The 71,192-nt window shown below is 45.8% G+C and overlaps 3 protein-coding genes across 3 annotated transcripts in view; 2 read left to right on the top strand and 1 right to left on the bottom strand.

Moving 5' to 3' along the window:
* Dnah8 (dynein axonemal heavy chain 8) overlaps positions 1–11,762 on the bottom strand; it is a 236,994-nt gene extending 225,232 nt beyond the window's left edge. Inside the window, exons 1-4 of the mRNA XM_028767920.1 lie at positions 11,313–11,762; positions 11,053–11,187; positions 3,832–3,916; positions 2,517–2,668 (exon numbers count right to left, since the gene is read on the bottom strand). Of these exons, the coding sequence (XP_028623753.1) occupies positions 2,517–2,668; positions 3,832–3,916; positions 11,053–11,187; positions 11,313–11,762 (822 nt within the window). The remainder of the gene's footprint in view (positions 1–2,516; positions 2,669–3,831; positions 3,917–11,052; positions 11,188–11,312) is intronic.
* Positions 11,763–31,807: 20,045 nt separating this feature from the next.
* Positions 31,808–52,310, top strand: Glo1 (glyoxalase I). Its single transcript, XM_028767901.1, has 6 exons — positions 31,808–31,999; positions 42,013–42,095; positions 45,459–45,599; positions 47,194–47,261; positions 48,220–48,309; positions 50,970–52,310. Exons 1-6 carry the CDS (start codon positions 31,916–31,918, stop codon positions 51,056–51,058), a joined length of 555 nt encoding a protein of 184 aa, XP_028623734.1. The 5' UTR covers positions 31,808–31,915; the 3' UTR covers positions 51,059–52,310.
* Positions 52,311–69,961: 17,651 nt separating this feature from the next.
* The window catches only part of Btbd9 (BTB domain containing 9), a 354,330-nt gene continuing 353,099 nt past the window's right edge, over positions 69,962–71,192 (top strand). Inside the window, exon 1 of the mRNA XM_028767910.1 lies at positions 69,962–70,044. The gene's annotated coding sequence lies outside the window, so the exon portion shown is untranslated. The remainder of the gene's footprint in view (positions 70,045–71,192) is intronic.

Here is a 71,192-nt window from a genome sequence, read left to right as displayed (position 1 = left end):
TCTGTATGCCCATTTTCCCTTCTTCCTGATTGACACTGGCTTTGAAAACCACTGGTACATGATCTTGCCTCCGCTGGGCTTTCATGTGCGTAGTTACGACATGAACCAACACTTATCTAAGCAGTTTGGAATATAATTACGTCAGGAGAAGGAAGCGATGGGAGAGAAGAGGAAAGGCCAGAGGGCTCTTTAAGATTTCAACTTTCTGGGCATGGTGGTACACGCCTTTAATGCCAGCACTCAGGTGGCAGAGGCAGGTAGATCTCTGAGTTTAAGGCTAGCCTGGTCTACAGAGTGAGTTCCGGGTTTATACATAGTGAGATCCTGCTTTGGGGTTTTTGTCGTTGTTTGGTTTTGAACTTAATTCTCATCTATAGAGGAAAGCCCACATATAATGCTTTAAAAGGTTAAAAGGGACTTAATAGAGCTAAATTTAGCAATGTGAAGGTTAAAGATTATTCTACCAGAACCTTTTAAATTTTTTATTATGTTTTAAAATTCATGCACACGTATGTAGGCCTGCCGTGACTGGAAGGTGTCCATTCCCGGGTCTGGAGTTACAGGCAGTTATGGGCCATCCAAGGTAGGTGCTGAGAACTGAATTCAGGTCCTCTCTAAGAGCGTGTGCTCTGAGCCGACCCTCCAGCCTCATCTAACAGACTTTAAGAGCTGCTTCTAGAGAGTGGGGTAGAGAGTAGTCAGCCCTGTGTCCCAAGCCTCACAGAACCTATTCTTTATACCACATGCACGCATATCTGTGACTCTTTAAAAAAAAAAAAAAAGCAAAAAACAAAAACTAAAGTGTAGGCATGATATGGTTGTGGACAATCATAGTCGCAGCTACTCAAGAGGCTGAGGCAGGTTTACTTGAGCCCAGGGGTTCAAGGCCAGCCCGGGTAACATAGCGAGACCCTCTCTCCAGAAACAAAGAACAGAGGGCTGGAAATGTGGCTGAGTAGGAGAGCCCTTGGGTAGCCGTGGATTTGGTCTTCAGAACAGAAAGAAGGGAAGAGAAGGGGTGGAAAGGGAAGTGGGGGAGGAGAGGCAGGGGACGGGGTAAGAGGAAAGACGGAAGGCAAAGGCGAGGGGGAAAGAGAATGGAAGAGTCTAAATTATTAAAAAATAGCAGACTGACCCAAAGATTCACTGAAGAGAGCATTACTAAATTGGTAACAGATTGAACATTCGTCCACACATGGAGACGGCCTGGTAAAGCGACAAGAGTTCAGAAAGAACCGAGCCGGGCTAGCCGAGAGGGAAGGGCAGGTTATGAACTCGCTGCAGAGGTCTCACCCAGCACCAGAGATGCAGGGAAGTACCCGCAAGGGCTCATGGGAAACGACTGTCCGCCTCTCTTCGGGCAGTCTTTCCTCACAAACAGCAAAGAAGCCAAACTACAAGGGATTCGTAGCACGTCCCACTCAAGTAGGAAGTAAGACCCACGAAGAACGACAAAGCGAGCAGATGGATGCTTTTCGAGAATCTACGGTAAGCCAGGCGGTATAGCAAGAATTTATCTTTCTGAGGTCTCCCAGCTATCCTGCAGACGGTCAGGCATGCCCCTGTCTCAGAGAGGGAGAGCCACTTGCCACGGGAAGCAGGAATAGCCAGGGACGAGGCTTGGAGGTAAATTCTGGTCTATGTAATGCTGCCTGCGGCTTCTGTCCTGCAGTCCAGCCTTTCCTGAACGAGGTTAGCAATGTCTAGATTCTAAGCCAGTTCTTTCTTCTCCTGAAATGTCTAAGAATTTAAAATATGAAGCAGAGAGTAGGTGTGGTAACTAGTATGTAAGAGCATGTGAACAAAACTGAATGTGTCCCGAAAGACAGTTCAGAAGAGATCGACTTTTCCTAAACTTTAGGGCTGGCGGCTGTTTCTGTCAAGGTGACATAAGCCAGAGTCGCCCGGGAAGCAGGGAGCTCAGCTGAGGAACATCCTCCAGCAGATTGGCCTGTGGGCATGTGTGAGAGCCATTTTCTGGATTAATTGATGTGGGAGGGCCCAATCCACTAGGCCACCCCTAGGCAGATGGTCCGGCTTTATTTGAGAGAGCAGGCTGAGCAAGTCCTGGGGGAGCAAGCTAATAAGCAGCGTTCCACTTGCGTGGTCTCTGTTTCAGGCCCGTCTCGGCTTTGCTCAAGGCTGTACTGTGATCTGGAAGTGGAAGGGAAATTAACCCTTTCTTCACCAGGTTGCTTTTAGCTAGTATTTTATTACAGGAAAAGAAAGCAGACTGGAACAGTGATATTCCCCCCCCCCTGTGTCTGTGAGTGTGTATGTCTGTGTGTGTGTCTGTGTGTCTGTGTGTGTGTTGAGCTTAAGGCTATATGAGATCCCAAAATATAAACCTTCAAATTTCCTTTTCAAAACATAAACTTTCAAAGTCGGTATGTACTATACCCAATACCTTAGTTTCTTTAAGAATACAAATACATCATTTCCTCGGAACCCATATAGGAAGGGTGAGAAAAGGGGCCAGGGGGAATGTGAAAAGCTCTCTGTGCTTTAAAACATACCTCATAAATGCTTTTGGAATTAATGGCAACATCATTTCGACAGCGGACGAAAAATAAGCACAGCTCTCTCAGCTTGTCGGGAGCTGCATTGTCAATATGCAGTCTCATCATTCTTCCCCCTTTGGGGACTCCGGTAATCATTCGACCACATTCTGGAAACAAATGTCAAGAATTGAGCGTAAACTCACGGAACTGATCTAACTCAGTAAGTGACTGACTGCTTCGTGGCCAGCCAAACTAGCCTAATGGTAAGCTCCAAGCCAACCCAAGAACCTACTCTAAAGGAGGTGGGTAGCATTCCTTAAGACGCCACCCGAGGTTGTCCCATATACATGCGTGCAAATGCACCTGAATGAATGCACACCAATACACACACACATACACACACCACGTTTTATTTTACAATTACTCGAAGATAAAAGGACAAACCAAGTATCTAGTTACTGAAACAAGGTGTGTGATAGTTAGGTATAACATGGGAAAGCCAAATGTTGTAACTAACATCGGCAGATGTTACATGACATTGAGCCATGGCCACAAGGGGCCACTGCTGGGCTCCAGAGAGGCATCACGCCTCCTTCTAGCCATCCAAACACATATAGACAAAATGGCCCACCTGTTCCAGAAAACAGCAATTAAAGTCTAACAGAAAAAGTGTATTTCCCAGTAGAGGCCGGTGTCTCTGCTCTGTTTTCCTAAACATAACAGGAATTACTGAATCTCAAAATGGAGGGTTTTTTTTTTATTGTCATTTATTGAGTGTTTACCCACACAGGTATCAAGGCCTGCATGTGGAGGTCAGAAGACAACCTGCAGGAGCTAGTTCTCTCTCTCCTTTTACCCTGTGGGTCCTTCAGAGACTGAAATCCCACCAACAGACTTAGTGGTCCGCGCCTTTACCTGACTCAGCCATCTTGATGACCCTGGAGTTTTCTGAAGAAACTATTTTTAAGGATTTATTTTTGTTTTCTGTCTGTGAGTATTGGACCAGCATGTATGCCTGTTTAGGCAAGCATGCCATGCCAGTGGATGGCCCAAGAAGGCATCCGACTCCCTGGAACTGGACACACAGATGGTTGTGAGCCACCATGTGGGTGCTGGGAAATGAACCGGGGACCCCCTTTGCAAGAGTGGCAAGTGCTTTTAACAGGTAAGCGGCTTCTCCAACCCCTCAAAAAAAATTTTTTTTTAAAGATAGATTTCTGATCAAATTTTCTCCATGAAAGTGGAAAACTACGTGGGAGAGGGAAAAGAGGTGACACATCAACATTAATCAGCTCACTTCAAGCCCAGGGCCCTCATAAAACATCCTTACCAAACCCAGGCACGTCTCCTTCCTGGTACACGAACTTCAGAGTCTTACAACCACCCTTCTCAAAAAAGTTGGTGAACGGATCCAGCTGTTAAATGAGAGAGAAAAGGAGGATCAATAAAACAAAATTAACTCCTGTACAACTGCTTCGTGGAGCTCGTCAATGTCCCTTTTCAAATAAAATGAGACTTAAAGACCTTCCTGAAGGGTCTGGTAGCATATAGGTCTATGATCCTAGCATCTCGAGAAGCCAAGGCAGGAGGATCACAGGCTCAAGGCCTGCCTGGAACACTGAGTGAATTCACGACCAGCCTAGGCAACTTTGAGAGATCCTCTCTCAAAATGAAAAAAGGCCAAGTGATGGTGGTGGTGCAGGTTTTTAATCTCAACACTCGGGAGGCAGAGGCAGGCAGATCTCTGAGGCCAGCCTGGTCTACAGAGCAAGTTCTAAGACAGCCAGGGCTACACAGAGAAACCCTGTTTTGAAAAACAAAACAAACAAACAAACAAACAAAAAACAAAGAGGAAGGGGGAAGGAGAAGGAGGAGGAGAAGAAGAAGGAGGAGGAGGAAGAGAAGGAGAAGAGGAGGAGGAAGAAGATGAAAGCTAATGGGGGCTGCAGGAACATCTGAGAAAAGATTAGTGGCTAAACTAATTTCAATCCTGATGGACAGGGGATACAGGTAAATTTCACTTCCTAGTGTCCTCGTGGGCTTTCTGTTGCTGTGATAAATACCATGACCAAAAGCAACCTGGGGAGAGAAGGGTTCTTTCACAGGTTACAGCCCATCCCTGAGGGCAGCAAGGTAGGAACCTGGAGGCCAGGAACTGGAGCAGAGACCTTGCAGTAATGCTGCTTACTGTTTGTTCAGCTATATTTCTTGTATAGGCTGGCCCTCCTATGTTAATCAGCCATCAAGAAAACGCCCCTTCCTCAGACATGCTAACAGGCCAATCGAATGGACACCATTCCTCAAGTGAGATTTCTTCCTTCTAAGTGTGTCTAGGTTTGTATGAAGTTGACAAAAAAAACCAACCAGCACAGTTGGTTTGTTTGTTGACTGGTTAGTTGGTTGGGAGGTTTGGGAAGGTATGTGTGAGTGTGTGTGTGTGTGCGTGCGTGTGTACTCAGTACCTGGGAGGTCAAAGGTAAACCTAAGGTGTCATTTCTCTGGCAGTCTGCCTTGTTTTTGTTGAGGCGTTGTTCTTGTTGTGTTTTTTGTTTGAGTCAGGCTGACCTGGGTGTCATCACATAAGGCTCCAATGGCTGCCCAGCCAGCTACAGGCATCTGCCTGTTCCCACTCCACTATGTCTGACTTTCTTACGTGAACTCTGCAGAGTAAGCTCTGGCCTTTACAGTAGCAGAGCTAGAGTTTTACTGTACCAACTGAACAGTCTCTCCAGCCATTGCTAACCCGTGAGAGAGGTAAGATTCCACGGTTGGGCACGGTGGTGCATACCTATGACCATCCTGAGGAGGCTGAGAATGAAGATCAAGAGTTTGAAGCAAGGCTAGGCTATACATGAAACTCATGGCCAATCTGGAATATGAAGTAAAACCTGTCAGGAAAGAGCGAAGAAGCCAGGCGGTGGTGGTGCACGCCTTTAATCCCAGCACTTGGGAGGCAGAGGCAGGTGGATTTCTGAGTTCGAGGCCAGCCTGGTCTACAGAGTGAGTTCTAGGACAGCCAGGGCTACACAGAGAAACCCTGTCTCGAAAAAAAAAAAAAAAGAGCAAAGAAGAGAAAGAAGAGAGGAAGGAAAAGAGGGAGAAGACAGAGATGGACAGTCTCTCCATACTGCTCAGGCTGGACCCTAACTCCAGGGCTTAAACAATCCTCCCGAGATGGGCTAGTGTGTCCTATTTCTGTCCTCCATCAATGATTTACATGTACAGTTTTGCCTAGTCACTTACTTGGACCAGCATTAAAGAATGTCATGTAAACACACAAGGAGGTAAGCACGCGGAACTGCTATTACAAAGGCTGAGAGGGCGAACAGAGAACCCGTCGTACTAACGCCTTTGCCTGACAAATTACTTAAGCGATGGTAATTTCACCAATTATAACCTGATACATAATAAACTAATGTTAAAAAAAGACAAATAACTGTCTTGAGATTTCCTTCACACTTGTGAGCATCAAATTTGCATTCAACTATGGAGGTGTCGGTGTGATATCTTCAGAGAGCAGAAAAGGATCTAGGGCTCAGAAGCAGAAGGGCTCCATCCTATGAGGGATAGCAAGTCGCCCACACTCGTCCCTTAGTTAGTCCCACTGGCTCCGTACGGCAGCCCAGCCTCTCTTGGGGAAGAGTACTTCTTTCCATTTACATCTTGGAAGATGGGGGTACAACAAAGCCAGTCTCCTTGCGGGAGGAGATTCCAAACTTTGTATGCCTCAGGCAATCATGTAAAGAGGTGTGTGTGTGTGTGTGTCTGTGTGTCTGTGTGTCTTGTGTCTGTGTGTGCAGGTGTTGGTGCACATGTGTGTAGGCGTTTGAAGGACATCAGGTAAGCTGGGATGTTCTTCAGGCTCTGTCTACCTAGTTTGAGAGAGGGTTCTCACCGGTCTGAAACTCATCAGGTGGGCTGAGCAAGCTGGCCAATAAGACCCAGGGATTTACTACTTTCTGCGTCCTTAGGTGGATTTACAAGAATGGCTGGTTTTTACTTTTTTTTTTTTAACATGGGTTCTGGGGATGGACCTTAGATCTTCTAATTTGCAAGACAAGTACTTTACTGAACGGCCATCTTGTCCACCTAGCCTTGGTTCCTGGGACTCCCATGTTGGTTCATAACAGTCAGTATATAACTCAAGTCCCAAGGAACCTGAAGCCCTCTTCTAACCTTCATACACATCAAACATACGGTGCACATATGTACACATAGGCAAAACACTTGTACATACAAAATAAATCATACACACAAATATACATGGTAGAGACAGTGGAAGCTACCAATATTAATCTCTCGTCTCCACATGCACACACATGTGCACACACATGAAGTCCTTTGCAGGAATTTAAGGTGGTGAGGGAATATGACCAAGCATGGGATAACCACTCAACTAGGCAGAAGAAGCCAAGAGAGCAAGGGTACCCAACATGTTCAGTCGCCCAGATGCCAGCTTCCTAGGCCACAGTACAGGGTAAGGCATAAGGAGAAAATAGATCCGGTATAAAAACAGCCATCATACCAGGAACAAAACAGGAATGCCTTTAGTGATCCCTTTAATAAGCTGCCTTTTGTCCTGGACTAATGTCAGGTTTCACATTAAAAGAATATTTCATATATATATACATATACACATACACACACACACACACACAGATATACATACATACACATACCGTTTTCCCATCTACACCACCAAAACTGTAGTGATTTAAATATAAAGTTTCCTCCACAGCCTTGGTCGATAACACTAGGTCCCCACCTGTTAGTGCTATGCTACCCCAGAAGGTTGTGGAGACCCTCAGTAGGTGGAGGAAGTCAGCAGGGAGCAGGCCTTGGGGGTGGGGTTATAGCCTGACCCCACTTTCTCTCTGTTCTCTGCTTCCAGACAGATTGCAGATGCAATGTGACCTGCCTGCCACTTCGGGTTCTTGCCACCCTGCCTTGTCTACAGTGAACGGACCCTTAAAACGGTGAGCACAGATGAATCCTCCCTCCCTCAAGTCGCCGCTTGACAGGAATCCAATCACAGCAGCAGTGACCGTCACTAACACACTGAGGTGTAGTGGGTTGGTCTGATGCTGCTTGTATTCTAATGCTAAATATTGGCTTCTCAAGATGTAGTCCCCCCCCAGCCCCGCCCCACACAGGAGCAGATCCTCACATCCACCAAGTGATGCTATGTGAACCTTGCTCTCCAATTTAACTGGTCAATAAAAGGCTAGAGCCTGTGATTGGGCAGTGGAGGGAGAAAGAAGGGACTTGAGGATTAAGTGAGGGGGTTACAGGTAGAGGAGGAGGAAGAGGAGGAGGAAGAAGAGGAGGAGGAGGAAGATGGAGGTAGAAGAGGCTTCCAGGAGAGGAGATGGGCCATCAGCATGTGGCCAGAAGCAGCAGCAAGTAATAAGGGACTTTATAGCCAGAGAATATGTTTTTATAGCTCCAAACCTGCCCAATCTAGGCTTATGGCTTATAAATAAAATACCTACATTGTGTGTCTTCTATACGGGCTAGCTGGGATTAATAATTCCTTCCACACCAACTTTAGCATCTTATTCACCTGGCCCTCAACTTGAGGCCTGAAGGGACTCTAGCCAGCCTGGGCCTGGCAAACATGGCTCCGGAGGCCTTGCCCTTCTCCCCGATTCCCCAGGTCTAGCTTACATTCCTAAAGCTAGCTACCAAGGCCTAATCCCTTATTTGTCCACTTCCACCTCCTGAGGCTGACGACCAAGGTCCAGCTCTCAAAGTATTGAAGTCCAGCAATCAAAAGCTCCCGTTGGCTCACCTAATTAACATGCCCGATGAAAATCAAACACCTCGTCCTAACACGAGAGTTCCCCTTTTACCTTCACAAGCTGCCATTTTCCCATGGTCCACATGGGTCTCTTCTCTATCTAGAGGCAGTCCCTTGTCCATCCGTCTCCTCCGGGATAAGTACCCCTTCCCCTCTCCCTCCTCCTCCTCTACCTCCTGTCTTTGTCTCATTCCCTGCCCTTTGTCCCTCTGGGGCAAACAAATTTCCTCTGAACTGAGAACTTGCTTTCAGGGTGCCTTGAGCTAATGGCAGTCCCTTCAGTCCATTTGATTTGATGCCAGCTCTGTCCCTTCAGGCAAATAAACGCTAATCTAATCTCTCTGCCTTAGTTTCACTAAAGTTACATTGTCTCCCTTCTACCAAGGCTTAGCACAACTCCCATGGAAAGTGCCTGCGCTGGTTTGACGCTTCCTTTCATATCCACGTTTCCTATTTCCTGTGCCCTAAACAGTCTCTGACGTCATTCATGGGGGTCCTAGAGGCAGCATCTAGCCATATAGACCCAAAAGGTGAGATACACTTCAGGACTGGCAAATGGAAGGTGGCAGGCCGTGACTGTTTGTATATGCTCAGCCCAGGGAATGGCACTGTTAGAAGGTGTGGCCATGTTGGAATGGGTGTGGCCCTTTGGAGTGGGTGTGGCCCTGTTGGAGTAGGTGTGTCACTGTGGGCGTGGCCTTTAAGACCCTCATCCTAGCTGCCTGGAAGCCAGTCTTCTCCTAGCAGCCATAAGATGAAGATGTAGAACTCTCAGCTCCTCCTGCATCATGCCTGCCTGGATGCTGCCATGCTCCCACCTTGATGATAATGGACTGAACCTCTGAACCTGTAAGCCAGCCCCAATTAAATGTTGCCCTTTGTAAGAGTTGCCTTGGTCATGGTGTCTGCTCACAGCAGTAAAACCCTAAGACATAGGCTTTGAATGAGAAATGGTTGGAGTCTCAGAACTTTGAACATTTGGTCCCCAGTTGACTATGCTCTTTGGGGAGGTTATGGAACCTTTAGCGGGTATAGCCTTGCTGAAGGAAGTGAGTGGAGTTTACAGCCCGCCCATACTTCCTGTTCTGTTTGCTTCCAGTATGTGGATAAAAATGGGACCAGGCACTTCCGGCTGTCTCCATGCCTCCTGCTTGCCACCATGCCCTCCCCACGATTAACAGAATCTCTCCCTCCCGAGCTGTACACTAAGACAAAACCTTTATTCTCTAGGTTGCTTTTATTTTTTTTTTTGTTTTTTGTTTTTGTTTTTTCGAGACAGGGTTTCTTTGTGTAGCCCTGGCTGTCCTGGAACTCACTCTGTAGACCAGGCTGGCCTCGAACTCAGAAATCCACCTGCTTCTGCCTCCCAAGTACTGGGATTAAAGAAGTGTGCCACCACTGCCCAGCTCTAGGTTGCTTTTGGTCTTGGTATTTTATCCCAGCGACAGAAAAGCAGCAATACAAAAGGTCTGCACCCACAAACGCCTGCTCTCGTGAGTCTCTCTCCAAACAGAGAACACCAGCTCAAAAATCCAGCTGGAGATCCCTAAAGCAGGCTCTCCCAATCTGCAGCCCCACCTCACGCGGCCACAGCTGTTCTTCTCCCCAGGAGGCAATGGGCAGGCCCCAATCTCTGTGGTTGTGCCTCCAGCAGAGGTGCTAGGCTTCCAATATGGAGGTCGCCAGCACAGCCTAGCAATTTTCAGGTGAAAACAAGGTTGTTCGCCTATCTGCTTTTACAGGGAATGATGGCTGGGACATGAGACCTACAGAGCAATCCCTTTTCTGAAACTGGCCTTCCTTTCATCTGATGGTTATCGCCCCACTGGCCTCTATGTGGTGTTGCCAGAGTTACCACAGGAGCCCAGAGAGGCATTAGGAAGGGAGGGCAAACATCTTGAGACCGTCAGAAGAGAACTCTCTTATTGCTATGTTAATGTTGCTTATAACGAAGCCTGCCTGTAAAAATCTGTGGGGCTGGGGCAAAATGAACATGAAGGGCCATGAGAACTTCAAGATATGACTGGAGGGTGGTGGCTCAGGTATAAGGTAGTTGTCTGGCATGTGTATTAAGTCCTGGGGTAGATTCCATCCTACCACAGGAGGAGGGAGGAGGAGGAAGAGGAAGGAAGGAGGGAGCAGAAAAGGAGGAAGGAGAAGAAAGCAGAAGAAGAGGGAGGAGGAAGAGAAGGAGGAAGAGGAAGCAAAAGAGGATGGAGGAGGAGGGATGAGGAGGAAGCAGAAGAGGAGGGAGGAGGAAGTGGAAAGGAGAAGAAGGAAGAGGAAGCAAAAGCGGATCGAAGAGGATGGATGAGGAGGAGGAAGAAGAGGAGGGAGGAGGAAGGGGAGGAAGAGGAAGCAAAAGAGGAGGGAGGAGGAAGCAGAAGAGAAGGGAGGAGGAGGAATGAAAATCGAGACACGAGGGAAAGAAGAAAAGAGGCAGAGAGGGAAGAAGAGAAAAAAAGAGATAGAAAAAGAAGCGTAGTGGGAAGAATTCTATCAAGACGACTGCATTAGATCATTAAACCAAACCCCCAGGAGCCTGTGCGGTTCCACAGCTCACCTCTGTAAAGCCAGTCTTGACCAGAACGTAGAGCCAATTGTTCACGATGGCGCCTCTTGTTAATACACACATCTCCAGGCTGGAGGGTGGCAGAGGAAGGCACACACACTCCTGCACACCCCCACACAAGTACACACCCCCAAAACAAAGGGGGAAACGGGACAACTTAGGGCGCGACTTCAGCTTACCGACGGGCAATCCAAAATTAGTTCTTCCACAGTTACCATGTCCAGCCCAAGCTTTTCTCCTAGAACTTCAAATATATATTTATATGAGGGGTCAATTTTCATTTTCCGGTTTTCCCTTGCTTCTCTAAATCTTGCCTAAAAGAAGTGAAAACGTGTTTTTGTTTTTTTTTTTAAAAAAAAAAATGGAAGTAAAGAGAAATGCATTTTCAAACAATGGAAAGTCTCGGGGCTTTCCCATGCCAGCCCTATCAGCTGCAAACCTGTTTCTCTTTGAGGGTCTCCTGGAGGTTTGGAATGCCAGTCATACTTCGGCGGAACTTGGAGGACCGCCGGGAAGACTGAGAAAGCCCATCCGACAGCACTGACTGTGCAGGCCTAGGGGCGATCCTCGCTCGGACCCTGCCCTGGCCAGACTCATCATCATCCGGCATTATTATCTCCTCATCTGAGGGAATCAGGCTCCTATAGTCAGTCACGGAAGTAGCAGGACCCTGCACTTCGGTGGGCTCTCCCTCGAGGTTCAGAGCATCTCCTTCCTGACCGGGTTGGAGGTCTCCTGTGGGGGGCGGGGCACCATCCCCCTCGGGGGGCGGGGCCTGCTCCTCGGGAGGGGCAGTGTCTCCTGGAGGGGGCGGGGCTTCCTCTTCCGCTGGAGGAGGAGCCTCTTCACTCGGGGGAGGTGGCTCTGCGCTGCCTTCGGCCGACTCCATTTCTCAATGAAGATTCCTCCTGCGGAAGATCTTCAACGTCGAAATCTAGAATTAGAAAGCATTTTCCTTAAGAAGTGTACAAACAACTTGACCATTGGGTGTTTTTATTTTTCCCAGTGATGCCTAATCTTGGTCGTTAACTTGACACACTTTGGGTGGGTAGCTGGGATCTCAGTTGAGGAGTTACCTACATCAGATTGGCCTGTTGTGGGCATGTCTGTAGAACATTTTCCTAACTGTTAATTGATAGGAGAGGGCCCACTGTAGGTGCTACCATCCCTAGGCTGCTGGGCCAGGGCGTAAGGCTAGGAACAGGCAAGAGGGCGGTCCGAACGCAGCTTTTGTTCATAGTCTACCAGCGCTGTTGTTTGAGATCCTACCCTGACTTCTCTCAGTGGAGAACTGTGATCTGAAAATATGAAATAGAAATAAACCCTTTCTTCCTCAAGTCGCTTTTGATTATGGTGTTTATCAAAGCAGCAGAGAACACACTAGGACATTCCCCCTTAAAGCTAGACAGTTAACAACAACAACGACAAAATCATGCATTTCTTTACCACAGTTATCTGAACAAGTTAAGGTTCCAGGCCTAAAGAGGAGGATTTGTTTTTTTAAGTGACAACAAACACATACATTTGTTTCTGTTTGTTTTTCCCAAGGCTAAATGCTCACTTGATTTTGCTTTGGTGCTAGAAAAAAATATGCCATCTTAAGGATTGGGTCATTAAAATACTGTTATGAATCCTGCTGCTTTGTATAGTGGTTTTAAAAATTGCCGGGCAGTGGTGGCGCATGCCTTTAATCCCAGCACTTGAGAGGCAGAGGCAGGTGGGTTTCTGAGTTCGAGGCCAACCTGGTCTACAGAGTGAGTTCCAGGACAGCCAGGGCTACACAGAGAAACCCTGTCTCGAAAAACAAAACAATAAAAATTAAATAAGTCATAAGGCAGTGGCGGTGGCTTGTAATCTCATCATTTGAGATGTGGACGTGTGTGGATTAAGAGATCAAGGTAAGCCTCGGGTACACAATGAGTGAGACCAGCCTGAACTATATGAGACCCTGTTGCAGGATATTTGATCACACTTGAACCCCAAGATTGTGTTGTTTACTGAAAATACCTGTTTCTAGTCATGATGTGGCTCAGCCCTTAGCATACACTTTCAATCCCTCTGGCTGGAATGTAGACATGCCCTTAGTACTCACGTTTACTACTCCCAAACAATGAAGGTAAAGTTAGTTTGTACAAGGAAACAGCCATGTTTGAAAGTGATGTCTAGCTGAGTGGCAGACAAAGTGATGAATCAGAGAAAGATTTGACAGAACAGGATATACGCCACTCATGAGAAGAGAGAGGAAAGGGAAGCTACTGGAGAAAGGTGCAGAGAGAGAGGAGGAAACAGTTTTACTGGGACAGTTGTACAGAGACAGGTTGGAGAGAGAGAACAGGCTACATACAGGTCAAGACAGAATGAGCCACAGAATGAGGAGCCAGAAGATTAGAACACCTTGCCAAATTTAGTATGAGGCCACACAGAACAATTCAGGAGGGGCCGAGAGAAGCCAGATTGAATCACTTAGCAGCTTGGAGAGGAGTCTGAGCCAGAACACCTGAGCTGACTAGTCAACAAGAATTTATTTAGGGCAGAGGCAGGTGGATTTCTGAGTTCGAGGCCAGCCTGGTCTACAGAGTGAGTTCCAGAACATCCAGGGCTATACAGAGAAACCCTGTCTCGAAAAACCAAAAAAAAATAAAAATAAAAAAAATAAAAAATTATTTAGAAAGAGCTTGAAACAGTGCGCTTATTCAGCAGCAAGTCTCAGAGGCTGAAAACATTCTAGGCCTAGATAAGATTGTACAGAGGCTAGAAGCTTCCAGGACTAGGTCTAGGTTAGCATCGGAGACAACGATTCCATCGGGTGAATGAAAGTTACTTTTACAAGACCCCATCTCAAATATAAACAAGTGGGACCGGGATGTGGCTAAGCGATGTAAGCACTTTCTGAGAAAACGTAGGGCTAGAGTTTGGGCTCCCAGAAAGGTTCTGTCACAGGACTAGATCATGAGCTCAGTGGTTATCTGCGCGTTCAGCTCTTGCAGAGGACCTGATTCATTTTCCATCATCTACAGTGAGTGGTTTACAACGGCTTTTACAATCCAGGGTTTTTACAATCCCTGGTTTACAATCCAGGGGAGGAAATGTTCCCTTCTGGCGTCCTTGAGGACTGACATGCGCATGCGCACGGATACATACTTAGACTTCAACCAACCAGAGATGGCTCAGTGTTTAAGAGTGCTGGCTGCTCAATTCTTAGTACTCGTATGGTGGCACACATTGTCACTAGGCCCTGTCATAGTGAATCCAAGGCCCTTTCCTAACCTAACCTCGATGGGCGTATGCACATGGTACGCAGACAACCATGCAGCCAAAAAATTTCATTCACAAACATAAAATCTTAAACCGAACAAAAGTGGCTACGACTGTTTTGGCATCTGGTCAAGTGTGATGGCCCACGCCTACCATCCTAGCATTAAAGAGGTTAAGGCAACAAGAGCATAAGTTCAAAGCCAGCCTGGGTTTCTATAGGGAGGCTCTGTTTCAGAAGTCCCAAAAGGACTTCTGAAAACAAAAATCACAAGCAAGAACTCTCAGGCCCTGGGAATGGTGGCACATGCCTTTAATCCCAGCACTTTTGAGGCAGGCAGATGGATCTCTGTGAGTTTCAGGATAGCCTGATCTACATAGTGAGTTCTAGGACACCCAGGGATGTGTGGAGAGATCCTGTTTCAAAAAAATAAAAAAATTAAAAAATAAATGAAAAAGAACTCTCACCCTGGGAATGCTGGGAATGTCAGTTGGTGAGGTCCGAAGTTAGTCCCCAATTCCACAAAAGAACAGGAGAAGAGAAAAACTCTTATTCTCCAGGCCTGGCACAGTGACACACACTCATGCTTAGCACTCACAAGGCTACAATTTTGAGGTCAGCTTGCTCCACATAGCATATTCCAGGGCTATATAGCAATATTTTTGTCAGAGAGAAGGAGAGAGAGGGAGAGAGAGAGAGAGAGAGAGAGAGAGACAGAGAGAGAGAGAGAGGAAGAAGAGAAAGAAGAGGAGCAGGGAGAAAAGAACTAGTATTCTCAAATTATTTGCAGCCACTTTTAATTAGATGCTATTATTTAACACTGTCAAAGAAAAGCTAACATTGAGTCATCATACTTATGCTAAGAAATCAGTATGCAATAAATCTCAATGAATTTCCCGTAACAAAAATGGATAACATTTTAAAAGTGGAAGCACACATTCAATTTTTGGGAAAACATTATCACCCGACACTGTTTATCCCCTGATGATTTTAGATCATTGAGAAGTTGTGTGTGCACATACTTTCAGAGCTGGGCTTGAAAGGAGGCTTGCAAGCATGCTGATTTTAACTGCCTGCTTTAGTGGTAATAAACAGTCAGAGCTGTCACCGGTCTTCCCTGATGACTTAAGTAGACAACAGTGATCTTCCTTTTTCTAAGTAATTACTTAATCTCATTCTAGATTTGTTTATTTTCTTATTTGTGTGTGCATCCGTGTTTCTGGCCTACATGTATGTTTGTTCAGCACGTGCATGCCTGGTCCATGCAGACCTCAGAAGAGGGCTACACATCTCTGGGACTGGGGCACTGCAGGTGGCCATGAGCTATCACCCGAGTGCTGGGAATCAAACCCCCAGTCCTCTTCAAGAGAAGTCAGTGCTCTAACCACTGAGCAAACTCTCCAGTCCATGTAGGGATCTTTCTAAACTGAGATCAAGCCTTCCACTTTTCCTACTTAAAATTCTTGTCTGGATGTTGGAGAGATGGGTTGGTGGTTAAGAGCATTTACTGTGTGTACAGAGAATGGAGGTGAACTCTCAGCACCCACGTGGTGGCTCACAACCACTTGTAACTCTAGTTGCAGGGGATCCAATGCCACCTTCTGGACTCCACAAGCACCTGAAGAGTCTCTCTCTCACACACACAGATACAAACATATACACAGACATACACACACAGAGACACACATATACACAATAGATAAATCTTTTCAAAACTGTACTAAAACCAGTACTAGGTTGTATAATCGAAAAAGAAAAAAACTCAGTAAATAAAAATTAAATTATTGTTTATGTGCATGATATATTTATGTGTGAGTGTATAAAATAAATAAATACATAGATAAATGGTTTGATTAAGTTGGGCATGCGACACCCACCTTTAATCCCAGCACTAACAAGGCAGAGGCAGGCAGATCTTTATGAGTTCCAGTGCAGCCTCCTCTACAGAGTGAGTTTCAGGATAGTCAGAGCTACATGGTGAGACCCTGTCTCAAAAATTAATTAATTAATTAATTAATTAAATATAAATTAGAATAAAATAAGAAATGTTCTATTGACAGAATATTTCTTGGCAACTTTTCACTGTGTAATTACACAAATGTAATTTGCATGCATATAATTGCATAAAATTGCACTTCTGTGATGCTTGTTTGGTTTTAAAATGCAGTGATAAGCTCTTTAAAACGGAAACAAAATTAATTACTAGCAATTGTCACTTTGAGCTAAAGAGACTATATAGAGAGGCTTACTTTTTTTGTTTGTTTGTTTTTGTTTTTGTTTTACGAGACAGGGTTTCTCTGTGTAGCCCTGGCTGTCCTGGAACTCACTCTGTAGACCAGGCTGGCCTCGAACTCAGAAATCTGCCTGTCTCTGCCTCCCAAATGCTGGGATTAAAGGCATGTGCCACCACTGCCCGGCAAGAGGCTTACTTTTCAATATCATGTCATTCTGTGTACTTTAAAAAGTGTGCACACGCTATTACTTGTGTCATGTGTCCGTTACACACAATAGCATGGGATGTGTGTTGTCATTGTTTCTCCACATTTCTTAGGACTTAAAATGTAAGCTCTAAGACTGGCAAGATGGCTAATCTGGAAAAGAAGATTTGCCACGAAGCCTGCGGACCCGAGTCTGATCTCTGGGATCTCCACAGTAAAGCAAGAGAACTGAGCCCTGAGAGTTGTCCTCTGAGCCCTATGCATGTGCCATGTCACTCACAGGGACACACACACACACACACACACACACACACAAACAGTGCAACGAAACAATTAAAATTTATGCCACACACAATAAATAAATAAATAAATAAATAAATAAATAAAAAGTGCACCAAAAAAATTAAATGTTGGTGGTAATATTATATTATATATAATATACCATATATTATATATGATATATATTTTATATTATATATAAAACATATAAATATAATAGAAAATGTTGCATATAGTTTACTACTAATATACTATATTATATATAATTATATATAAATATAATATATATAATATTTGTGTGCAAATGTATAAAATAGACAAACAAATAAGTAAATAAATACATAAATAAATAATGTTTTTATTAAGTTGGCCATGGTGGCACCCACCTTTAATCCCAGCACTAGTGAGGCAGTTTTATAGAGATAGAGACAGAGAGATAGATATATAAAACTGCCATACACACACACACACACACTCTACTGACCTCAAGAATATAGCAAAGACAGGGGTAGTGGCATAGCCTTTCATCCCAGCACTCAGGAGGCAGAGGCAAGGGCATCTCTGTGAGTTCAAGGCCAGCCTGTTCTACAGAGTGAGTCTAGGAAAAAGAAAAAAAAAGTAGTACAGCACAAATAGGGAATTATTTACCTTTTCCCTCAAATAATCATTTCCAATCTCCACTCTCATTTCAAATTTGGAAGTTCAGAGAACTGCAATGTTACCATCTAGTCAGCTTCAGAAGCAATAGGAAGTAGAAAGGCCCCACAATTTGGAGGAGTTGGCTGCGTCCTTGTGTGTTGCACACATACATAGTCAATGGCATCCCACTCTTTTCTCTGGTACCCATTTCTGCATCTCCAACTGTGAATACATTAGCTCTTTCCTGGTGTTTGTGAGTCCTCTGCATGTTTGGGTGTTGTGGCTATTGTCTAAAGTGAGGACATGACTGCTCCGAGGTAAGGTGGAGGAGAAGGTTTTGACTGTAGATATGAGGGACAGCACCACCAGAGGCATCTGGAAGAGTCCGGAGCTGGGGGAGAAAGTAGCAGACTAAAGTAGACTGAATGGGGTGAGAAGAGGGATGGGGGAGGGGAAAGGGGAGAGAAGAGAGAAACACTGAAGACCTAGAGGAAGACAAAGGAGAGGGGGCCAAGAGGGGACTACAGGAAACATAGCTAAAATGGCAGGATTGCATAGGAATCAGAAGCTAGGGGAAGGTAAGCCCTTGAGGGGGAGTTTAGGGAAGGGGTGGGGTGAGAAGAGCCAGTTTACAGCCTGGACTCTGTAGTGGGTATTTGTGATGCTGAGAGAGAGGGAAGTCTGCTAACCTGCTACACTATTAGCCTATTTGGTATGCGAATAGGCGCCACAGTTAGCCATTTGTCCCCAGTTTCTCTTAGACCTGACTGCTACATCTCAGAGTAAGGAGTCCCTCTAAAGGAAAGCCACAAACTGGCAAAGACGCTGTTTAATGCAGCCAAGGTGGGTTAATGTCCATAGAAAGTGGATCGAGGGGCTGGGGAGATGGCTGAGCAGTTAAGAGCACTGGCTGCTCCTCCAGAGGACCTGGATTGATTCCCAGCACCCACAGGGTGGCTCACAATCATCTATTACTCCAGTTTGAGGGCATCTGACGCCCTCTTCTGGCCTCTGTGGGTACCAGGCATGCAAGTAGTACACAGATATACATGTAGACAAAGCACCCATAGTCATAAAATAAATTAACAGACGGAAAGGGAGGAAGGAAGAGGGGTGTGTCCTAGGCAGAAGTGCAGAAGGTGGATCCTGTTGGGGGCAAAGGCAGGGAAGCCACAGCTAGCTCAGCAGCTTAGGTGAATCCTGTGATGAGAACTTAGTGTTGTGGGAGAAGAGAGCCATTAGCACAGGGATAGAAAACAAACCTGGTGTGTGTGTGTGTGTGTGTGTGTGCGTGTGTGTGTGTTTGTGTGTGTGCTCCTGTAAGCAGGTACAAATATGTGTGTGTGCCTGTGAAGGCCAGAAAAGCCTGTTGAACGCTGTCTACACGCCTGTGCTCCAAACGTAGGTGCTGGGAACACAACTCTGGTCCTTAGCAAAATCAGCAAGTACTCTTAACTGCTGAGCCGCCTCCTCAGCCCGTGGTTTTTGTTTTGTCCTCTGAATCCCTCCCTCTCTCTGTCTCTCCCTCCCTTCCTCCCTCCCTCCCTCCCTCCCTCCCTTCCAGCCTTTCTTCCTCGCTCTCCTGGCTTCTTTCTCCTTCTAACTCCCTCCTTGTTTCTTTCCTTCATCTCCGTCCCCCCATCATACATACTAATCATTTACTGCCAGGTGCCTCACCCCTAACGTCTAACTTTCACTTTTAAAAAGGAGCTGGCAAGGACGTGCAGTCAGATACTCAGACATGGATTGACAGGCAGCACTGGCACCTGCCAGGAGCCCCGCACTTCCCAGGCGGTAGCTGATACACCCGCACCGGCCCCTCCAAGCTTTGCGTCCACCACTCACTCCAATTTGCCTTCCTGCAAATTGGTGGGAGGCTGTCTCGAACCTCGGACCACCAAAGCGGGTCCCAACGGTGGCTGCTCTGGTAGAGCTGCCCTCAGCCTCTGCGGCCTCCCGGGTCTCAGCCGTTGAGAGTAGAGAGGAAGTTGGGCCGAGGCGCCTCGCGCTTGATGCGGCTCCCCCGTGGGTGCCTCGCTATGGGGGTGCTGCGAGGCAAGAGCTTGCCCATCAGATAACACACCTCTGCAGCCGGTGAACTGAAACTTTGTTTAGGGGACTCTGGGCACAGCGAAGCATGTACCTGGAGATGGTAACTGGGAGGGTGAGGGAACTGTGAGAACTCAATCATGTTCCAGTATCTTGAGAGCATTCTAGAAATCTTTGAGGGGGGAACGTCATAGAGCTGTGTAAATTGTTAACAATGTTTTCTATGGACTTTGCATTTCCGGAAATTGCTTAGTGTTACATTTGTGTAACGTAGTTACTTAGATGTGTCAGTTTGCTATGAATGGTTAGGGATATGGGCTGGGGAGCGTGAAGATAAGGGTATATGATCCTGTGGTGGAGTTTGAGACCCCTGGGATAAAGACTTGACCCAGTTTTAAACACAGGGTCTATTGTTTGACACCCGTAAAACCAAGTCTCAGATGTGTCCTGCTGGAAGGGTACAGAGATGGGTTTTAAATGGGAAAACCACAAGAGGACCTTCAATATCTGTGCAAGCGAGCATAAAGTTGGTCTGCTCTGCCAAGCTAAGTGGTCAAGGCAACCCAAGAGAATCCTTGGGTGTCTGTGTAAGCAAGTATCAGAAGCCAAAAACAACCACAAAAACAAAACCAGGAGTTAGTTAAGTCATATCCTTATGATAACGAAGCAGACGGTTATGTCTGTCCGTTTTGGGGTGGGCGTCACTACATCAAGTTGTTTTCTGGGAACTCACCTTCCAGGGATTTGAGCCTAGGGCAAACTCATTAAGTACTAAGATGGAGGCCTAGCACAAAATAGAGTCAACCTGGTGCTTTAGAATCATTTAGCAGACTTAGAGCCACTGGATGAGTCTGTGAGGGACTGTCTAAATAATGAGGTTACTTGAAGTGGGCGATTCATCCCACAAAAGCAGACGTCACGCTGTGGACTGAGGTCCTACACCAGGTAAGAGGAGACCTGAAGTAAGTAAGGATCAGCATCCATCTCTGCTTCACAACTTCTGACACTAGCTGCTTCTTCAGGGCTCACAGTCTGAAATGAACCCTGGGACTGTGAGCCAAAATAAACCTTTCCTGCTTTTAAGTTGCTTTTGTCAGATATGTTGCTTGGGGACCTCCTAATTTAGTAACCTCCTAATAATTCACACCATGGTTTCGGCCCCTTTTTCCTTAGTAGGTTTTGCTAGAGCATCCCGGCCAGAATCATCTTAGAGGGAGGATCCAGTCCCCTATGATTCTTAAAGGAAAGAGTCACCTTACCTGTGAATGTGCCATCCACCCACCTCATAAATATTTATTTTTTAAAACAAACTCCTTAAAATCCACAACAGAGGACTCACTGTGCTGTCATCCTCCCTTGGGACCATCCACTTCAATCTGTTTGGCGTGCTTGCTTTGCTTTGCTAAATAAACTGCTTCCATGCTGTCTCTTGACTGAATTCTTTCCTCGGAGATGACAAGAGCCCAGGGAATCTTTGTAACAGGTATCAATTTAAATATGCCCAGATTGTTCACCTGGGAAGGACTGCCAGGCAGCCATGGAGAGGATGAGATTCAGGGTGAGACTGTTTTTCTCTGGGACACAGAGCACGTACGTCCAACTTGAGGGTGAACTGACTTTGGGAGCCTAAGATGCTCCCTTAGCTACTGAAGCAACCAAATGAGGTCCCAGGAAACACCGCATCATGAAAACCCACGAAAGCCTGAGAGACAGAGGCCAACTTATCTACTGTCTGCTATACAAGATGCTGAGCCCTTCCTCTGGATTCCTAAGCTGCCCAAAACTGCTATCTGCTTCTGGTACATAGCATCCACTAAGGCCATTGGTAGCAGAGACGCTGGTGACCCCATGTGCCCAACCTGTCATTTATTGGGCTCTGAATCATAAACACATCTCTCCTGTTGGTGGAGTTTTTTTTTTTTAATCCTCTTGTGGCATGGATTGAGGGTTGGCTCCTTGCCATCTTTCTGTGTCATACCTACATGTATATATCCTGACCTAGTTAAGAAACAAATCACTGAACAGCGCTTATCCAGTAGAGTTTCAAATACATTCATATACGTTAACTGGTATCTTATTCCTTTGAAAGTTTGTAGTAAAGAAATAATACAAAGGGGTGGGTAAGTAGGTGGATCAGCTGATAAGAGTTCAAGGGCAGAGGGTGGAGTTCAGACCCTAATCTCAGACACATACCCACATATAGACAGACACAAATGTATAATAAAAATAAATCTTTTAAAAAGAAACAATGCCAAGTAGAGGCAGAGCTTCCGTTTGGATGACACCTGTTGCTCTATTGTGTTTGTGGACCCCGTGACTTATGCAATAGCTTCATTAGGTTTGGCAGGAAACTAGGGTCATTGCCAGGAGCTATCTAGGAGAAGTTAAACAAACTAGCAGGTGACCTTCCTGGGATGGGTCTGCCATGGATAAAAATCTATGACGGATTTGCTCCTTAAGGCCAAGGAGAATTTCATTTTAGGAGAGATTCCTGCCATTAATATGCTTTTCTCTGTTTTATTAAATATATATGTATATAACAATCACTAAGTATTAGCCCCCCCTTCTGAGCAGATCTCTGCAGAACCACGAAGATGTACTGTCTTGTAGTGATGCCATATAGACCAATAGATGACTTCTTAATTCTTAATGATGATCCTATAAGAATTCCTAAAACGATACTAGTAATTATTAAGCCCTTTATAATAGGATTGTTATTAAAGCCCTCTCTGATGTCAAAACTGCAATGAGGACTCTGCCAGTCTTCAATTGTCATGAGCTAACTGCTTCTGAGATAGCAAGCAGATATCTGCAACTTAGAGCCCATTCCAAGAGGTTGTAAAACCAAAGGTCATAAAAAGGAAACTAATAGTTTATTGTAGGTGCAAGGACAGAAGATAAAATATTGACTGGATTTATCTATACAAAACTTCACTAATCACTTAGTCATTAAAGTAATGGTTTTTATCTTTCCACGAACTTATGGAAACTGGTGACAGATGATGAATGTTTAGCCAGATAATTACTCTCAAACGGATATGCATGTAAACATTCTCTGTTGCAAACTTCTTATTCAATTTATGCTTGAACTTCTAGTAAAAAAAAAAATTGGGAGAGGGGGGACCTGAAAAAGATCACGTGATCTATTCTTCTAGAAAAAGTACAAAAGACTAGGAAAGATCATATTGGAAGATATAACATTGAAGAGATAACACTGGGGACATAGCATTGGGAGTAAAGGCGCTAGGAGTTAGGCACTGGGAGCAAGAGCACTGTGACATCAGAGCAGGAGGAGAGAGCAAGATAAGAAGGAGAATGCGGAGTGGAATAACTTAGAAATTATAAGGCAATTACAAATATTAAGAGAGCAATATGCAGAATGCAGAGTGAAAAGAAGAAGACACAGAGAGAGCAGGAGGAGCAGGCAGGCTTCTCCTAACCATGGGACAGAACAGGTATTTTCTTAATAGCAAGGCAGGCTTAGTCTTACTAAAGAGAACAAAGCTTTCTTCTTACAGATTTGGTTTTGGCTCATTTAGCAATAAAAGGGTAGCAGTTTTTTCTTTCTCTATGCAATAAAGGTTGGAACTCATTCTTCATCCAGAATGAGTGAATTCTTTCTGCACTGGCCCTTGGTCTTTTGCTCTATATGCATATGTAAGTATGGGTGTGTGTGTATGAGTATGTAGTTATGAGATAGCATGAAAGCTGGGCCCAACTGGTTCAAATGGAGATTTAGGAATATGTGTGCATGAATCTGTATATGAATTTATGTGAGTTTAATCCATATTTGCTTCTGTGAAAGTTTTTCTTTCTGCTAGCATGATTCTCTTCTCCTGGTTCAATATTGGTTTATTGCTCCAAACTTCCCCCTAGCCTGACAGAAGAGAGGCATCTGGACAAAAGTTATTAATTCTTTTCTTAATCTCCTGCTGTTTTATGATGAGGTGCTAAATGCAGTTCTGGTCCACAGGGAACTCAGGCAGGTTCACAGCGACCATAGCAAAGTAACTTTGACTCAAGATAGGCAAATGTTTATTATTAAACAGCAGCCCTAAATATTTTGCCCCTGCCGAGGTTATTCTCCACAGGCTTACCTTCAAGAGAGAGAACTAAGAAAGAAGAACAGCCGGGGCATGGCCTCCAGCAGCTCATGGAATACTGCCAAATGTGAACTCTTTTCGCTGTCCCAAGATACAGCGAAACTGCGTAAAACAGAGCTCTCTTGAGGCATAAGAAAAAGTAAACACTGTATAGCCTGTGTAACTATATTACACACATGACAGCTTCGGCGCTGCCCGCGGTACCGAGCTCAGGCATAGGTCTGGGGGATTAAAGAAAGACTCAGACTCGGGTCATCTGTTGTCCTGTCCAGCAGGACATTAAACAAGGGTCCAGGGAGGTCACCTGAAAGAGAGCGGGGGAAGCAGGCAAAGACACAAAGAAGTCACGACCTGTCTATAATCTGATCAGATCATAATTTTTACTTTTGCACACACAGGTTATATACACAAAGGCAGGATGTGGGGAAGGGGATGACGCAGGAGCGTAGGTGTTCAGGGGGAGTACAGATCTCTTCCAGAACAGAGTGTCAGCTGGGTGAAGGTTCAGGGGACAGACCACTGTGACTCCACCTATGATTCACTTGTCTTTAAGTTGGTACTATCCACCAAGGTTACCTATCTACAAGGCCTATGAGTAGACTTGGCAGCCTTCCACCAAAGCTGTCTGTTTACAATAACTCCCAGCTATCTGTTTCAGTGTTTTTCCACAGAGACCCAAGACTTGATGCTAGCAGGCATGTATGTCAGGCCTATTGCTGATCTTAGGTGTAAGGCTGATTTTAGGCCTTCAGTGTATAAGCATGGCTGCCCCTGACAATCCATTATGAGAGAATGCCAATGCCTTTACTGGGCAGGTTCAATATATACACCAAGCCAGGGAAGGAAAAACATACACTCAGGAAAAAACAGGAACTCAACTGGGGGAAAATGGGATGTCAAGTGTAAATTCCCTTCCTGGGGCACCATGTATTAATCAAGATGTGAAAAAGCAGGAACTCAACTGGGGGGCAGTAGGATGTCAAGTGTAAATCCCCTTCCTGGGGCACCATGCCTTAGTCATGATGTTTTGATCCTAGAGGAACCGCAGAATATTACATAGTAGACAGCAGCACACAGAAAGTCTCAGCCAGGGCATAGCAGCCCTTCAGGGTCCTACACACACACATACACAGACACACACACACACATGCATGTGCACACATACACACACTGAGACGGAGAGACTTCCTCTACAGGTGGGAGACACCATTCCATGGGCTGAATACAGAGGGACAAGAGAGCTAAGCAACAGCTTTCATCTCTCTCTGCTTCCCAACTTCATACACAATGTGACCAGGTGCCTCAGGCTTCTACCCCCATGACATATGTATATGTATAAGACATCAAACACCCTAGATGTTGAGAATTAAATGTCCCTTAAAATCCAGTGAGGGGTGAGTATACAAAGCACTTAGCACAGTAGCACACAGCAGTTGGCCTAACCAGCTAGTATTGCGGGCAGTTTAGCATAGAATACTAATGCAGTGAACAAACTCAGAAGACCTGATGTTCAGTACTGAAATGATCCTACTTAGCTAATAATTAGTTAGTTGGCCAACCCTAATTATGAAATCGCACCACTCCTGTGTGTCCTCATTAAAAACAAACAAGCAGACAAACAAACAAAAAATACCCCAAATGTTCTAGCTTTGAAGAGATATTTTTTAAGTCAGTTAAATAATAGAACAGGAATACAAATAGTTAAGAATAATAGGTCAGCTAGCTTGCTAACCCAAGGCCGTTACAAGAGATACAGAGCAGAGAAACAAAGGCCAATTGAGTGTCCCAGGAATCTGTTCCCGTGGTGTCTGACTTAGCCTTCTCTAGAAAAACTCCCACCAGAGGTCCCAAGAACTTATAAATTAGATTCAGCCAGATGGTCTGTTGGCTCAGATAAACATTTACACTGGGTCCCAAGGCCACAGGGACCAGAGACTATTCTCGTGAGATTTGTCAAACCTCTGCCTGAGATCTGCTTACACATATTACAGACATTTATAACAACCAATTGTGTGTGATTACCCACAACCCCCTCCCTCCCCCCAGCCTTTGTCTATAAAAACCCTAAACTGTTAAATCTCAGGGTCGATGGCCCCTGCCTCCTTTGTGGGCACGTCGATCCGAAGCTTCGTACATAAAACCTGACTTATGTTATTACAGCAAGAGGTCTCTGGAGTGTCTTTGGGGGTCGAGTCCATCCTGAGTCACCCCCTGGAGGGGTCTTTCAGCTTCATTTGAGTTTCGAACCTCTAGAACTTAGTAATGAGTTTGGTTTCAAGTCTCATCAACAAAATCAGCAAAACAAAACAAACACAAACAAACAAACAAACAAAAACCAGGACAAGATTATGGGGCTGACAAAATTAAAGAGTCCAAACGAGTTACTCAAAACGGCTAGACGTCACAGGGCTGATGCAATGCCACTGCAAAGGTGATTAGTGTTAATATTTGTTGTGCTGTCATTCTCCTAATATAGCCATATAGCCTTACCGGGGGATGGTTGCTTAAGTAATTCCAGTACTTATGTAATTTCAGTAAGATATATGTAGCTGTATTTTAAAGATTTATTTTAGTATGTAGGTGCGTGGCTGGCTGTGAGTTTAGGTCACGTGAGTTCCGGTACCCACCGAGGCTAGAAGAGAATAAGAGGTCTCCTGGAAGCAGTTACAGGGGATTGTGAGCTGCCCAACACGGTGCAGGGAACTGAGCTCAGGAGAAGAACCAATGCTTTTCACTGCTGAGCCTTTTATATGTTAAACAAACCATGTAGCAAATTCCTATGGCTGCAGTTATAAGCACACACGCGCATGCGCACGCTCGCACAGACGCACACAGACACACGCACACTGGTTGAAGATGCTTGCCCAGGGAGTGGGACTATTAGGAGGTGTGGCCTTGCTGAAGGAAGTGTGTCACCTCCCTTAGGGGAGCGGGGTTTGGGCAATAAACCCCTCTTCCTAGCTGCCCGGAAGTCAGTCTCCCCTGGTTGCCTTCCATTCAACATGTAGAACTGTCAGTTCCTTCTCCAGCACCATGCCTGCCTGTGTGCTGCCATGCTTCCTGCTATGATGATAATGGACTGAACCTCTGAACCTGTAAGCCAGCCCCAATTAAATGTTGTCCTTTATAAGAGTTGCCTTGGTTATGGTGTCTGTTCACAGCACTAAAACCCTAACACACACAAACACATACACACACACACACACACACACGAGAGAGAGAGAGAGAGAGAGAGAGAGAGAGAGAGAGAGAGAGAGAGAGATTAGTTGTGCATTTTATTTAAAAGGAAACCTACCAATGCAGAAACTCAGACACCTATCAGTAGGAACCTAGGTCCGTCATAAAACAGTACCCATTTAAAAAAAAACACAATTATTTTCATGAGAAAGTATTTTAAACATTGTGGTAGTTAGCCCCTTAAGGTTAACTAGACTTAAAATCACCACAGGAACACACCTCTTTGTGTCTCCATCTGGATGTTTCTAGAAAGTTGAGAGAGGACCCAGCCTGAATATGTACAGTTCCCTTCCATTGGCCGGGGTAACGGACTGAATAAAAAGAGGAAAGTGGCTGGAGCAGGTATGGTGCATGCCTTTAATCCCAACACTCAGGAGGCAGGTAGATGAGGCCAGCCTGGTCTACAGAATGAGTTCCAGGACAGCCAGGGCTATACAGAGAAATCCCGTCTTAAAAAAAAAAAAAAAAAAAAGGTGGTAGTGAGCTGAATGCAATGTGACCAATCACCTTACCCATCAGCCCATCAGCTTCCATGATTTCCCCAACCATGACAGACTGTATCACTTAAGAGCTAGCCCCCTCCTTGCTGAAGTCATTTCCGTGGTACTGCTCACAGCCACAAGTAAAGAAAGTAATGGATACAAACAGCCTCTGAGTAGACTTGCCCATAGTTCAAGGCGCAGTCCTTCATACCAGGAAGTCAATGCAGTCGGAGCCTTGAGCAGCTGGTCAGGTTATATCCACAGCCTTGGAGCAGAGACCCTGTGGCCAGTGGCTTTATTCTTTTTTTTTCAGTCCAGGAATCCCTGCCAAGATCACGGTAGTAACCACCTTGGGTGAGTCTTCCCACGTCAATGAAATCAGTCAGGGTAAACCCACACAGGCAGGCTTAGAGGACTAGCTCTCAAGTAATTCTAGGCTAGGCATTACAAAGCTGACAATGTTAACCATCTCAATCTCCTCTCTCCCTTTCTCTCTATCTCTCTCTCTCTCTCTCTCCCTCCCTCCCTCCTTCCCTCCTTTGTTCCTTCCTTCTTCCTTTTTCAAGACAGGGTTTCTCTGTGTAGCCCTTGCTGTACCAGAGCTCTCTCTGTAGCCCAGGCTAACCTCAAACTCACAGAGAGCTGCTTGCCTCTGCCTCCACCACCAGGCTGCCATCTCAATTTCTTACCCTTGAGTTTTTACCAATGAAAGTAAAGTAACAGATACACATCCCTGATAATGGGTTGAACTGTGTCCCCTGAAAACATATGCCTGAGTCTTAATGAATCCCCAGAACCCGTGAGTGTGATATTCTTTGGCAAGAGTCTTGACAGATATGGTTAAATTAAGGATCTCAAGGTACTATCACCATAGGATAGATTCAGGCTCTCAATTCTATGACTGACGTCCTTATCAGAGAAAGAAGTGGATTGCAGACACAGAGACACAGGGAAGGGGTCTACCTTCAGAAAGAAATGAGACTGATATTTGTGCAACTATAAACATTAAAAATCTAGGAGCCACCAAAAACTAGAAAAAAAAAAGGAAGGAAAGAAACATTCTCCCTTTGATCCTGAAAAGGAGAGCAAATGAAAGAACAGATTTTAGTTACTTTTAAAAATATTTACTTATTTTATTTTATGTGTATGAATGTTTTGCCTGTGTGTGTGTGTGTGTGTGTGTGTGTGTGTGTGATGTGCATGTAAATGCCAGAGGAGAGAAGAAGGCATCGGATCCCCTGAGACTAGAGTTACAGACAGTTGTGGCATGCCTCATGGGTGCTGCGAACTTGTCTGAGTTAGGGTCTCCTTGCTGTGAAAAGACATCATGACCACGGGAACTCTTATAAAGGATGACATTTAATTGGGACTTGCTTACAAGTTCAAGCCATTATCATTATGATAGGAAGCATGGCAGCATCCAGGTAGGTACAGCTCTGAAGGAACTGAGAGTTCTACATCTTGTTCCAAAGGCAACCAGGAGAAGACTGGCTTCCAGGCAGCTCGGAAGAGGGTCTTAAAGACCACACCCACAGCGACACGTTCCTCCAAGGCCACACCTCCTAAAAGTGCCACTCTCTGGGCCAAGGATATTCAAACCACCACAGAACTGAATGCAGGTTCCTCCAAGGCCACACCTCCTAAAAGTGCCGCTCTCTGGGCCAAGGATATTCAAACCACCACAGAACTGAACGCAGGTCTTCTGCAAGAGTAGCAAGTGCTTTTTAACCTCAGAGGCCTCTCTAACCCCACAGTTTAGTCATCAGGTTTGTGATGATTTATTATGTCAGACCTAAGTAAAGTGATACACCTCTTATGCCCCAGATGAGAACTGTTGGGCTAGGATGTGGCTCAGCTGGTAGAGATCTTGCACAAATCCCACCGTTTGGGAGGTGGAGGCAGGAGGATCAGATGTCCAAGGTCCTCCTCAGCTATAACAAGTTCCAGACCAGTATACATGTCACCTTATCTCAAAACAAGTGAGTTGGGGAAGTTCTTTGGAACTTACTGGAATTCACAGCTTCTTATATGGGGACCATTTCTAAATTGTTCTTCCCCCATAATCCCTATATGTCCTGCTTGTATATCTACTACTTACATTTTAAGTTTTTTTTTAAGGGTATTATAAAGTATATATTCAATATATGGAGACATAAAGAATAATACAGTGACCGTTTGTTTACCTAATGTACACCTTGAAGTATGGTGGACTCTTAAATGCCCTGCAGATCTCCCAGCTGCCTTTCTCTTCGACTCTGTTCCTTAGAGGAAATCCTGTTCTTGAAGAATGTGGAAGTTCCCAGGAGCTTGTAGAGATTCTACGACTACATTGTGTTTGGCTATGAATAAACAATACCCTATATTATTTTGCATATTTTAAATCTTCTAAAAAAAATGTGTGCGGTATGTTCTTATTCTACCAATTGAACTAATATTGCTTCTTTTATATGGATATGATGTGTCGTGTGTGTGTGTGTGTGTGTGTGTGTGTGTGTGTGTGTGTGGTACTTGTTAGTGTGGGTATCTGAACATCTGCCTGCAGATAGAAAGGTCAGCAGTGGATGTCTGGCTGGCGTTTCTCCTCAACACTCCACCTTTTGTTGTTTTAAGAAAGAGTCTCTCATTAACCTGAAATTCATAGGTGTGGCTAGGCTGGTGAACCAACCAAGCTCCGGGAATCTGCTTATCTCTCTTGGACTACAGGTATGCATCTCCGAGCTTTTTCTATAGAGTCTGGGGATTTGAACTCAGGTCCTCATCTGTACAGCAGGCCCTTTATCAACGGAGCCACTGCCTTGCCTCACTCATTTCATTTCTATTTTTGGAGTTTATCCACTTCAGAATATGTATTTCTGGCAGATTTTTTTCACTTATATATCATAATCCAGTCTATGAAAATAATAACCTAGTTAGTTTCCTACTGTTAAACAAGTAGCTTTTGCCACTCTCTTCCCCCCCCCCGCCATTCAAGCTGTGTTTCTTCTATTTGTTACATGGACTATGAGTATAACAATCTTTGTCTAGGATAAATACTTAGTAGTGAATCCTAGGGTATGCCTCCCTTCAGCTTTACTAACTGCTGTCAAATAGGTTCCCTAGAAGTTTCTAGTAATTTAGATTTCTACCAGCAAGTGCCTGTTGATTCCAGTGTTCTGCCTTCCGCACTAACGACAATGACAACAGCTTTTAACTTTGAAAAGTTAGCCTGAAGGCCACGGAAACAGATTTCACTATGCACCAGAAAACTGAAATCAGTTCACACACACTGTGCTCTCTGTTTTGCAATCTGCCTATTCTTCTCTTTGCTACTTTTTATTGTTTTCTATTTCTCCTTGATCTGTAATTTTTTTTTTTTACATATTCTGCATACAGAACCTATTATATTGTCCTTACATGTGTATGGCCCATACCTTTTTCACCCTAGACCAGGTTTGTCTTCTTCCTTTTCAGTGGTGTCTCTACTTTTATGTTTTATTAAATTAAAGATATCAATTCCTGTCACATTTCTCTCCATAGTGTTACTCATGTCTCATGTTGTTGTAGATGTATGGGAAGGAGTGGAGGTGCAGTGAGGAGACAGAGAGAGAGAGAGAGAGAGAGAGAGAGAGAGAGAGAGAGAGAGAGATTAAAACAAGATTCACCAAGAACCAAAGCTGCCTTAATTTCTTTTAAGACCAGATCGCAGGTTGGCCTTGAACTCACTATGTAGCCCACACTGGCCCTAAACTCATTTTTGTACTTCTACCTCCCAATGACTGGGATTACAGATGTGAGCCACCGTACCTGTACCAATCACCACATTTTAAAAGCTAATTTTAGAGAAGAAATCCCATCAGTTCTGTCTACACACATACTCTCTGTGTAGAAGTGAGTCATTAAAATCCCATTCAAACTCAGCTGGTCTGTGTATACTGAATAGTCAAGCCAGAGTTCATTTGATTCTCAACACATTTCTCTAAGGAGGCTCTGGGAAAACCAGTAAGTAGTCCAAGCTCCTGGGGCAAACATATAGTGGAAGCAATACTTAAACTTAGTTGCTTAAAAAACAAAAACCTAAATTCGAATTGTTTTCAATTATCCTGGCTTCAGGTTCTTACACAATTTTTAAAAAGACTAACACCCAGTTCAAACTCTCATTATTCTAAAAACTCTTTTAGAATAATTTAGGACAGAGGTGGATGTCTGATGTTTCCAGAAAATCGATAATGCAATTTTCTATAAAGTTGCCGCCCTGAGGAATGGGTGGTTTTTCAAGTTTTGTAATTAAGTATAATCAAAATCAGGTCACTGAGTAACACACTTTTTTTTTTTTTTTTGAGTTGCCGCCATTGTGCACAATGGCATTCCGGGAATTGTAGTTTCGCCATGCTGAACCCGCCTCACTGGAAACCAATCAGCAGACAGCCAACAGCCATGTGCACTGTGATTGGCTGGGAACCGCTCCCGCCCGCCCCTTGACCTGTCACTCAGTCGACTGTAAAGGCGGCCCACGGTTCTCGTGGAGCGTGTCGCCGGCCGGCTTGTTTGCTAGCAGGAGTGGTTGGTGATTCTCCAGGGCGGCCATGGCAGAGCCACAGCCCGCGTCCAGTGGCCTCACTGATGAGACCGCCCTCAGCTGCTGCTCCGACCCGGACCCCAGCACCAAGGTGGGTGACAGGGCCTCCTTCTCGGCGGCTGGTGCGGACCTGGGGCTCTGGCCCTGCCTGGCGGAATCCTAACCGGGTCCGGCCGCTGCTTGCAGGTCCGCGGCTGAGTGAGCTGGGAAGAGGGCGATAGAGGCCAGAGGGAGGAGACAGTGCGGAGGGATCCCCGTCTTTAGAAAGTTATTTCAAAACCTGTAACCCCTAGTGTGCGTTAATTTGTTTATTCTTGGCATGGTGTCTTGGAGCCAGGGCGACTCAGGGCCAGATTCCGTGTCTGTGGGTGTAGTAGTCCTCGGTCAGGCGCCATGGCCCTTTAGAGGGCCACTTTCAGAACTTGCATAGCTAAAGGGGTCCCTCTATAACTCCTTCCTCTCAGCCGCACTCATTTTCGTAGTCGCTTTGCCGCCAGCGTTCACTCCTTCAAACTACAGCGGTTGCTCGAATCTAACTGCCTTTGCTTGGCTTTGTTGCTCAAGTCCACACTTCTGTCCACCAAGAGTCTCTGGAGAGATTACAGGTAATAGAACTTCGAATTGAAGGGGATCTTAGACACTCTTCTTCTGACCCTTTCGTTTTGTAGTTACAACCAGTTGGACTTAACCTATGGCACCGAAAAGCCTTCACTTAACGCGGCTGTACTTACAGTAGGCAAGACTCATTCAGGTGTGGTCCCTGCCTCTGCATGGCTGAAAGTTAGACGTGGTGGCTGACGAGGCATTTATTCCTGGGTAGTCATCGGTGTCGGTAAACACCTTTGCATATATTCACTTAGGCGCTGCATCCTTTGTAAATTCCTTGAAGATTGAATGTGGGCTTTATGCAGACCTCTAGGAGGGGCTGAGAGATGTGAAGGACTTTGGTCCCTGCTTGTTCTTTACCTTAAGGGCAAAGGAGAGTCAGACACACTAATTGCCAAAGCTTTTGACTAGGACCAGGTGTGTACTTAGGGAAGATCTTAGTCACTACAAAGTTAAGGCAGGAAGGAAGGAATGAACACACACACACACTTTCTTGTTTAGACAGGTTCTCACTATATAGCTTTGCCTGTACCAGAACTTGCCGTATAGACCAGGCTGGCCTCAAACTTACAGAGATCAATCAAACTGCCTGTCTCCCAAGTGATGAGATTAAAGGAGTAAAACTCTTTTTCATGTGTGGTTTTTCTAGAGAGGGTTTCTCTGTGTAACCCTGGGTATCCTGGAACTCACTCTGTAGACCAGGCTGGCCTCGAACTCAGAAATCCGCCTCCTGAGTGCTGGGGTTAAAACTCTTGCTGGGCCATTTTTCTTCAAAGCACACCCAGAGTCTGGGTATTGTTCTGTCAGTTGACTTCCGAGGTAACTGGGGGTTTAGGTAGCAGGCTATTCAAACAGTAAGACTCCAGGGCCTGGGGATGTGGTGTGGTAGAGAGCGTGTTTGACTTTGAATTCAATCTCTAACAACAACCAACTAACCAAACAAAACCAACAAAACAAACAAGACTCAAGAGATGACTCAGCGGTTAAGAGCACTGACTGCTCTGTCAGAGATCCTGAGTTCAATTCCCAGCAACCACATGGTGGCTCACAGCCATCTGTAATGGGATCTGGCGCCCTCTTCTGGCGTGTCTGAAGAGCGTTAACAGTGTACTCACATAAATAAATCTTAAAACAAACTAGCAAAATGGACTGAATGAATGACCTAGAAGTCTCAGGGAGATCTTTAAAAATGCATCCAGTGCACTTTTCTTGGACTTTGATTTACATTCCCCGTTCCCAAATTTCTCTTGATTTGGAGTTCTCCTTTGAGATGAGTCATTTTTGGCACATGGACATACTATTCGGAGATTAGTAAAGCGAATTGTATAATATCTGGTGTGTGTGGAGTGTGCTAGGCCCTGGATCGATGTTTTAAGTTCATTTGTAACAACTCTATGAGGAAAGGGGAATTGTCTCCATTTTACAAATAAGGAGACTTAGACCCAGGTACTTGAGTGATTTGCCCAGAGAGGAGTCCACACTCCCAGCCTCTGCCCTCTCTGCTTCTGAGATGACTCAAGCTGTAGTTATAGAACTTGCCATGGAGGGGCAGGGAAAAAAGCCTGCAACCAGTGAAATTTAGCTTGATTATATGCTAACTGCCAAGAGCATAAAGAGCACTTTGGGGTGGGCGGGGACATGGGCAGGGACACTGTCGTAAAAAAGATGAAGACTTCATCCTTTGCCAGACATACACCAGCTCTGATGGATCCGGAATTAAAGGCATTACAAAGCATTCTGGCGTATGAGTTACTTTTGTCCTTGCTAAAAAGCAAGGAAAAAGCTTATTTTGGCCCACAGTTTGAAGGTGCATTCTGTGGCGGTGGGAGGGTGGGAGGACTCGGTGCAAGGGAGGCTTTAGCTGTGGCAGTGGGAGGTAGCTGGTCACGTGTCTGCAGTCACGTGTCTGTAACGCGCGTAGCTGGCTGATTTCCTTTTACTCAGTCTGAAAGCCTAGCCCTTGGATGACGCCACCCACATTCGGGGTGGGTCTTCCCTCCTTAAACTACTCTAAGGCTTTAGGTGATTGTCAATCCAGTTCCAAGTTGTCAGGGAAGATGAACTCTTATGGGGGAGTTTCAAAGGTCGCTTCGGTGGTACGTTGTAGGCACAGGCTGTTTGGAACCTGGAGCCCTGCGTTTGGATCCCCATGTCTGTGATCACTCCCGTCTTGGCAGGGCTCCTGGGGCTCATCAAAGGAATATAAAGATGACTCGGAGAGCTGTTCTGAGGGTATAGTGAGACTTAAATGCATTCCGCTAGTCTCTGGAGATAGAGCTCAAGGCAGTGTTTAGCTGTTAGGGTCAAGGGATGCGGTAAGCAGAAGATGGTGGTGGAACCATGTTTTCATGGGTGGGGTTTCCACACCCAGAGCGTTACACGGGACAGAGTCCAGGGGAGAGAGAGGAAATATCTTCGCAAAATGTAGCAGTGGAGTTGCAGAAGGCCATATTATGGTGAGAGTCGCATGCGGGGGGGGGGGGGGGGGGTGTAGAGAAAGCTAGCCTGATTGGAGACCAGTCACAAGGAGAGAATGTTGAATGTCCTGTCTAAGAAGGTTAAGTTAAGATTTTGTATGCATAGTGCAAGTAGTGGGTTTAGGGCTTGTGGTGGTTTGAATATGCTTGGCCCATAGGAAGTTGCAGTATTAGTTGTGGCCATGTTGGAGTGGGTGTGGCCTTTTTGGAGGAAGTACATCATTATGGGGGTAGGCCTTGAGGTCTCCTAGTGCTCAAGCTCCTTCCAGTGTGGGAGAGAGCCTCCTCCTTGCTGCCTTTGGATCAAGATGTAGGGAGGGCTCTCATCTCATTCTGAACCACGTCTGCCTGCAGGCGGCCAAGCTTCCTGCCATGATGATAATGGACTGAACCTCTGAAACTGTAAGCCAGCCCCAATTAAATGCTTGCATTTATAAGAGTTGCCGTGGTCATGGTGTCTGTTCACAGCAGTAAAACCCTAACTAAGACAGGGTGGGAGCATAAAACAACCACTGGGGTACTCTAATTTTGAAAACTCTTGTAATATTTATTTGTTTTTCTCATCCTATAAAGATTCCTACTTGTTGAGTTCAGAGTGTGTGTCTATGCTGAACTCAGAACTTTGGACTTGCAAAGCGCGTATGTGCTCTAACACCAAGATACATCCCTAGGCTAGAGTTATACTAGATATTATACATGTATGTAATGGAAATAAAGCCGGGCAGTGGTGGAGCACACCTTTAATCCCAGCACTTGGGAGGCAGAGGCAGTCAGATTTCTGAGTTTGAGGCCAGCCTGGTCTACAGAGTGCGTTCCAGGATAGCCAGGGCTACACAGAGAAACCCTGTCTCGAAAAAAAAAAAAAAACCCTTAAAAAAAAGTAATGGAAATAAAGATATATTTGTTGGGAGAACATATGTCTTTTTCCTAAGTGACAATAAGCATTCGACATAGGAAATGATTGAAGTAACCAGTGTGACAGCAGGTGTTAAAGACAATGTTGAACAGGTGCACATCGAACACATGTGCAGAGGGTTGATTTGTTGTTGTTGTTTTTTTTTTAACCTAGGATTTTGATTCGAGAACTATCACTCTAGATTGCATTTGAATAAGCCTTCAAGAAGCAGAGAGCAGTCCGGGCGGAAGCGAGGAGGGTTTGAGCCATGTAGCGGTTATTAGAAAGGCTGGGAGGAAGATTCCCAGGGAGGCTAAGCAGGCCAAGGAAGTAGTAGCATGCTAGGCTGGCCTTGGATTAGAACCTCTTCGGTTCCCTTCGGTATGATATGATTGAGTCGGGGAGTCTGTTGAGGGCAAAGCAAGGCAGGTGTCAAGAGAGCTTGTCTCACTTGGGCTGACAAGGAGTGGCTGAGGCAGTCTCCCTTGGGATTAAAGCTCTCTTGGGCTGGAGTGCTTCTGATATTCTAGCTGTGAAGCCTAGGCTGGGGATGTCGAGTCCAGGGCTGCGCTTAGGGGATTGGACTGGGGAATGCAGATTTGGGAAGCAAACTTAATAGTGTAACGGGACTTTTGGGTGTGTTTTATAAGGATAACAGCAAGACAAATGAAGCAGTTCGCTCTGGGCCAGACATTCTGCCAAGTTCTTTCACACATGACTGAATGTATGCTTCAGCTCAGCCATACATTATCCAAAAGGATGAAGGCAACCGGAAACAGAGGTTTTAGAAAAGTGATGGCTTCCTCAGTGTCACAGTTGTAGAGCCGTATCTTCGCCAGCTCCAGATAAATAAATAGTAATTCCTCTTATATATTTTCCCTCCGTTTGCATGAGAAAAGAAGTACCCTGGGATACCCATGAGAGGACAGATACTGTTGGGTGCGGCTTCAGAGATCTGAGTACAACTCCCTTGTTTAAAAAAAAAAAGCCAGGCATGATGGCGTGCGTTTGTGAGCTCAGAAGTAAGGAGGCAGAGATAGGTGGATTCCTGGAGTTCTCTGGCCAGCCAGCCAGGCCTGCTCTGGAAGCCTCAGGCCAGATGAGGAACTCCGCCTCCCAAAACAGAGCAGCTGGCTTCTAACAGCACCTGAGGTTGTCCTCTGGCCTCGGTATGGACACACACATGTGTGCACCTGTGTACACAAGGACATGCTACACATCCACACAAAGATGTGTGTGACCTCACAGCCATGTAGCAGTCCCACTGGTTTAAAAGCAGGGGATTGGCAGAGCCTGTTCCTCAGGCTCTAGAGAAGCATCTGCTTCCAGCTCTGGTTGTTGCCTGATCTCTTTTCCCTTCCAAGGTGTGGCCGACACTTGGGTTTCCTTGCTGGTTGTCAGAGGCTAAAATGGTGGCGCTGATCTGTCTCTCAGCCAGCCCCACAGCCTACTGTGACATTTGCAACCCGAGTCTTTTCTCACCATCTCTGCCATGTCTGTCACCGTCTTCTGCCTTCTGATATTGTTTGTCTCGTGTGATTGGGCCACCTAGCTAACCAAGGCTGATCTAACACGAAACCCTCCTTTCTTCTCCCAAGATATTTTAAATATGTTGTCAGGGTGTTTGCGTGTGGGTACGGCCACGTGAGTGTAGGCGCCTGTGGATCCCCTAGAGCTGGGGTTATAGTTGTAAGCTACCCAGTGTTGGATGCTGGAACTGAACCCAGATTTATGTTCTAACCCGCTGAGCCGTCTCTCCAACCCTGATCTCCATGTTTTAAGGCCAACTGGTCAGTTAACTTCATCTTCAGAGCAGCTTACAGTAGAACCTAAGTTTATGTTGGATAAAATAATCTGGGATGGTGTTTGGAGCTGGCTCTGTCTATGCAGTACCTCCAGCACCACCTCCCCCAGCCCCCGCCCGGTGTAGTGCATTGGCTAATAACCAAGCCCAGTGTGGGAGGCTGGCTTTCTCTGATGAGGCCTGCGGGAAAGCCTTTGAGGTTACCTCTGTGTGGTCCGAAAGAGCACACATCAGCTTCTCTGTGGCCTTAGCCTCCCCCACGCAGGCGCAGTAATTGATAGTGAAACAGCGGGCACTAGCGCTGGCCGGGAGAGAGGGAGACGCTTGCTATTTTCGTAGTTTTAGTATCCTGTTTTAATCTCTGCTTAGACTAGCATCTGGCATGGAAAGTGGTCTCACTGCTTCGTGAAAAGTCTGAGGCTTTTGCCTCATTTACCGTGGTCCTGGAGTGACTTTGTAGGTGTTTTTATACCTGTGTTCAGAGAGAACCAAGCGCTCAGTGCCTGGACAGAGAGTCACTTATCTCTTTCTTACGTGATTGTCAAAGGGGAAGGCAGCTCTGGATGTGATAGGACAACCTGGGTCCAGAAACATGGAACCTCGAGCCAGCCGCCTTCTGCCCTGTGGCTTAATGAGAGAACCAGACCACCAACCAGAGTGGCACTGAGGCCCAAAGGCAAAGCTTTGTTCAGGGGATGAATTGCCTGGCTGCCCCCAGAAGAAGGGAATACAGCACCCCCAAAAAGAAGCTAGGGGTTTTATAGGGTATTTTTAGTTGGGCGGGACAGTGTCTAGTAGGCTAAAGGAACTGCAGTGAGCTGTGTACTTTTCAGGGGGTGGTGTGCCCTCTGACCATTAGAATAGTGGGAGGCTGTGGACGAGCTGTTCTGTTGAGACAGGGGCTCAGCAGACTCCTGGGATGTTTAGAACGTTAAGTTTTCATTTTCCTTAAGGGACTAGGTCCCATGCTGGCCATTCATCTTGGTGTCTTAAGCCAATTCTGAACGATGAATTCAAGTGTTCTTTAAATGACTTCCTCATAACCAGACAGAGTTTCTCTGTGTAGACCAGACTGTCCTGGAACTCACTCTGTAGACCAGGCTGGACTTGAACTCAGAGATCCTCCTGCCTGTACCTCCCAAATGCTAGGATTTAAGGCATGAACCATCACTGCCTGGCATGTGTTTGTCTGTATTTTATATGATGTAAGTGTGTGTGTGTGGGGAGGCTGTGCGGCCGCTGCATCACTTTGTCACAGCTGTGATGAGTTACTCTGACAAAAGCAACTTTTAGGGGGGAAGGGCTTATTTCTACTCTCAGTTCACGTTATCCTCTGTTATGGTAGAGACGTGGTAGAAGCTGGAGGCAGCTGCCCATCACAGCCACAGACAGGAATCCCAGGGTGAGGAATGTTTGTGTTTAGCTAGCTTGCGTCTTTCTGTGCAGTCTAGGACCCACACCCGGGAAATGGTGCCACCTACATTTATTGTGGGTATTTCCCGCTTTGATTAATCAAGATTTGGTCCTGGGGGAGGAAGGATGGGGATGGGGACACAGGACACAGTGATGGGACTCAATTATGCCTTTAAACCCAGCACTCAGGAGGCAGAAGCAAGCAGATCTCTGTAAGTCTGAGGCCATATGGTCTACAGAGTGAGTTCTAGGACAGCCAGGGCAGGATAGACAGAGAAACTCTGTCTTGAAAAACAACAACAAAAACAAACAAAAAAGAAAGAGAGAAAGAAAGAAAGAAAGGAAGGAAGGAAGTCCCTAAATCCTCAGAGGTGCGGAGAGGCTCAGCTAATGTAAAACAGTCCCTCTCAGTATACCCAGAGCTTGCCTCATGCTGGGTCCTGTCAAGTTGACAGTATTCACCGCTGAAGCTGCAAAGGGGTGAGCAGAGCCTCCAGGCCTTTTGTGTTGAGTCTGTAAGCACAGAGGAATAGCACTGGGTAAGAGGTGCCTGTGGTAAAAGAAAACCTGAGCTTACACAGGTTAGACGATTGATGTGTCCACCTCTCAGTTACAAAGTGGAGACAACACTTGGACATGTAAATACTTAATATTATTGCATCAGGGCTGGGGATGCAGCTTGGCTGGCCAGCGTGCATGAGGCTTGGGGTTGATCGCCAGAATAGGGGAGGTAGTGGACATGTCCCAGCATGTGGGAGTGGAGGCCAGAGTATCAGCAGTTCAAGGTCATTCTTGGCTACAGAGTGAATTCGAGGCCAGTCTGGACTACTTGCAACTCTGATTCAAAAATCGGTGGTTCCTGAACCTAAAGAAGTCAGCTCCTAACCAAGGCACGACTAGTAATTTTACCCTGAAGGTTTTGAGGTGTTAGGGACTGCCTTTTTGCTGCTTGGTTCTTTAGGAGTCTAGGACCTCCTTATAAGGTCTTGCCAGTTAACAGAGTTACCAGTAAATTGATGGACACAAAGAACCTTAGTGTGGTACAAAGGAGCAGAGTGAGAGAGCTTCTCAGGGAGATTTCTTTCTGCAGAGAGTGTACCAGAACCCCCAGGCTGTGGTGACACAATCTCAGCACTCAGGAGGCAGAGGCAGGTAGATCTCTTACTTTTAGGCCAGCCTAGTTTACAGAGTGAGTTCCAGGATAGCCAGGGCTATGCAGAGAAACCCTGTCTTGGGATTCCCCCCTCCAATAAAATAAATAAATAATGTCTCAAGTGATGTGTTTATAAAAAGATAAGGAGATACAGGATATGTTCTATGGGGGTGTGGTGAGGTATGGGGGAAGGGGATGTCTCAGCGGGCCCATGCCGAGGCATCCCTTCCCCCTGAGGGACCAGTCACATGACTGTATAGTATAGAATAGAGTTTATTCAGGGCATGGGGAGGGGAGTTAAGAGGGTAGTAGAGGCACAGAGAGGGGGGTGAGGGAGGGAGAAAGAGACAGAAGTAGAGGCCGGCCATGACCACATGGAGAGAGGGGGAAGGAAAGGGGGAAGGGGCGAGGGGACAGAGAGAGCATGAGTGCAAGAGAGAGGGGAGGGAGCAAGCAGCCCCTTTTATAGTGGACCAGGCCTACCTGGCAGTTGCCAGGTAACGGTGGGGTGGAGTTTAGATAGAATGCTAACATCAAGGACACCCACAATAAATAAATAAATAAAGTCTTAGGAACCCCTTCCCAAATAAGTATATAAATAAATAAATAAATAAATAAGCAAGCCAGGACCCAATTACTAAACAAGCACCCTGGGGCCAGAAACACACGTAACTTTTACATGAAGGCAGGTGGTGATTGTCTTTTGCCCATTGCCTGGGGTCCAACCTCACAGTCCATTCCGACTGAGTAGTTTAAAAGAGTCCTTGATAGGGAAAGGGGAAGAGGTCATGTGATTCTTGCCACTGAATTCTGTGAAGTGGAGGCGGGAGGGCTGGAGGGAGAGGGAGCAGAGGGGGTCGCTCCTTTCTAAATAGTTCAGCAAGGCTGTTTATACACTCATCAGATATTAAGGAGTTTGGCATGGTCACTCAACACCTTTAATCCCAGTACTTACAAAGCAGTCAGGCTGATCTCTGGGTTTAAGGCTAGCTCAGATTTGTTTAGTGAGTTCCAGACTAGTCGGGCTCCATGAGACTCTGTCGGGGCGAAAAAATTATAGAGGTTGGATTTTTTGTTATGCCAAATAAAGCTGAAGTTTGCTTGCTCAAAATCAAGGTAGAGAAGGGATACACACTCGCTGGTAGTTTATTTAGAAGATAGTCACCAGAAGCCCTGGGCAGTGAGGTGGGCAGTGGAGGCAAAAAAAAAAAAAAAAATTTTTTTTGTTTTGTGGCACTGGGGATCCGTGGATAGATGATGTGGGAGTCACTTCAGAATTATCACTGGAGCAGGTGCTGGTGGCTCATGCCCTTAACTTCAGCACTTGTGTGAAAGCTGGAAGGTCAGAGAGTTCAAGGGCCAGTTGTTAACATACCAAGTTTGAGGCCAGCGTGGCCGGGATGGGATACTGCCTCAGGACCCCCAGTCAAACCAAAACAAGTGCAAAGGTCCGGCTAAGCCTTGGTGACTCCGGAGCAGGAAAGCCTGGTTTCTCAAACACTATTAGTTGGGGGCATTCCTGGAGTGGAACTCTCTGGCTCTCAGCTGCCCCACCCACCCCAGAAGCCTGCAACTGGACCACACAGGGCAGACAGCTCAGGCCTGTGAGCTGGAGATGGGTTTCTCTCTGCTTGCTTTCTGTTTGTATGGCGACACTGGGCTGCTCTGTTACAGGAAGCATAGTGGAAGCTACTAATAAGGGTTAATAAGTGTTGAAAGTTAAAGACACTCACCACACCCTGCTGTTTCTCCTTAGGATTTTCTACTGCAGCAAACGATGCTAAGAATTAAGGATCCTAAGAAGTCCCTGGATTTTTACACGAGGGTTCTTGGGCTGACGTAAGTAAAGTATTCCTTAGCGCCTTGCTGTTGAGAAGCACGGTGTTAGAGAAGATGGCTCAGTGGAGGAAGAAGGAGAGAACCAACTCCCCCACTTTGTCCCCTGAGCTCCATGGCAGTGCCACGATGATACTCCCTTCCTCTCAGAAATAACAGGCCAAATAAGTCGTTCCTGTGTTCAGACCTTTTACTGCTCTGCTTCTGAAATCCTGTCTGTCAGGACGTAGTATTTAGAGAGCCCATGGATGTATTTAAAGTCAGCCTCTGGTTCCATCTTCACAGGCTGCGTTCTGTCTTGCTAAGGAGGTAGTTTGTGATCCTCCGAGCACGTGATCTGCTGTGTGTGCTTTTCTTCAGCTTTACTAAGGCACGCTTGGTAATTTGGCTTGTTTCCTCAAAGAGAGTGAGGCTTTTGGTAACACACACACACACAAGTAATTAAGTGAAGTGATCTTTGGTTCTCCACCTTTCATTTACTTCCACGAACTTTAAGAGAACAGCTCAAGTATTATGTATGCTCAGAAAATGTGTTCAGATCCGAAAAATACATAATGGAGATTGTAAAATGGCTTCCTTCTCCCCAGACTGCTTAATTTCTTGTGGGTTTTCTTTTCCCTCAGGAAAAGTGGTTTGCCGTGTGTGTACAGCATATTTAAAAGTCAGGGTGGCAGGGCTGTGGTGGCACACACTTTAATCCCGGTACTCTGGAGGCAGAGGCAGATGGATCCCTGAGTTTGAGGCCAGCCGAGTCTACAGAGAGTTCAAGGACAGCCAGGGCTAGCTACACAGACAGGCCTCATCTAAAAAACAAAAATAAAAATAAACAAGCAGAAAGACAGAGTGAGAGCAGATCCACCAGACACCGCTCTGAGCCGGATGCCAGGCCTGTTCTTCCCTTGGGTCTTCGCAGAAGATCCCTTTCCCATAGTTCATACACTTTTACACACAAAGAAGCTAAGTTGCTGGTCTCCCGACCCTGAAGTCACCCCACAGTCGGCACTTGGCAGAGTTGAGTCCGTTTGCACTTGACTGCACCTTTGACCTTGTGTGTTACTGGGGTCCCCGCTAGGGTGCAGCTTGACCCTAACCTGGATTCGCTACTCTCTGCTGGAAGCTTTTCTTCCGCTCCTGTCTGATTGCTTGTTAAGACTGGTATAGTCGCTTTAGTAAGGCAGAGATAGTTTTCCTGGTGGTTCTGTTTAAGGTATTGGATCCTTTATAGGGTAAATTTATTTGTGGTTAATTGGTGCATAAATCTCGTGGTCCAGGCATATTGATAACAGGGATAAGAGGTTGGACAGGACTCTGGAAGCTCTGTTTTAGGTGCAGAGGGATGGCTCAGTTGTTAAAGTGCTTGCCCCAACATGCACACCTGCAGCCCTGTTGCTGGAGGGACAAAGATTCTGAGACTTTTCCTTGTACTCAGTAGGCAGAGGCAGGTGGACCTTGGTGAGTTGAGCTCAGCTCGGCCTACTGGTCAGTCAGTTCCAGGCCAGCTAGGGTCACACACTGTCTCTGAGGTCAAAGGTGAGTAAAAGACAGTGGACAGCAGTTGAAGGGACCCTGTGCCATCCTCTTACCTCTGCATGCACACCCCATTTCCTGTACCCCCATGGTTACACACACACAAAGACATTTTGCTTTTGCTAGGCTCTTGCTTGGTCTTGATTATGAACAGGGTCACCTTTGAGCATAATTAATCCTCAGTCATCTAAAAAAATTATATTATGTATATTGTTCTGCTTGTGTGTGATCCTTCAGTCTCTGACTGACTGACAATCTAACTTCACTTCTCTTTAAAAGCCTTGGGACTTTTTCCGTCTGCTTGCCTGGCCTCCCTTGTCCCGGCGACACTCCCTGAGACTCTTTCTTGCCCTCCAACCCCTTGCCTGTGCTGTGTCACTTTCTCTGTATCACATGTGCACAGACGGTGCTGCGGACTGCTCTTGCTTGCTTGACTCCCCTCTTTCTTCCTCCCCTGCCTCACCTGCTCAGCCATGTTGAAGCCGCTCCCAGAGGACCTTTCCATGCCCTGTGACCTTTTCACGGTCTTAATTGTTTCACCTTTCCGCAGTGTCTGAGGCGTTAACCCCCTGTTGTTGACATTCACATTTTCCGTGATTCTCACCTGGCCTTCTCTCCCGCTACCTACCCTGTTTGCTTTCCTGGGGTTTTGAAGAGCTCATGAGATGTGTTTAGCTGGAAGTGACAGGGAAAGGTACTGCATTGTTCACCGAAGCAAAGCTTTCCGATGCCTTCCCTGTTCGTTAACCCTGAATAACCGAGAGCTGATGTGCAGGGTTGCTCATGGAATCCCAGCACTTGGAAGTGGAAGCATGCGGCGAGTTGCCGCTATCTAGTGAGTTCAGACTATCCTTGGCTACACAGTAGGGTCGTGTCTCAGGAAACATTTAAAAAAGATTAGTGAGTCACGGACCCCTGACCCGCACAGTTTGGTACTGGAACCCTGACCAGGGGCAGCAAGGGAGTGAGTTAAGAGCAGACACTAGAGAACCAGATACCTGGGCACAGAAAAGCTGGGGTCTGGTGGTTTGTGAGCAGTGATGGAGTGCTAGCAACCACAGCAACAACCTGGAGCCTTGGTGTGTTTGTTATGACAGTAAAAGGGTGGGCTAGCCTCTGGAGGAGGCATCTGTAGGCTAGCAGTCTCAGGCAGTAAGCACTCTTGGGGAGGAAGCTGCAATTGACAGCTCTTGCACACATGCGCCTTCAGTTTGTGAATACGCATACCTGTATACACTGTTAACTTATCACTTGGACTGGAGGAAGGCTTTACTGTCCCTCCGAGCCTAGGGGTGTGTTGGGGGCTCACCCTTCCCATGGCTCTGAGCATTGGTCTGGGCATTGATCCTTGACAGACATGGCCATGTCAGCAATACACATTCCCTCAAGACTTCATACGCTTGAGCCTCAAAGCTTCCTCTGCTCTACTTAGAACCCTGTGTTTCATTTTATCACGCCTGTGTGCATGCTTGGGAACTGAGCACTTTGGTTTTTGCGACAAGCTCTCTCACTGGTTCCTGCTAAGCTTGATGGCCAGCAAGCCCCAGGGCTGTGTCTGGCTCAGTCTCCCCAAGGCTGCTCTTGCAAGCACACACCGTCGTGCTTGGCTTTCCGCATGGGTGCTAGGGCTCAGACTCAGGCTTATGCTTATATGGTAAGCACTGACAGGTGGAGCTGTCATATAAAGGCGGTTTCCCCTTGGCTTTGGCCCATGCTTTTCTCACCCAGGTCCTATTTCATATGTGGCCTTATACCTAGCAGAGCTTACATGCTATGCTGAGCTCAGTCTGAGTCGGCCTGTGCTACTGTAAATGACCCTGGCTTTTCTTCTAATTCCAGGCTCCTCCAGAAGCTTGACTTTCCTTCTATGAAGTTCTCGCTCTATTTCTTAGCTTACGAGGATAAGAACGATATCCCCAAGGACAAGTCCGAGAGGACGGCATGGACGTTCTCCAGAAAAGCTACCCTGGAGCTCACACAGTGCGTACTCATTTTTGTCTCTGTACGGAGCCTGGCTTTGCAAAGGTATTTTAAAGAAATGTTCTGTGCTTACCAGTCTAAATCAGTTTGTTTGTTTGTTTGTTTGTTTAGGTTTTTGGAGACAGGGTTTCTCTGTGTAGCCCTGGCTGTCCTGGAACTCACTCTGTGGACCAGGCCGGTCTAGAACTCAGAGAGATCCTCCTGCCTCTGCCTCCCGAATGCTGGGATTAAAGGCGTGCGCCACCTCCTGGCAATTTTCAATATATTTAAGTGTAGATATTTGGGTCTTATGGTATCAGTAAGACAAAGAGAACATTTTTCTTTTAGAAAAAAAGACCTCAAATGGCAACATATTTGCCAAATTACAGCTTATTAATTTTATAACATAAAAGATTCTTCTAAAATCCTCTGATACTCACATTTTTGTCCTCTTAGTATTTTGCTATCTTTTTGATCCGGAAATGTTATAGAATATGTTCCTTTTAAAGAGCCAGCATGTCATTTTATAATAACTAACATTCAAATTTTAAGGTATTTTTATAACCTCAACATTTAAAGGTACAGAATGAAGGATTGCCCATTTCTTTTAATTTCACTACATTGGTGGGTTTTTGGTTGGTTTTGTTTTTTGTTTTTGTTTTTAGGAACTAACAAAAGAGCCTCTGTTGCAGTATGTCCGTGTTAGTGTGTATCCCTTGATTCAGAAAGACTTGCTTAAGTGGCCTTCTCATATCTAAATGGAAATACTGGAATCTAGTCCCAGGAGCTGTTTTGATACTTGGTGACATCTAGAACTTAGAAAATGGCAGCTGCTGTGATTTTTATTCTTGCTCTTGTGCAGGTGCCTGAGTTTGAATGTCTTTTTAACCTGGTTAGAATCTTCTTGGCCAGCTTGCCCCTTTCTATAGGTGAAAACTCTGTATTTGAAGTAAAGTATCATACATACAGAGTACAGCTCCAGAGATTCTCCCCCATAGGCTATTCGCAGGTCAGAACTGTGAGTTACTGTCTTAGGCAAGGCTCTGTCTCTAAAAGAACAGAACCATTAGAGTGTGCATCCAGTAGGAGAGGAGATCTATTAGATTACGTGGAAGGGGCCTGTTAGTCCCAGCGGTAGCTGCCTGAACTCAGGAGAAGCAGAGAGCCCAGCTCCATCCACCAAGCTGGCTGCGCTGGCTGTCCTAAGCCAGGGTCCACGGCCTGAGCTCCCTGGAGAGGCACTGCTACTAAGTCCATGGCAGAAGGCCAGCAAGCTGGAGTCTCTTAGCAGCAGTAGATGCAGGACAGTTGGAAGGCGTTATCTACTTTGACGGTGGGTCTTCCTCTCTGGAAATTCACACGAATTTTTAAATCAATTAATCAAATTATTATCATTCATCACTATCAATTATTAATCAGTAAAGATTGGTTGTAGTTATTAAAATATTAATAATTATTAAAATTAATAAATTAGCTAAAATTGATTTAGACTGGTGAGCACAAAAAGTTATTTAAATACATTTAAAAAGCTGAGGTGTGTGTACTAGGTTGACTCTGAATCCCTCAAGCTGACCGTGGACACCAGCCTTCATGGTTGTTCTCCTTTCTTCTGTAGCAACTGGGGCACTGAAGATGATGAGACTCAGAGTTACCACAACGGCAACTCAGACCCTCGCGGATTTGGTATGTCTGCCTCGTAGTATGTGATGTTTGTGCATGCGAGTGAGTTTGCATGGTGTACATATTTACGGATACAGAACATTAGATATGAATGGCCTAATTTTCAAGTATAACTTATTAGGGATATGGATCTTTTTATTTCTTGCCAATCTTATTCAGCAGCTTTGTTGGCGTTCGTCCAAATATTGTGTTTACTTTCTCGTACTATTATACTGTAAAGCTACAGTATTATGTTTCCAGTAAACCTTATTGTAGGGCTAGGGTTAGAGCCCACGGGCTTGTACATGCTGGGAAGGCATTCTGCCACTAGACTGTCACTCCATCTCCATTTCGGAGAGTATTAGTTAAAAACAATGAGAACTATGCTTAGTCATTTTCTGATAGTGTCTTGTCAAGGGGCAGAAGAGATAGTCCAGTGGTTAAGAACACTTGCTGTTCTTGTAGTGGACCCGGGCTTGGTTCTCAGCACCCACACTGTGGTTCACAGCCATCAGTAATTCTAGTTCCATGGAATCTGATGGCCTCATCTGACCCCATCAGACATCAGAACATACATAGTGCATATACGTACACACAGACAAAATACTCGTGACACACAAAATACATCTATAATATGCATCCTGTCGAGATGGCATAATAAAAGCTTCAGTTGGGTAATGTAGTGAATGCCAACAGTTAACCCATTAAACATGAATGAATAACCTTGTTGTTATAGATTATTCTAAACAGGTTGAACTACACATTAACCAGTACTGATTTATTTAAAATAATAATTCCGAGCAACTATTTCACTATACCCAGCTAGTCAGACAGCAGTTGGTTCTTAAATATATGGGTTCTGAAGCAGTTTAATCTGTTGTCGAGGGCCTTGGGTTTTGAAGTAAGATCTGGAGATCATTCGAGACACTCTTACAACGTTTCTTCCTGTGCTCTGTGTTTTGGGGGAATGCCGTCACCAAAGGTCACATTGGGATTGCCGTTCCTGATGTCTACGGTGCCTGCAAGAGATTTGAAGAACTAGGTGTCAAGTTTGTGAAGAAGCCCGATGACGGTGAGTGAGCCCTCTTCTCACAGAGTGCACAGCTAAGATTGGCTAACGCGTCTGCATGGCCGCCGGGATTGTGCTGACGGGCGGCAGTCACAGGAACCTCTTTCCAGCAGGCCCAGGAGTGAACGTAGCTCTCCTTAGAAAACGGAAAGAGCGTGTTGTACGGCTTCACCAGGGACTAGGCACAAGATGTAGAGTGCAATGAGATTCTCACTTCCCCCTTTTCTAGCCCCCACTTTCTCTCATTGGCTTCCAGCTTTTAGAATGTCAGGGTATAACTAGTTGCTCCTAAATGAATCCTGTGAAGTGTATTTTGTGATTAATATAACTTTTGCCAGGTTACTTTAGAATAACTGGTGTTTTTCTTTCTTTTATACTATTATACGTGCTTATGTCTTGGTATGTGTCTTGAAGTAGCACATATCTGAATACTGTCATATATATGTATCAGTATTATTATACTTAGATCTGTTCTTACCTCTGGTTGTTTGTTTGTTTGTTTGTTTTTAGTTTATTTTTAACTTTGGAAGTAGGTTCCTGCTGTGTGGCCCAGGCTGCCTATGAACTTGGGATGTCAGTTTCAGCCTTGCTAGTATTTTTATTGTGCACCACCGCAGTCAGTTACCGGTTCAGTCTGAGAGAGCTCACCAGCTGAAGCGGTTAAGGAGATCATTGGTAGAGCCCTTGTCTAGCATGCCCTGCGATCATGGGCTCAGTCCCCAGCACCAAAAAAATAACCAAAAAAAAAAACCCAAACCAACCAACCACACACCCAGAAACCCAGAGAGTTATGAAACCTTTCAATACAGATGTTTCAAGTAAATCATTCCCTGTGGGATCTTCTCAGTGAGGAAACGGCCTGCCCTCTGCTCACATCGGCTGCTGGTACCTGGCCTGGTTTCCTATTTATCATCTCTTTTTTCTTTGGACCTCACATTTTTCTCAAAGATAGTTTGAGTCTCCTTTTCTCCATTTCTCTCTTGAAGCATCTTTGACATCTTCACCCAGACTGCAAAGTTTTGTGAGGACTGATTTCTGAGACTGATGAATGAGAACCAGGCACAGATAGATGCGTTCTGCTGAGATCGCAGGCTCGTTTCCCCTCGCTCTTGAAAACACTGAGTCCTTGATAAATCTGCCCTCAGGGTGACTGATACTTCTTTGTATGTTATAGTGGTTTTTCTGGAGATCTTTTGTTTACTGGTTTCTAACTTTGCCTCTCAAATGTATCTGTTCTGAGTTTTCTTCTTGGTTCGTGTCTGTGTGTGGTGTGTATGCGCATGTGCAGGCCTCCCCCCTAGTACCCTGTACTTTAACAAGGCAGAGTCTCTCACTGAAGCCTGGGCTCCCTGATTTGTACTGTCATTGCTATGGTTTTCATCCCGTGGCTCCCTGACATTTTCTTAGTCTTGGTTAACACTGGTAATACTTCACAGTGCTCGTCATAACTATGTATTTTAATAGCTCTTTGTCCATTGTCCTAATATTTCATGGTTAATTCAAATAAATAATCCATTGTTTGTTTGTTTTTTAAATATGTAATTATGCTCAATTATATATTTAATTGTGTTCTTGGATTATGTTAGTTTTGCCTCTGAGCTATTTTTCCCAACAAGTGTAAACTGCTGTAATCCATCAGGCCACATGACTGGCAGAAGAGAATAGTCCCCGAGGATCCGGTTGATCTCAGGAAGACAGGCTGGGTGAGCCCTGGGCTGGGTTTCCTGCCTACTGGAAAGGACAGTTCTTCTCAGTAGAGGCTTTTCCCCCTCAGGGCAAAGCAGCTTTTGTAGGAGACAGGTCTGTTGTCTTCACACCTGGCCTTGGACATGTGTGGGGGAGAGTCCTGAAGTTAGCAGGCTTATTCTTTCTGGCTTCCTCATTAGACAAACACTGCAGCAGCACCCCACCCCCACCCCTTTCACTCTTGAGGGCATCTGGGAATCCATAGTGGAGCCCCTCCCAGGGTGCAGGCTGGTGTTGATTGCCTTGGGGAGAGGCAAACATCCTGTTTATTCTTGCTCAGTTCTGACTCTAAACTATCCTCTCTATGGATCAGGTTAAGTGAGCGAGCCATGCTCACAGGTCCTCCTCAGCCGTCATCCTGGAGATTGCTTAGCTCCGTTTCTCTCTCTTTTTCCTTGACCTTGGGGTCAGGAGGCAGACACTAGAGTCAGATGAGGGCAGCATCTTAGTCCCTAGATAAATCAATCTCTCAGGGCACATCCATATGTCTAAGTGACCAACTCCATCGTGGTGACAATCCCCGGGAGCCACAGTCTGACTGACAGGGCTTAGGGTACCCCAATATAGTGTTTAATAGGGTTTGCCTGACCTAGGCCTCTGGTGTCTCGGTTGTGCAAAGAGGCCACATTGCCTGCTCCCTGGAGCATCTTTCTATCTTCTCTTCCTTCCTAAATCATTTCTGTGATTGTTGACATGGTGACCTCAAAGAGAAGCAAGGACCTGGTACTTAATAGAGCTGTTCCCAGGTTCTCAAAGGTCACATTCTAGGCATTAGGATAACCATGCTACTATGACACAAACCTTTTAGAGTGAAAGGTATCTACAATGTATTTTATTCAAGTGCAAATTAAAATTGTAATGAAAACATGTTTGATTTAAATGTGCCTTTCTAGTAATAAAAAATTTTCATTCTACAGGGAAAATGAAAGGTCTGGCATTCATTCAGGATCCTGACGGCTACTGGATTGAGATTCTGAATCCTAACAAAATAGCAGCGATTGTTTAGTTCCGTGAGAATGTGCCTGTGAGGTGTTGTACAGCAGGGACAAGAAACAGAGCGATTCAAGATGCTGAGGTGCTGAGGTGCCTGAAGCCTCGGGGACTGATCGTTTGGACTGATCGTTTGCTCCGGTTCAAGTCATTCAGAAATCCCTTTCATTGTCCTGATTCAGTGGGTTTTGAAAAATCTCCCCTCTGTTTAGCCAACCTAATTTTCAAGTAGCAATTTATCTTATGACCTTGACAAAGTTGTGTGACTTTACTTTTAAGATAATAATTAGAACAGTTCCCTTTAGAGACCACAGTTGCTACTGCCTGTCTCTTAAAGACTACTCAAGTCTGTTTCTCATTCATCATTTAAAATTTTGTTTCAAATGTTTCTTTTTGGGGTCTGTTACCTTCTGGGGTTTCAGTTCCTCAGAAATAACTTTCCATAATGGGAAGTACAGAGCAGTGAACAGAAATGAGATTTCACGAGTACTTCAAACAGTGTAGTGTTTATCTTACAAAAGAGAAGGTACTCCTGAGAGCAATTCGGAATCATGCCGACAAGGACACAGATAGAAATACTAATTTTTTTTTGTATATATGTATATATATATAAAGTACTTTCAGAATTCAAGGACTAACTTTACTTTTCTGGAGGGAGATGGAATTAGACAAGGGGCTATGCCAAAGCATCCGTTATGTGAATGAGTACTGCAGTTACCATGTGAGAAAGCAAACAGCTGGACATATGAAGCAACCTGATTGGTCTGAAGGCTTGCGAGGTCATCGGTCCTGGTAGCTGGATAATGCCTCACCGGTCCCTCCTGCCCTGCTGTGAAACCTGCAGTGAGTCTGGCCTTGTGCTCTTTGCTCACAGCCAGGGTTGAAGCCCCTGTTGCTCTAGGGGATGCCTGTGAGTGAGCCCCACATTACATGGAAGGAGTCTCCCCCACCCCATGGTCTTCAGGATGCTTGTAATCACATAGGATGAGTTACGTTCAGTGCTAAGTCAGATGTTTGGGAGTTAGCTCTGTGGTCTAACCTGCTGACTGACGATTGATGGATTCTCAGAGGCGATTTGGAGACTCAACGACTGGAGGACAAAACCCAGTCTGAAGTTTCCTGCCCACTGTTGTGGAAGACGCAGATGGCCAACGTCAAGCAATACACAGCTGTGGGCGCTTTGTGTCTTCTCGGGACGAAATGGATTTATATGAGCAGTTTAAACACTTCATAGGCCGAAATAAAGCTAACGCTGTTTAATACATAAAGTTCTGTGTAGTGAGTCCCTTTGTGTAAAAGGCTGGTCTTGAGACCTGAGAGGATTCTGAAGGAAGTTTGTGGAGAACCAGGGGCACACGTGAGTCTGTACAGAGTAAGTCAGGTAGCTTCTATGGTTGAAGAAGTGTGAAAAAGAAAATGCCAAATCAAAAGATTTGGGGAGTGAAGTACCTTCAGGAGAAAGACCCAGGTATCAAAGGGTGGGTCACAGGAATTTAGGAGGGCCAGTTTCAAATATCCAGTGCTAGAATCACCAAACGGTATTCTTATACTGGACCTACCCAATTCATCTAACAGTTTGAAGCATATTTCTAGGGGTGAGAAGTACTTGCTAGGCGAGTCTTGCCAAAACATAATCCTCGTTTCCTTAAGTTCACTCCTATATGCACTGAAAAAAAAAAAAAAAACAACCAAAAAAAAAAACCCAAACAACGTACATGGCCAGGCCTTGGCAGGAATTGCAACAGTGCACTTGCAAATACACTTGCCTGGGAAGTGGTAGGAAGAACGGACGGGGGGTTGGGGACCTTGCTGTTGCTCAGGGGAGACTATAGTCCTCTACTGGCGCAGTCCCCAGGCGTCTGCAGATGAGCACATGTGAGCTGGGACTCTTACAAGTCACTTAAAGAGCCAGTGGCGGAAGAACCACTTGCGGCTTCCCGATGTGGCATTTTGACCGTAATTTGTTCGTAATTAGGCTGTTGTAACAAAAATCCCATAGGCTAGGTGATGTGAGGATGTCTTCTCATATGAAGCAGTTGCCTTTGCAGTGTCTGGTGAGGGTCCTCCTCATGATTTGTGGACAGGCACTGTCTGTGTGTTCACGGGGTAGAAGTTTACCACAACATGCATCTCATTGCCTTGTAAAGAGCTCATTTCCAAGTACCATTCAGGGGAGTAGGCTCAGTCATAGGAATTTCTCAGGACCCCAGAGTTGTCCCATGGCATAGTACACAGAACTTGACCATGTGGCTGTGGAGAGGCCTTTGTTCTCATGATCCTATTGGTAGCATGGGAAGGGCCGAGTGCACACACTGCAGAGTTGGCCAGCAAGAACTCCCCATGTCTGCGGCTTGCTCATTCCGTCACTTGACATTTCTGGTTTGGGGTCAATAATACATATGATCAAAGATGGCTAAGGCCAGTGTGAGCACTGCGTGTCCATCAACAACGGCTAGTGAAAGGAACTAACCTGGGATCCCTCACTTCTCTGGCAGGCTGAAAACGTTTCCCAAGTCTCTGCAGCCAAACTCACCTTACGCTGCAGGAAGACCCAACAATTTTATTTTATACAAGGTTACTTATTTATCAGACCATTTCCCGGTTGGGGTTTTCTGACTTTGTGTAGTGATGACGATGCTAAAATGAGGTTTGGTGGCAGTTGAAATGCAGGTGAACTGCCCTCCTACCGAGGCCGCTGCATTCTGCGGGATGTATCACGGATATAAACCATGGCCTGCTGAGGTTATGCTTGTCAAATTTCTCTCACATAAGCCTTTTCTCTGGCCACCTCCTTTTCTACACTGTTCTCTTCTGAGGAAAATTAACTATGTGAAACCCCAAACTGAGGAGGCATGCTCCACTTTTTTGAGAGGAAAAAAAAAAAAAACCAAACAGGTTTTTACTTACACGAATTGTTGTGTTTTATAAAAAGAGAGAAGCCAGGGATATGTTTGGTGGAGGCGCAATATGGTGTGGGGGAAGGGGGTGCCTCTGCCGGCCCATGCTGACACATCCCTTCTCCCCTGAGGGACCGGTCATAGGAGGGGTATAGAACAGTTTATTCAAGGCATGGGGAAGGGAGTTGAGGGGGGAGAGAGAAGAAAGTGTATGAGAGTAGAGTCTGGCCATGATGGGGGGAGGGGGAGGAGGGGGGAAGGGAATGGGGAGTGAGGGGAAGAGGGAAAGGGAGCAAGGGGAGCAGAGAAGGGAATCAGGAGGGGGTCAGCAGCCCTTTTTATAGTGAGTCAGGCACACCTGGCTGTTGCCAGGTAACTGTGGGGGCGGAGCCTAGACTAAATGCCAACGTGAATGCTCTGGGACTTGACATCACACCAACAATTTTGGGATATCAAATGTCCCTGTTCCTCACCCACTAAGCGCCACTAGTAAAACCAACCGAAAATGCCCCCCTCACATTTCCAGAATAACCCCTAGGGGTCAGTACTGCCCTGCTAAAACCACTGGTCTTACGATTTCTGATTCTAGTTTCTTCAAAGTGGAATGGGGCCTGATAGTGTTTCCAAGGGAATGAAAGAGCAGGGTCTTCACTTCAACGGTTTCCTGCGGCAGTGAGTGGGGATTTTTCACCTCTCATCAGCAGCTGCATATCTGAGCTATTTGCCTCTGGGAGCCCTTCTATACAATGTTTTACGTAGTGTTTTGTTAAATTGCATACATATGCAAGGCAACTATTGGAACACATTAGTAACAGACAGTTGCCGGGCAGTGGTGGCGCATGCCTTTAATCCCAGCACTTGGGAGGCAGAGGCAGGCGGATTTCTGAGTTCGAGGCCAGCCTGGTCTACAGAGTGAGTTCCAAGACAGCCAGGGCTACACAGAGAAACCCTGTCTCGAAAAAACAACAACAACAACAACAAAAAAGTAATGGACAGTTGAGCAGTAACATCAAGGAAACAGTCACCCGGACGACACGGGATGGCCGGCTAGTGACAGTTAGCTGTGCTTCTCAACCAGGCAGCACTTTGATGAGGAAGTGATGACTCCGTTCAATCGAGTCACTAGTTAAGAGAAACTACAGCAAGTGCATAAATCCAAGGCCTACTGGCCAGGTGGTGGGGGGTGCGTGTCTTCCAATCCCAGCGCTCTGAGGGCAGAGGCAGAGGCAGGCGGATGGAGGCTAGCCTGGTCTACAGAGCGAGTTCCAGGACAGCCGAGGGCTATATAGAGAAACCCTGTCTCAAACCACTCTCCCTCCTCCCCAAAATTGAGACCTACTGATGTTAATATATTACAGAATATTTTAAAAATGCTAATGTCCGGGAGTTTTAGAGCTGTAATAAATTAGGTAACTCATAGATGTCATCAAAATCCACATTAGGGCTGGAGACAGGACTAAGAGCAGTTGCTCTTGCAGAGGACCTGAGTTGAGTTTCCAGCACCCATGTTGGGTAGCTTACATCAACCTTTTTTAAATTTGGCATCTTTTTCTGGGCTCTGTACTCATGTACACAAACACATACACACACACACACACGCACACACACCACACACACACACACCACGCACAGAAGGTAAGCATAGTTCTAAGTAAATATATTTTAAAAATGAATTAGATTTACAATAGGCTTTAAGAGTTTAAAGGCTTTAAAATGATCCACTTATTTGGCTAATGCTGTGGTATTCTGCATCCTAGAAAATAGTCAGGGGTTTTACTTTCTAAATGAAATGCAGCTTGTTGCTTGTATTACTTTTTTACAGTAGCAAAACAAAACAAAACAAAAAAGCCCCCAAATGAGGAAATAGTTAAATTTATATGCCTACAATCTATTCTAATGTCATTTAAGCATTCAAACATTATTTTATACCTTAAATACACAAGAGACAATGAAAAAAATACCATGCAGTTGTAAGTGAAAGACTGAATGTAATCTGCATATAGCATGCTTCTGTTGTAAGGTATGAAAAGAATCATAGGCATGCATAGGGGAATGTACCGAGTTATGGTCACCGTTGGTTGCTTACTTACTACCTTCCTAGTTTTGTGAATTTTCCAAATTATTTGAAATGAGCAAGTATTACTTTCCTTTTTTGTTTCCATTAATTTTTATTTTATGTTCATTGGTGCTTTGCCTGCTTGTAAGTCTGTGTGTGTGAGGGTGTCTGATCTGGAACTACAGTCACCGACAGCTCTGAGCTGCCACATGAGTACTGGGACTTGAACCCAGGTTCAAGTGTCTTGAACAGCCAGTGCTCTGAACCTGAGCCATCTCTCCATCCCCGCAAAGATTATTTCCCAAATATGGAAATGTTAATGAGAAATATTTCTTAATTTGTTAACATTTAGGTGTTTTTTTTAAAACCCTTTGGGAAATGAGGTATTTTAAAAATGTTTGTCTAATGTAGTGGTGCAGACCTTTAATTCCAGCACTTGGGAGGCCCAGAGAGTGGATTTCTGTGAGCTCAAGGCTAGCCTGATATTACCTAAAGAGGTCCAGGACAGCCAGGGCTATGTAGTGAGAGCCTGTTTTGAAACAAACAACAAAACCAAATAATCAAAATAACATCTTTTTTTGTTTGTTTGTTTGTTTTGGCTTTTTCGAGACAGGGTTTCTCTGTGTAGCCCTGGAACTCACTCTGTAGACCAGGCTAGCCTCAAACTCTTGAACTCAGAAATCTGCCTGCCTCTGCCTCCCAAGTGCTGGGATTAAAGGCGTCAAAATAACATCTTTTGTCTGAGGCCTAAACTTCTAAACTTCTAATTAAGATGAAAACATTTTAAAGGTTAAAAAAAATCTTAAGTTTTCTTTCTTTTTTTTTTTTGCATTAGATTTTAATCTTTTAAGTTTTCATAGATTGAAAAGTCATGTTCTGAATGATCAAGTTCAGGTAAGTGGCTTTCAAATTTTCTTTACCATGTTTACTTCTTAAAAGCTGAAACAGGTAGGTAGAAAAGTCATGAAAGGTCAGCACATTCTCATCCACACCCACTCTGCTCATTCTGAAGCAATCTTTTCTTTTTGAATTATGTTCATTGTGTATTTTAAAACTATAGTCTAGACACACCCCTCCCTGCCATAAATCCCCACACGTACTACTGCTGACTTCCAGAAGCTGTGCCCAGAAGTCAAAGGCAAACCTCTGCCCTTACAGACCAACAGACGACCTACATCTCAGGGCTGTGATTTCTCCTTTTTCTCTGTCAGCTACAGGAAGATGAAGTCTCTATCTAGGGACTCACTGATCTTCAGGGCTGTCCTTCCTGACTCCCGTCCCAGGCCAGAGCTTCAAGGTTCCAGGTGATGACAGTTAAGAGCCTCTTTGTTGTCTGGCACTGCAGGGGCCCATGGTCTAGCTGCTTGAATGGATGTGGGCCAGGAGTTACCATTCCATGCAGGGAGGTGAGTTAATGTTTTCGGCATCGTGTCATGTAACGATATAAAAATTTAATGGAGTGTACAGAGCATAATTAGGGACACAAAGTCATATTAAATGTCTGTGTGGAACAAGGCTGGGGATACAATGTGGTTGCAGTGCTGAGAAAAATTATGATCTGCGGAGGAAGTATGGACAGAACGGTAGCGAGCAAAACATTAACAGGAGTAAACTAGGTTTGAAATCGGCACTAACCACCCTATCTGGGCCTATCTGTGGCAGTTTCTAGCGTCTGATGGAAACTTGTGGATCTCAAGAATTGGACATGTATCAATCACTTGGGGATTATTGAAAGACAGGTGTCTAGACCCCATTGATGGAATAGGCCTGCAGAGGGGTCTAAGATGAATGTTTGAATAAATATTTGCTGTAGTGTGTGTATGTGTGTGTGTGTGTGTATCTCTGTGTCTGTGTGTATGTGTATATGTATCTGTGTGTGTGTGTATGTGTGCATGTGTGTGTCTGAGTGTGTCTGTGTGTATATGTGTGTATGTGACAGAGAAGGAAGAAGAGAATGTGTGGAGGTCAGAGGCTGACATCAGGATAATCTTCATTGTTAGACCTTCAGGTTTTCAAAACCAGGATCTATAGCTGAATCTGGCTTTGACCATTTGAGCTAGACTTCTGGCCACTGAGCCCCTGGGGTCCACTTGTCTCCAGCCATGCTCAGTACTGGGGTTACAGATGACATGTGCTACCACACCAGGGTCTTCCACCTGGGTTCTGGGGATCCCAACCAGAGGTTCTCAAGCTTATCCATCAGGTACCCTGACCACCAGGCTATCTCCACAGCCTTATAATAAGCATGCCTATCAAGTTCCCAGTTGATACTGGTGTGGCTGGTCCGTCAGGGACCACACTTTGAAGATGGTAGCCCTTGCTGTCAATGCTCTCCATGAATCTGTGGGTTAATAGCACCTAGAGTGGTTGGGACAGGAAGCACCAGAACTGTGGGTGGGTAGGAGCAAGAGCGAGAGCGCTGAGTGGGACCGCTGGTAAATGAGCACTGTCCTTGGGAACTGGGAAAAGCATGCCTGGGTCATGTGACACCAGTTTGCTGTGACGTGGCAGGGTCAGTCTTCCTGGCAGACACTCAGTGGATTCTCAATCTGAAAATATGTTCAAGGGTTGAAATTGGGTAACCATTTCTTTTCCTTTATTTAAAGATTTATTTTAAGCTGGACAGTGGTGGCACATGCCTTTAATCCCAGCACTTGGAAGAAGCAGGCAGATTTCCGAGTTCGAGGCCAAAGTTCTAGGACAGCCAGGGATATGCAGAGAAACCCTGTCTCAAAAAAAAAACCCAAATAAAAAAAAAGATTTATTTTATGTATATGAGTATGCTGTCTTCATGCTCACCAGAAAAGGGCATCAGATCCCATTACTGATGGTTGTGAGCCACCATGTGGGTGCTGGGAATTGAACTCTGGACCTTTAGGAAAGCGGCCAGTGCTCTTAACTCTTGAGCCATCTCTCTAGCCCATCAGGTAAGCATTTATAAGTTTTGGATCGGCGGCCCTAGGTCTTTCCATCATCCATCTCTGATTTGAGAGTATAGAGGGAGGGAGACGTTGGGTGGCTGCCCATTGGCTTTCCCTTTATGGTCCATGTTCTCCCAGCTCTCTCATGACTCTGTCCATCAGTGTGGCCCCTTTGACTTTGCTAACCATCTGTTACAGTATCCTTTCTTCCTATTGGGTTAAGCAGCTTAGTTATGTCACGGTGCGGCCTACTTTCAGCTCCAGGGAATTCAGAGCCGCTGTTGAACTCCCAGTGACACAGATGTCCTCATCATGAATGGATGTTTCAGAAATTGCTCTATCACAGTCAAGTGATAGCCTTTCTGCCAGTACAGAAGCTACCTCTCCCCCCATGCTAGCCTCTCTGAAGCACCAATATTTCAAGTCAGAGGAAACAGTCACTTACGGGGAAGAGGAAATGGCAGTAACCTGAGGCACAGGGGCTTTGGAGGAGGAGTACTGCAACATTCCATTTTTTGTCCTTTTTACTAGGGTGCACTGTGAATGTCTAACACATTGTGTTTATGTGCCTTACTCTTCTTGTTAGACGTCGATTAAAAATAACGCTCTTCCCCCAAAGGAAAGTACCTTAAGTGGGAGAAGAGTGAGAGGAGAAACACTCGTAGGTTAGAGCCAAGGACAGTCGTCCGTGTGTCCGGTCTCATTCTATCTATAGTCCCACCACCGTCCTCCCCACCGCTGCCATCATTCACTGATATCTCCTTAACTTACGGAGTATAGTTAGACTGGAGAACACACCCCTGCTCATTAGAAGGACGTTGCTTTAGGGACTAGGGAGACAGCTAAGAGGCTAAAAAACACTAACCATGCAAGCTGCAACCCGTATTTTAAAAACGCTGGATGTGCCACATACATCCTTAATCCCAGTACTCCTGTGGTGGGATGGGAGGTGGAGACAGGTGAATGGCCCAGAAGCTGGCGGGCCAGCTAGCCTGGACCACACAATGCAGGAGGCTACCCTCTGAATGGCATTCATGCACCTGACACGTGCACACATCTGGCCTTCCTTGACAGGTCTGTCCCTTTGCATCCATGAAGGGAGCTGTGATCACTAGTTCTGACTTTCCTGGCTGTTCTGTCTCCAGGTTCTCTTCGCTTTTTAATGCAGGTGAGAAGTAAAAAGGAGCTGACTCCAGGCAGAAGATCTTGACTCCATCACTGAAGGTGGGTCTGTGGCGATTCTTCCTCACAGTGGGTGGGGGGCGGGAAGCAGAGAGCGAATGTGAACTATTGTGCACCCTGCGCCTGGAATAGAAATTATTCCTTTAATACTCTGTCCTCAGCACTGCCCTTTTCACACGGGCTCTTCTTTCTTTGGCGATGTCTCCCACTTTCATGGCCTTAGCTATCATCTCTTTGATAAAATCATTTAAGGAGATGGAAAGATGAAAGCTATGACTTAGAGCAAACCAAGACGGATAATTAATGCACAGTGCTGTTTGGCCTCCGCGTGTCAGGCTTCCTAGACTTAGGGAACAAGACCGATAAGCTTAGTTTCCCACATGGAGAACCGCCTTTCGCTTTTTGCCATTTGTATGCCCTTCTGGTCTCACCCCTCTTTTCTATCTCCTGATCTTTTTATGTCCTTGGTCTGTCACACTCTGACTGCTCTCTTTCTATCTCTACCCCAAAGCAGCCCCTTTCAGATGCTAGCATATCGTAACCCTCAGAGGAAATGGCACACCATATAAAAGAAGCCAGTCACAAAGGACTGCAGGCTGTGTGATTCCGTTCCTATGAAAAGCTAGAGCAGGCAGTCTGTAGAGATTGGAAGTACATTACTTCTTGCCTGGGGCTGGAGATGAGGAGTGGGGGGAAAAAGGGAAGGAGTGACAATGGGAACAGAATTTCTTTTTGTTGCATTGAAAAGTTTTAAATTGGATGAGATGTTTATGAAGGTTTGTGAACACACTAAAATGCAGTAAACTGCACTCTTTAGACACTCATATCTCAGTAAAGCTATTAGAAAAACCAGAAAACCCACAGTGGTATAGGTCTTGGTCAGCATTCTGTCAGTAAAACATACACTACCAAGAAGAGGTAAGTTCTGAGGAAAGACCGATTGCTATTTATGTACACATGTCTATGTGCATGTATGTGTGCCCCTATGGAGGGGGGACAGCCTGGAGCTGCAGTTCCAGGGGGTTGTGAGCTGCCCACTGTGGGTGCTGGGACCTCAACTCTGGTCCTCTGCAAGAGCAGAAAGTGTTCTGTAACTGCTGGGCCATCTCTTCAACCTCAGAGATGATTTCATAGTTTTCAGTACGTGGTCACTCAGCCAGGTTGTTCTGAGCCTGTGGTGAGGAGTGTCTCGCTGGGCCATGTCTCCAACCCCAGAGCTGGTTTCAGTCTGTGGTCATTCGGCCTGGATGTTCTGGGCCTATGGTGAGGAGTGTGTCTTGCCTCTTGATAGCTAAGAAGCAAAGACAGACCTCACTTTTATAATAAAAGCTATTCTCTAAACGCAGTAAGCTGTGTGTCTATAAATACACTGATCCATTTGTAGGTCAGAGGTCTTCCGATCCCCTCAGCTTCCACAGCCTCCTCTTTACCCTGCTGCACAGGGGATGAAGTCTTCGATGCATCGGGTTTTGCGAGGCTTTCTAGATCCAAACATGGCAGTAAGAAACTTCTGGCCTTCACCCTGAGCTGAGTAAGTAGGCTTTCTTCCGTCGGTTTCAGAGAGTCTGATTTAGTTCAAACATGCATTAATAAAGAACTCCTATGGGCTGCCGCTCTTGAGGCACACACTGAGAACCACCGTACTGCAGAAGCTGGTGCTCTGCAGCGGAGCTATGAGCCGAGCATGGTGAGCATGCCTGTGACCCCAGCAGCTCTGGAGCCCAAGGGAGGGGATCACCTGTCCCCTTCTTTACGAATGTGCACGCTGCACCTTGATGGTTTAGTATATGTGCACGTCTTTTACTGAAAAGTACTCCGTAGGATGTTTCAGAACTCACCCAGCTTACTTTCCCCCGAGCAACATTCCAGGTGCTTCCACTTTGTTTTTTGTTTAAAGCGCGTCTAGTATCATAGTAACTATCCGCAGTGTGTGCGCACGCGCACGCGCATTTTACACTGGCGGTTTTCTGCAAGCATGGAGAAAGGGCTCCCAGCAGACCTACAAGCAAGTACATCTCAATTGTAGTAGATACTGGCAGATTACTTTCCAAGGAAGCCATTGGCGTTCACATTTGATGGAATATCCCGGAAGACAAGTGAGATAGAATGCTTCGTTTCTTCATACTCTTTGGCCATCTGCATTTTTCTATTTTATGGAAAGCACAGTTGGTTCCATTGCCCACTTTCTAATTTTGGAATATTTGCTTTAGCACTTTATCTGTCAAAGGTTTTAGAAAAAAATCTTTTTTTTTTTTTCTTCATCAAGTTCTTAATTTCACTCTATTAAATTTGGACAGAATTTTTATTTTCCATTCACATCTAAACAAAACCCTACATTGATTTTTCTCAGGGTAGCATATGTATGGTCTACATTAGGGCTACCTGTATGTGTTTGTCAAACAACAAAAGGAGACTTCCTCAGAACTCTTCAGAGACATCTGGCGATGGACATCCATGTGACCAAACTTGTAGTGGGTTGGCCTACTGCTGCTTGTATTCTAATGCTAATTTAGGGCCCCCATGATTGGTTGCCCCAAAGATGACAAGTCAGCAAGTAAGACACTGAGTGACCCTGCCCCCACTTGAGATTGGTAAATAAAGATGCTGATAGCCAGTAGTTGGGCAGATGAGACAGCGCTGGGGCTGAGGTTTCGAGGGCTTAGAGCCGGGGAGGAAGAAGAATGTGCAGAAGAAAGAAACCAACATGGGTTAGCTGAGCAGTAAAAACATGGCCTTGAGGGCTGCCCAATTGGAGTTAAGAGAAGCCCAGATGGAACACAGGAAATATTAAATAATAACTCGGGGTTATTGATAGGAAATAGATTCTATCAGCATGGAAGGTAGGCAGCTGTCCAGCTATTGTGCTGCGTAAGGCTTAATTAAAAATATAAAGACACTGTGGGTGATTTTTATCCGGGAACTCCATAACCTCAGGCAGGGTAGAAACCCCAGGCGAGATTTTAATATTTTCTGCTACACAGCCATTCAATCGCATGCCAACCATTCCGCCTTACCTGCCCGATGCCCATACGATTTCTAGACTGGCACAATCCAACAGAACGTTCTGCCACAACCCAAAGATTCCGTGTGTGCACATTCCAACACAGTGGCTGGTGAGTTCTTCAGATGTAGCTAGAGACCGAGAATGCATGCTTAAACTCCAGGCTGCCACACTCAACCTGCAGCTCTTGGTCCTTAGCTCCCTGAAGCTGGAACCCCCACCTTCATCCCTCATCCCCTCTGTGTCTAGCTCAGAGTGACTGGAAAGTGAAAAGCGGCAGAAGAAAGCTGAGGCAGTTGCTGATGTTTTTAAGGTTCTTGCTACATACATTAAATTATGTAATTTTGCCCCTCATTTATAAGCTGCTTTAGTAACCTGATGATAATTTCAGGATAAAACCATTAAACCAGTGAGATAACTGGTATCTGAGGACAGTGCCTAAGAATAGTCATTGTATCCAGCCAACTTTCATAGACACACAGGGCCTTCCCAGCCTGAAGTGAGGGCACAGGCTACACTGTATGCATTAGATAACCCTCCTAAGTATATTTACCATCTGTTTCCCTCACACAACTTAAGTGGACTGCTCCAAGTACAGAGACTGCAAACTTTTTTACCTATATAAAGATTAAACGATATGTTAAGACAACAATGAAGCCGGGCGATGGTGGCGCACGCCTTTGATCCCAGCACTTGGGAGGCAGAGGCAGGTGGATTTCTGAGTTCGAGGCCAGCCTGGTCTACAGAGTAAGTTCCAGGACAGCCAGGGCTACACAGAGAAACCCTGTCTCAAAAAACCAAACTAAAACAAAAAACAAAACAAAAAAAATGATTTTTTTTAATCATTCATGTGCTTTCTGATAAAATGTACATGTGGAAGCACTTACTACAGAACATAATCAGATCATTAACCTGAGGTAGAACAGGAGTTATAAGAAAGACTATGGGATACAGAGGGTTACTCTCTGAAATTCAAGACCACTGGAAGAGCCCAGTAAGAGAGATGAGAGCAGCTGAGTGGCTTGGAAAACTGGAGGCTTGTCCTCTACGATCTCAGTCATCCATCTCTTTCTGAAGGAAAGGCAAAAGCAGTGTCTTCCTGTAGTTAAGCTAACGTTCAAACTTCTCTGAAGGTAACTCAGGGTTCTTGCTCTTACTAGACCCTGGAGAAGTCACCAGACACACAGGGCCTTCCCAGCCCGAAGTGAGGGCACAGGCTACATTGTATGCATTAGAAAGCCCTCCTAAGTATATTTACCATCTGTTTCCCTCACACAACTTAAGTGGACTGCTCCAAGTACAGAGACTGCAAACTTTTATGCATGAATCTGAGCAAGCAAAACCCAAACGTGCTTGGATCAGGGAGGAAACCAGAATGCAGGCTACAACTTCATCCCTGGGCACTCAATCTTGGTCACTTTTTTTTTTTAATCTTTTTTTTTTTTTTGTGGTCCTGGGGATTGAACCCAGGGTCTCACACTAGCCAAAGCAAATCCTCTACCACAAAGCATCATTGGTAGCCCAGAGACACAGATCTGACTCAGAGTTTCAGGGCAGCTAAGATGAAAAGAGGAACCACTGAGCCACACAGTTTCCTCATCCATGAAACCATGCCAGCTACTTAAGTCACTTCACGATGGTTGGCTTTGGAAGAAATTGTCCTGTGGGAGATTTCCTCCAGGGAATGCAAAGCCATCAAGTGCAGAGAAAGTCATACAGGAAAGACACTCATAGATTCTAGGAAGTTGTTCCTTCTGGGGAGGCACGATACTTGGTTGGTGCAACGTTCGTGGTAGGTAGGTGGGGGCAAGTTTGTAAGCGTGGGTTCAGGACAATATGGACAAACATGTTTTCCGTGGGACCAGCTAGCATTGTGTGCCTGGCTAAAGGCAGGTACACACTGTTCAGAATTCAGTAGTATTAGCAGATGGGTGGGGTTGGCAGCTTTTGTGAGGAATAAGTCGCCCCATGTGACCATTCCTGTCTCTATGGTGGTAGCTGGGGTGGGAGCACAGGCAATCTAGGGATTCTCATATAGCCAGGTTTCCAAAGATAAGAAGAAAACGTGTTCAAGATCATCAAGTTTTATCCAGCAGAGCAGAAGGTCTGTAAAAGTACACATTACTTTTCCTTTGTTGAAAATTAACACTAGTTGCCAGTACTTAGAGAATGATAGATTTTGAGCCTGACAATGCTGGATGCTTCTATTATAGCACATGGCAAAAATCTGCTAAGTGGGGTACAGAACATGACCCATCTGCCTGAGCTATTTAAGCACTGAGATGCTCTGCTGGAGAATGAGGAAAGAGTTGGATTAAAATTTTTTGAGAAAGTATTAGTGAACATATTAGCATATTAGTATTAATAGACACGTTTGTAGGTGTGTGCGTCTCCATGTGGGTATGTGTGTATGTGAGTATAGAAGTTCCGTGTCCAGGAGAGGATACTGGATCCCCTTGGAATCAGTGTCCCAGGCAGTGAGTTGTTGTTGGATGGGTGCTGGGAAGCAAACTCAGACCCTCTGCAAAAGCAGTACAACTCTTAACCACTGAGCCATCGTTCCCTCTTCATTGCTCACTCCTGACTAGAAGAAGATCTGATCGGGCTCTTATGGAATGTATGGCTATTAGTGATTGGTTAATAACGTGATTGGTTACCTAGAAGGATCACATGCAAAGTACATCCTTTGGTAAAGAAATGAGCCTTAGTTAGGCAGGGCATGATGGCACAATTCCTTTAATCCCAGCACCCAGAAGGCAGGCAGATCTCTGGGAGTTCAAGGACAGCCAGGGCTAAACAGTGAGGCCCTGCCTCACAAACAAAACAAACAAGAGGAGACTAACCTGGTATTAGTTACTAGATTCAAGCTGATTAAACTTAGGACGTGTACTTATAGTTTTGGAACTACAGTCACTCTTACTGACAAACGGTGAGCAACAAGGCCAATTACAAATATTAAACTCCATCATAATATCATCAGCATATAGGAAAATACTTTCTTTTTTCTAAGGCATGACGACTATGTGTCTGAAGAATCCACATTATATATTTTAAACACACACACACACACACATACACACACACACACGGAAGACCACAACTTGGTTATTTGGTTCTACTTGAAATACTTGAAATGCTTTCTGGTCTAGACAATGATCTTTCAATCTGGACTTTCCAAGTCATGAAGTGTGGAACTAGTTCTTACCCAGAATCTAAATGTGGGAAATTAAAGTTACAAACATTTTAAAGATTGTATGTGTGTGTGTGGGTGGGGGGGTGGCGTGTTTATGCCACAGCTCATGTTTGGAGGACAACTTTTGAAGCACTTTTTTTGTATGTATGCATGAGCACGTGTGCCATATTCATGTATAGTCATAGACTGACACACAGAAGTTGTTTCTTGATACCATGTAGGTTCCCTGGGATTGAACTCAGGTCATTGGGCTGAACAGCAAGTGCTTTTATCTCATGAGCCATAAGGCTGGCCCCATAACATTCCTTTTAAAGTAAGGAGCATCATTAGAAGGTAGTGGGGCCTTGAAGATGTGAGGCCTATTGGGTGGTCCTTAAGTCATTTATAAGTGAGTCCTTGAAAGGGATTGTGGGATCCTGGCTTTTTTGTGTTTTCTTTTGGCTTCTTGGTCATGAGGTGAGTGCTTTTGCTCCTCCGTGCACTCTGTCACTTCACAGGCCTAAAACAATGGAGCCAGCCATTACCACACTGAGACCTCTAGAACCCTGAACTGGAACAAACATGGTTATCTTAGATGTTTTTGTTAAGGTGTTGATGGGAGACTACCAGACCAATGCAGAGACATGCACGCCAATCCACTCAGTTCCAAATGCCAAGGGAACACATCTCCTCAGGGCTTTGGGGCAGCGACATGAAGAGGGAAGAAAGCACGGCTATGCAATTCAGTTATAGAACTCACAGCAGTTTCACAGAGAGACACACTGGTTATCAAGAGTGGTTAACAGATTTGTAACTTCCAACTCAGACAGATTTCTCTGGTGCTCATGTATGGAGCGGAATGGGATCACACACACGGCAGCCCTGTAACACAAACACTGCTGAGTTGTGTAAGCCATGTTGTCTGGCACCCTTCCCAGTGAACCGGGAGTACAGGATATGAATGGGTATGGTTCCTGAGTTGTAGTATCGGGAATCCCTGAATTCTCTTACTTACGAATTTTGTGATTTTGAGTAATTACATAAGCTTTCTGTGATGCAGCTTTCTGATTTATAACCATTATAATTAATACTTATAATGTAATATTACCTACCCCAAAGGGCTGTTACAGCACTTATATGAGTTAGTAATGCCTTCAACATATTGAAACAGAGGCGGCACAGGTATAGGAATAATGTATCTAGCAAGTGGGAAGCAACATTAGTAGAGTAAATGCAACAATGCATGGATATTATATTAACAGTATAGAGAAAGAGCGTTTAAATGAATTTGGAACTTGATGGTTTTCCTAGGAAGGTACTGCCTGTGCTGGCTCTAAACTTTGGTCTGTTAACTGTTTTACCCTTATACAGTCTGCCATGGTGTGCTGCTACAACTACAACAACAACAACAACAACAACAACAACAACCAAAACACCCAAAAACCCTAAAGCCATTCATGACAGCTAGTTATCTACCCACGTGTGTTTACCTCTCCTCCAAACAGAGCTGCTTCAACTGAATGATAGCCATAGTTGTCTGGACAGAGGTTGGCACATCTTATATTAATTCTTAAGTGTTTGGTGAAATTAGTAGGATTTGCTAATGGTTGCTGTTCTCAGCAACTGTGAATCTAACATAAAAGTTGTGGTTACATTTTTTTTTCTTTGATTCATCTCATCCATGCCTAGGCTTAATGTCCTTCAAATCTCAGCTTCTCGAGTCAGTCACAGACCTATATAGTTTGGCTACTTGACATTTTCCTCTAAATGTGGAAGCCCCTCCATCAGACCATAGTCGAAATGCTCAGTCTGTGAGGCAGCTTGATAAACTGTCCTCTTTGCCTAGATAAAGGAGAAAGCACCAGGAAGCTGTCGTCTTTATTCTCGACTGTACTGGTTTCTTATGGCTGTTGTGACTAGTTAGTACAAACCAAGTGGCTTATACCAATTCTTGTTACAGTTCTAGAGGTCAAGCCCTAGATTCAAGGACCCAGTTGCTTGCCCTTTCCAGCTTCTATAGGCTGCCTGTAGTCCTTTGTTCCAGTTTTAAGGCTGACTGGGCAGTAGCTTCAAAGCTGTCTCCCCCACTTCTCTCATAAGCTTTTTTTCTTCTGACGCTGAAGGTCTTGTCCCTAGCCCAGCGGGCCAGTTTCAGGACAATCTCCTCATAACCTTTACTGAACCATGTCTGCAAGCTCCCTTCTGTCACCTTACAGAATGGATCAGCAGATTATATCGATGGGGAGAAGCAGGTCTTGGTGGGGAACGTTATTCTGTAAAACACAAACTAACGAAGTTGGAACTGGGTACCACCCAATGTTAAACTCTAGGGTTTGCGCTGTAGCCCTGAACTAGGCACCTTCATCTCACCACACTCTGTTTCTTCAAAGATTTCCTAGTCCAGTTTGTCCCCTTTGCTCTTTAAAATTTACCAATCCCGAAGTCAATTTTTTAAGGACAAGTAAGTTGGGGACACGTGTGTGGGAAGATAATTAAATCGATGGCTGTCATTCCTCGTGGAAGATGTGCGCGGAGCGTGTTTCCCTCAACTAACATATTCACATTCCATCGTTCTACCACAGTCATCGGTAAGGAATGCCACTGCTATTTAGTAACTCACACACGAAGGCAGCTTTCTTTCTGTCGTCTCGCTAAATGTTACTCCCACCTGTCTCCTCAACCGTGCTAGAAACCCGGCCTACCCCGCCCGGCGCTGGCCTCCGCGTTTCCATCCCCACCGCTAGCACCTTGGTGGTGGCTCTGATCGGTTCCCTGGCCCAGCCCTAGCCCTAGCTGTGTCTGTTCAATTCCACTGCCCATTTAAGACGTCTTTGCTCGGAATTAAGTCTTCCGTCTTCAAACCCACGCACCCAGGTATCTAACTTTCAAGCGAGACGATTCTCCAGTTTCAGCCTGGATCAGACTTGCAACCCAATTTCTATGGCTCCATAGTCCACAGTGCCTGCTTCTTATGTGAAAGATGGAATCTAATGGGATTTATACTTTACATTTGGTAGTCCTGGAAGGAGGAGTTTTGAGTACTTATGGCTGGGCTTTCTGTCAGGGTCTTGAAATCAGGAGTTCGAACGAGACCAGTTCCCCTCCGCAGCCTCGCACGCATTATTTCGTCCTAAATTGACAGCTTCCTTGCGCAGGGAGGTCGGGTATTAGACTTCCCATTTACAGAAGGGGGAAACTGAGTCGTGGTATTTCAGGCCTGGCCTTCACAGCACCTTGATGCTGTTAATGACTCCCTCGGGTCATTCTGTCTCCCTGTCCAACTTTCCCGCACCTAGCTGACTGCCCACAGCCGAGCCACTAACTGCAGAAGGACGAGGCTCTCTCCAACGGCCGCTCCGGCTCTTCCCCATACGCAGTGACGCGACCGATGACGCTATTCAGTGACGTGGGATGACGTGCCTCACCCTGAGCCAGGTGTCGGCAGGGCGGCCACACCCTGAGGGCCCAGATCAGGACGGGCACAGTGGCTCCGACCTGGGGAGACACGCCGCAAGACCCCCGCCTGAGGCCACCCGGGGCCCTGAAGTCCTGGGTCCTACCGGCCCACGGTTGATCCGTTGCTAAGTGACGCCAGCGCGCAGAGCGCGTGCGCGGCCACGGCGGTGTGCGTGAAAGCGGGCGCGCGCCGCGACGGCGGCGGCGAGGAAGGCGGCGACGGCGGCGGTCGAGGGGGCGGTGGCCACGAGGCGGGGTCGCTGCTGGCGGAAGGGACGTGTGTGGCGGCGTCTAGGTCGCTGAGGAACATCGTCGGGGTGAGTCGCCGGGACCGCTCGTGGGAGGTGGGGCCTGGCCGCACCTGCTGCGCGGGCCCGGGGCGCGGGGACGCGCTCCCTCTCCCGCCGCCCCCGCCGGACCCGCGCGCGCCGCTCCACGCCCCTCGGCCGCTGGTTCCGGGGGCGGGGACGGGGGCTGGCGAGGGTCAGTTCCGGGGCCTGGCGCTCTTAGGGGCGCGCTGGAGAGGGGTGCCGAGGGACAAGTGACCGGGTTTCAGGGTGACGCTTTTCCACGGAGGAATTCCAAGCGGGAGAAGCCCGCGTGTCTCAGCAGCCGCGCGTCCACCCTGAGACGCGACTGTGCAGCCCTGACAAACGCGGAAACGGGGACCCTCGGGGGTTGGGGTTCGCAAAGTTTTGGGTTCAACCGCGAAGGGCTTCGTCGGTTCTACCCTGGCGGGTTTGGGAGTAGGAGCGGGTTGTTAGGGAGAGCGTTAGAATCGGTGCCTTGCGTGAGCGTCGGGCACACCCACGACCTGGGGAAGGCGACCTGTCAGTGTAGATGCCGGTTGTCTAACCTGTTGCCTGGACCTTCCAGCCTCACGTGCGTGCCCACGTGCTCCTCTGGCATTCTTTTAAATCCAGTTTTGAAGCCAAGGGACCATATCCATCCAGTGTTGTCACTTCCTCATAGACTCAGATCTACCTACCCTTGTCTCTGTATCCCAGAACCGTGCTGTGCATGCTTTGACCCTTGCGAGGGTCTTGGGGGGAGGGCAGCCCTGTCTTGTGTGTGTGTGTGTTTTCCTAGAAGCAATGCGGGCTGTTATTTATCTGGTGGAAATATAGATTGTGTTCCACGCGTGGGCTGCCATGGTAAAGTTGGAGTTAAAAAGATGCAACTGGCCATCAGCCAGCATACAGGATTCTGTTGGGTCAGTTGTGTGTGGTGGCTTATTAAGGAAAACTAATGAAGACAAATGGAAGAAATAATTTTTCCCGTTTACTGGTTAAAGGCAGTGCCAAAAACCAGTGACAAGATAGGGAGCACTGACATTTGATCATGTATAAAGATTGAGGGACATAACTTTAGAGTTTCTACCCAGAATCTACAATCCGGAGATGCAGTTTTATATCGGAGCGTCTGTAGAGCATGGCCTCTGACGTTCTCATGTCTTGGAATCAGT

This window comes from Grammomys surdaster, unplaced genomic scaffold (genome assembly GCF_004785775.1).
Source record: "Grammomys surdaster isolate TR1022 unplaced genomic scaffold, NIH_TR_1.0 183, whole genome shotgun sequence".
Lineage (NCBI taxonomy): Eukaryota > Metazoa > Chordata > Mammalia > Rodentia > Muridae > Grammomys > Grammomys surdaster.
This window is presented reverse-complemented; position numbering and strand designations above follow the sequence as displayed.

What these genes read in the sequence shown, in the direction of transcription:
- Glo1 (XM_028767901.1), top strand. Translation starts at nt 31,916, where the DNA reads ATGGCAGAGCCACAGCCCGCGTCCAGTGGCCTCACTGATGAGACCGCC. An exon ending in ACCCGGACCCCAGCACCAAG is followed by an intron (nt 32,000 to 42,012) that starts GTGGGTGACAGG and finishes GTTTCTCCTTAG; the next exon opens with GATTTTCTACTGCAGCAAAC. An exon ending in TGTGAAGAAGCCCGATGACG is followed by an intron (nt 48,310 to 50,969) that starts GTGAGTGAGCCC and finishes TTCATTCTACAG; the next exon opens with GGAAAATGAAAGGTCTGGCA.